Genomic DNA, 70,741 nt, shown 5'->3' on the forward strand with positions numbered 1-70,741 from the left:
CATAGCAAGTAATCTAAACATCCAGACCAGTTGTTTTTATTACTTACATCTCATTGTAACGCAGCATCAAGATGCACCGGAGCGATCAAAATGTGCATGTATGGTTTCCCTAATGTACTTTTATCCTATCTACTACTATGTAATGTTTGTATTAAAGGTGTAAATAATGTAAAGACTGGTTCGAGTCATCAGTGTGCGGCGAGTTCCTGTGGACACCTGAATGTTCCTGCTCTACCCAGCACCTGAAATAACAGTAACGTAGCACACGGAGCACTCATTAGCTGCTGTGACTATCTACAGATAAATACAGTGCATCTTCATTCCGTTTGCTGAAGCAGACGTGGCCTCTGTTCCCGTCGGGTTGAGTGTCTCTGTGCGTGATCTTGGCACTTTGGTTGTGGAGAGCAGAGTGAAAACGGAGCCGGCCGGCCTGTCGATTTGGCCAGACGTCTGCCCGCACGTCTCGCCTTTACCAGGCCAGAGGGGACGACAGCCTGGGACTTCTGGGGTTTTCTGGAGTCTGGGTTTCAGTCAGGGCTCTCTGCAAGACACAACCCAGAGTCTCATGTGATCGATACTTATTTCAACACATCCTTTTCAGATTTGGAGCACATTCGGTCACACATGTTTAAAATAAAAACATTCATATATGAACCTGTGCATTATTTGAATAGCTTAGTATTGAATGCACAATAAAGAGGTATGTTTATACATGGCACTAGGCCCAGTTTAATACAAAATATATTATACACTATATATAGTCGGGGGTCCCTGCTCCAGCTCTCTATCCTGGGGGTCCTTGGCCTGAAAAACGTTGAAGACCCCTGAATTAGAACGTTGAGGTGTCGTCCTATGTATAAAGCCAAGGTGCTTGTGCAAATTACTCCACAAGAGGACAGCTGCAGCTCTGAGGTAGGCCATCATTTCTAGTAAAGTTGTATTATATTTGACTGTGGTCAGGCTTCCTGGGGGGGGGGGCTCCCTGTTGACGTGAAGGTCTATCATCTGGCTCATTGGCTGATGAACCTGCAAGCTTTTCGACCTATTACAGTCGGGTGTTGCCCTTTCATGTTAGCAGATTCACGCTCCCTGTGTTGAGCTGTTTGGGGAGTGTCCTGCAGCATATTTTAATAAGAACTGCATTCTGGGAAAGACAAGTAGCCCTGGCTTCTCGGGAGCCAATGCTGACGGTGAGCGTTTGAACTGTTCAAACACCTGCTGCACATATTAATCTATGAGCTGCTCACCTGCAGGAACAAGTCAAATATATCATTGCTGCTTCTGTGGACGCAGCTGGAGAGAACAGTACAGTATCATCTCACCTCAAACTTGCCAATGAACTCTGCGAAGATGGCGAAGAAGGTCTCCGTGTTGGCGGACTGGCTGTCCTCCCCGAAGAAGGAGGCCACCTTGGAGAACTCCTCCATCGCTTGGGTCTGCAGAGACTCCAGAGACTGGATTGCAGGGTGGCTGTTCTCCAAAAAGCTCTGTGGGTGCAAAGGGTCACACATTAAAGAGGCACGCCGCCAATCTGTACACAGCAAAGTCAGTTTACTTGTCACGAGGAGTTCTGCTAATGTCTTCTATGGCCCTGAAGGAGTTTTCTCAAGTGAGGAAATAACCTTGATGAAGTTGCTTTACACACTTTTATACAAACCGGAGGTGTTGGAAAGATGGAGATCTAACAAAAGATGAAACTGAATTGCTTATACTTTGGACTAAAAGTCAGGCTACATTGCCACGTTTCATTAATTCTTACGATGCAAGTGGATTTTCCCCCTGTTTCAGTCTTTTATGCTAAGCTAAGCGAAACAGTTTCTGGACCCGAGCCTCATATTTACTGCACAGACTTAAGAGGGACATTGATCTTCTCATCTACCTCTCAAGAAAGCTAAGCATAAGCATATTTCCCCAAAACGTTTCCTTCCATGACACAACATGTCAGCAACCAGTAGCTTCCATGACCTGGTATATGTGTATGTGTATTGTATATTTAAAGCAGTTAGCGTACGCTCATGACAGAGGCAAAGTGGTCCTCGGAGGTGGGCGGGATCTTCAGACAGGCCTTCCTGATGTCCAGGATGGTGGAGTTAAGGTCACTCAGCTCTGCTGTGACGGCCCTCTGGTTCACTGAACACCGTTAAGATGGAAATATTAGGTGATGAGTTAGCAAAACAGTAGCAGTTATTAACACCTGTGCATGGTTTAATTGCTTTTAGTTAAGTCGGCCTGCCCTGCAGTGACACACAGCGTACTGTATGGAAATGATCATTTCACAGGCTGGAATGACTGCATTTGGCTGCTGAAGCAGATTTAAAGCGCACTGCCGCTGTAACATCAGCGTACCCTTGGCTGCCAGAGGCACCGTTGTGAGGTCTCTGGAAAAGTTGAGCAGCTCAGGGAAGTGTTGGCACAGAGACTTGGCCAGAATGTGGAGGAAGGTGGATTTCCCGTCGACTGTTTTGGTTGTGCTTAGCTGCGGGACACAAAGGAAGGAATGAATGACCAAAAATAACATAGTCAGGATGAACACGACGTGGCTGAAACGCAGGGGTTATTGCTGTACCTCGGTTAGGAAGTTGATCTTAAAACTGGTTGTCCTGTGGCTCTTGGGCTGGCCGTTGTTGAGGTAATTTCCCATTGCAAGTACAAACTGTGGGCAAAAAAACCCAAACAACTTAATGACCACAATTCATATGAAGGTGGATGGCTTCACATTCTTTTTCCCTGCTGTGGATGTTTACCTCCAGGATTTTGGCCAGCTTCTTGCTGCTCTTCAGCTCCACTGAAGCCTTGTAGATGTACTCGTACGCAACCTTCATCTCCTCCATCCTCTCCTGCAGGGTGGTCTTGAAGTGGAGGCTTCGCAGACGGGTTTTATACTCGGGCACCATCAGCATCTGAAACACACAAAAACATTTAATTTACTCAAATCGCTCCATCTTGATTTTTTTTCTTTGGTTGAGTGTCCTTTGTTGTGCGTACCTGGAAGATGAACTGGTCGGGCTCACTCAGTTTGGCCGGGTCCTGTTCAAACTGCTCGTACTGTTTGACCTCTTCGTTGTCCGGCGCGTAGAGCAGCAGCTGCTTGATGTGGGCGGGCTCCAGCCGGTCGGTGGTCATGTCCATCAGGACCTGACGCAGCTCGCTGGCGGAGAGCTTCAGGTGGGCGATGAGGATGGCTGCAGAGAGGAGGAGGAGGAGGAGGAGGAGGAGGAGAAGGAGGAGGAGAAGGAGGAGGAGGAGGAGGAGGAGGAGGAGAAGGAGGGGGAGGAAGACGTGGAGGAATTACTTGCGTTTTTTCGACATTATGAAGAGGATCAACATGTTCCCGACAAAACCGTTCCTCCGCCTCTGACGACGTGTTACTTTCCACCGTGTATTATTCATAGAGAGACTTTGTAAATATGTTCTTTCGCCAAAATGAGATTTAAATTTCTATTTTACTTTTTCATTTGTTATATACAGTATGTTATTTACACATGCATCCAAGGCAGTTAAGATATTATCACTAAGAAATAAATCCTAAATATCCCAAGATGTACCACTTTTATACAGCTCACACTGTAAACAACAGAAACCTAAATAAATTAAAGAAAATGAGCTTTTCACTTGTATTTAACAGTATTTAACAGTTGCTTTGGCTTCCAATTATAGACCTCTTAACACTAAATGTTTTTTATCGCCGCATGGTGTTTATCACTTCATTTTAATAATAGTTGCAATTTAAATAGAGTAGTCTGTCACATAATGCTGTAAATACATTTTCCTCAATACAGTGTCTGCAGTATTTGCTCAAAGATTATACAAATAGTACAGCAGATGTAATGATTGCACTTTGCATTACTCGCCATTATCCCTGTTAAATTCATGTATTGCTCACATCTATATTTTCACATTATGTTACTTATTTAACTAACAGGCTGTAATTAGGCTAAAAATAATCTCATCCAGCTAATTTAGTACTTTGAGCTCAGTTTAAGGATTGCTATATTAATCAGATTTTATCTCGGATAAGTGCTTTTATTTTGAAATAAAGGTTTAAATGAGCAGAGCCTTTAAACTGTCTTCAGTGTTTATATGATTTGCTGAGTGCTGATCATGTGACAACAGAACACTCTTATTTGGAAATGAAGGCAAAATGAGTAGAGTTGAAAGCATGAGCAGCATTTATAAGTGCTGATCATGTGATAAAATAAGGCAGGTGTGTTGGGAAGCCACCCAGCATGCATTGGGGCAATAGATTCGACGTAACAACACAGGTGTCATTTCATGTGTTCCTGCATTGTTACCGGCGTTCTACACTGTGCGTCACAACGTCACCACACTTTCACCACACGTAGAAGTTACCTGTGAATGCGATCAGACTACGAGTGATGTTGGTGCATGATGGACGTGTTAACAGAGAGCCTGGTACAACATTTTAATAACCATGAAGAAAATGAATACCGTAATCATTTTTAATCATAAAGAGGAACATGTTTTTTTTTTTTTTGGATCACCAAGTGAAGACACATTTTCATCACGAGAACGTGAACATTTATTCTCTTAATCACAGGAAGAGGATGGCGGCAGTCAGTAGGGGCAGTAGAGAATCACCGCTCTTAATTTGGAATGAAGGACACACGGCAGCAAGAAAGACATTTTACAGAAACTAATACAGCAGGTCAACCAGTAACACAAACAAAGTACAGGATTATTGACAGTTCGCCGGATCATGATCAATAACTCCACACATGAACTCATTTACGGATACAAATGGCTCTCTTTCTTAGATTTATGACGAAAGAGTGTCAATAACAATGATGATTTAAGATGAGAACATGCAGGGTATTGATCTGATGATCTGTTATTTTTCACAATAAAGAGTTACTTATACATGATAAAATATACAGAAATATAATAAACAATACACAAGAAAATATAGTTTTGAGATAGTGTGAGCAAAAAGACATGAACTCAACTGAAAGACTGAGTGCTACAAACGGAGATGGGAATAATTCAAATGTATTAAATGAATAACTGCAAAAAGAATTGTGCAATTAAAGATGTTTTCCCAGTTTAATAGCATGCGCCTCATTGTCACCCTAAAGTCTCTTTCATGTTCAGCTGGAACCTTCACCTATCATGCACCAACACCACTCGTAGGTTAACTGTATTCACTGGTAACATCCACTTAACAGTCATGAAAGTGTGGAAACATTGTGCGGCTCAATGTAGAAGATAATAACAGCAGTAACAGCGCAGGAACACATAAAAAAATGAATTTATTGCCCCAGTGCATGCTGGGAGTGTTCCCAACACACCTGCCGCACGTAACTGCAATCAAATGATCAACAAATGATATCAACACCGACCGGGTTTGTATTCTTTTCAAAATAAGAGCGCTTATTGAAGATAACTCCATCCATGATGAACAAATCCATCGTCAGAACGAGTTCAAAGAACCAAATTAGTCGGATGAGAATTAACAGGATCATTTAAGCCTGATAACAGCACGTTAGCCTGAACTAGTTAAGTCACATTTGAAGAACAACATACTGCAATAAAAAAAAAAAAAACTCTCCAGTCAAGACAGAAAAATGACAATTAACCTTATTTTTCCAACACAGTGCATCGAATAAAAAAATGATAAACATAATATAATGAACAAAATGTCTGTTTACTGCTCCGTATCTTTATGTCATTTATTAGGTCATTGATTTTCATCGACATCCCGCCTACTGTAATGTGTTTCCTGTACAGAAACTTTGAATAAATTAGCTTTGTGTGACAAAGCTAATCTGAATCTTATCGTCACCACAGGCCATCGTGACCCATGAGTGTAACCTGAACTGGAAATTGCATAGTGTGTGTACATTTTCCCAAACTGACGAAAAAAAGTCTCACTTTCATTGGGTAAGAGAGGCTGCTGTTGTTGTTGTTGTTGTTGTTGTTGGATGGGCTTTGAGTCTCTGCTGACATGCTGCGCTACACTCTGACGTGCCCTCACATTATCCAGTATGACAGCTGTTGTCCTTTTCATTGAGATTAAGAATTTGAGCAGACCTGACACTGAGTTCAGGGTCTGCACTTGTGCTTGAAACATGTTTCTATGTGACAGCTGTGTGGAAAAGTGTACGAAAAAAATGTGAATGCATTTTACTCGACATCACTTACAGTCTTAAAACACAGTTGGCAGAAGTACATCAAGTCAATGGAGAAAATCGATCTCAGTGTTTTGCATTCTGAGATTTCATTGAGTCAATTCGGCGATTTGAAGCTATCGTAAAATACTGTTGTGTGTGTGTGTGTGTGTGTGCAATTTTGCCGTCGTCTCACAGACTTGACACACGACCTTTCAGGTGTGACCGTCTGCCGTGTTTTGATGGTACTTACAGGCGTTGTAGGCTTTCTTATGAGACAGAATCTCCACCACGTCTTTCTTTTTAAAGTTCTCTGGCAAGAAGGCTGGCTCTGGAGGAGAGACTGATAATATTAACAACAGTGTGAGGATGTGTTCTCCAGGCACCGGGGGTCAACACACACACACACACACACACACACACACAGACACACACAGACACACACATACACAGTGGCTAGATGTGGCAGGTTGATAGGTTAATAACACAGCTCCGCCGTTTGAGTCACCAGAGGCCAAAACGTCTGAGATATCTACAATAAATAATAGCACGGTGTGTGCTTCCTTTGGCAGAGCCGTGTTATTACTGATCTCTGTCAACACAGGAGAGGAGGAGTTGGGGGGGGGGGGGGGTTATGGTGCCTTATGGAGAATGGATTTGATGAACAGGTGAATGGAGCAGCTCCAAAACAGGTTATGCAGAACATCATAACTGTGAAGGCACAAACAAAACAGGAGATGTCAATAGATAAACACATAGATTTACTTTCACTGCAAAACAGGTGAGCATGATGTAAATAAAGATATGACGATGACAATGCAGTATGGGAGGGGGGGGCACACGACTTACTGGATCGGCGTTGAGTCCCGAAGTGCAGATCGAGGTCCAAGAACTTCACCATGTCAGTGAGCTTGTCATAGTCCGAGTCCTCTCCGAGCTAAACAGAGACAAGGACACAGTCAAGGCTTTGTCGCGTACAAAGAGCTGTCAAACTGTTTTTTCCCCCCACGTCTGATCGGGTTGTAAAGCGAGCCCAAAGGTCCACCATGTATTCTATTTAAAAAAAATAAGATTAGTGCCTCCATGCTGCCATGAGTCATCAGAGACACAACAGACAACATGAGTAAGCCTTTCCAAATATGAGCAGAGAAATGTAGGAGGAGTGAGAACATTCACAGGCAATGTGCGAAGATTCACACGTAATCTTACTGTATTTACTGTATTTAAGCTTTTATTTTTTTAAATCCCACATTATCAAAGAAGAATGTAACGGACTCACCTGACCCCATATCGTCCCCTCAGAGTTCTCCACCTGCTCCCAGCGCAGCCTCTTCACACTCATGTGGTTGGTGTCCGAGGCGTGGTGGCCCGGCTTGGGCAACGGAGGCGGGTCACAGGGCGGAGGAAGGGGTGGAGGCGGGGGAGGCGGTGCCTTTGGAGATTTACATTCTTATTTTAATCTCCTTCTATAGGACATATGCAACCGCTCACAACTTTACGTTTTCACCCGAGAGATTTTGTAGCATTTTGTTCAAAACGGTGGCGGAATCGTCTCCCCGCTTTTACAAACTCTCCCATTAGACATAAAAGGTGACGTCACACTCAATACTGCGCACCGACGTTTCAGCAGATGCTGAAGTTTGCTCGAGGTTTACCATCTTTTTCTCACATTTTTCCTTTAGAAAATGGTTTTGTGATTTTATTTGGATTCTTTTGAAATGTGTGCCAGAAGCAAAGAGCTGCCAAAAGACGCAGTATGGTCTTTGTTCTGTCAATCTCAAGGTCTCCCATTTGCATACACATATTGTGTGATGCCAAATATAGCATCAAAACCTTTGAAGTTCAGTTGCTAGGGCGCTCACTGCTGTGATTCATCATCATGTTGTAAAAAAAAACTACTGTAAATGTATATGTTACCTTTTGTGACTGGTGTTCCTGTCGTGGGGTTTCATAGCTTTTGGTGTGACTGGGGAGGGTGGAGTGAGAGGCCGGATGCTTCGAGAGCAGCGAGGAGCATCCGGGGCCTTGGCTCGGGCACTGGGACGAGCTGTGCTCTTCGAGGGACGGCGGCAGCGGGCCCTGGTAGCTGTGTTGGTGGTGGAGCTGGTGGTGTCTCTGGAGGACGAGCTGGCTCGGTCTCAGCGGCTGCGGGGAGGGCTGCGGGGAGGGCTGGAAGATGGGCTGCAGGATAGGCTGGGGCTGGCTGAGCTGCCGGGGGAGGTAGCAGGGGCGCGACGGCTGGGAGGAGCGTAGGGTGGCGGCACCCAGGGTGGAGTGGCTGTGCGAGAGGCGGGTCGAGTTGGCGGTGGTCTGAAAGCGCTGGTGAGTTTTCTCCGCCTCGTCTCTGGCGGAGAGCACTTTGTTTGGAGGACAGCGGCTGGACAGGATGGTCCTCGGAGGGGGCGGGGGAGGAGGGATGATGGGGTGCTGCGGCTGGAAGGGCATGCGGCTGCGGGGGACATGCTCGGGGGAGAAGCGGACCGGCGGGAGGGGGTCAGTGAACTGAACAGGGGGCGGTATCAGAGCTTGGAAAGGCGGGGGAGGCGGGGGGCTCTGGGTGGGAGGCGGCGGGATGGGTTCAGACCCCGAGGAGTAGGAGGGAGAGGAGGCCTCGTCGCTGCTACTCTGGTCCTCACTGCTGCCACTGCTGAGCTGGCGAGGCATGAAGCCCGAGTCCTGGTCCTCCTGGAAACTCATCTGGAGGGAGGAGGAGAACACCATCAGACCCGATAATCACAACTCTCACTTCAACGTACTCTAATGCAAATAATTGTGTGGGCTTTATTTCTTTCTCTTGCTTATCAATCTGAACGTGCAATCTTTCACTTTTGACCTACTAATGGGACCGAAAAGTCATAAAAGATGACAAAATAAGAACTCATTTATAATGCATGCACTTAAATATTATCAGTGGCCCAACCCATCTATTTATGGAACACAAGAAATGCAATCTAATAATGTGAAGTTAACTGTAAAATGCCAAAAATAATACGAAAAAAAGATCAGTTCTACGAACTCAGGTAATTATGTAGCAAATGCTGCTCTCCACACTCCTGAAGCAGTAACACGGCTGTTTGTGAGATGATGTTTACGTCAGCCAGCCCCTCTAGATACAAACTTAACCGTAGATACAATTAGACTCTACTGTGTAACTGAGTATCATGTTTTACTTACAGGCACCCCTCTTCTTCTGAAACCATGACAACCACCTTGATATATCTGTTCATGTGACACAAGTGTTCATTGTAGCGCACATTAGAGCTGCTCTAATGTAAACATGCAACACTACAACGTCATTACTTCAGTCAAACGTGAGGTTGCACAACAGCAAGATTGTCTATGAAATGATGCTACATGTAATATTTTAGCATTAAGAACGTAACTGCGAGACATTAGTAGAGTTTCCCTGAACAAACTAGTACAATATCTGCTACAGTGCATCTTACATTGTGTGCAACCGGGTCAAGCTGTAGAGCATACCAAGGGTATTACTCTACAGCACATAACAGGAAAGTAATGGCATTGTTCTTTGGCCCAAACAATATTTAAAATATAAAAAAATGCAATAATTAAATTCACAATCTCAGTTGTTTACAGCAGTTATACTAAGGTATTAAAACTAGTTTAGAAATACCTTATTTATATTTAAAAATAGAAATAATCATTTCTGGCCTCATGATACGCTGCATGAACTATTCAACTAACCGGAAGTCGCACTCACAATTTCATGAAAGGTTTGGTGGAGGAATAATGAAACAAATTGAAAATACCGTGATTTAAAAAACACAAAGCATGTACTCTTAAGTGTGTGCATAAAAACAGATGATGATGATGCAGTAGATTAGAGGCGGGTCTTCCTCACCTCCTCGTAGTCGTTCTCCCCGGGTACGAAATCGTCCACCAGAGTGACCCGGTGGCCCAGCTGCTCGCTCAGCGCGTCCAGGAACTTGTCCGTGTCCCGGCTGCGAGGCGGGCGGGAAAAGGTGAACAGCTTCTTGCGGCGGGTCAGCGTGTTGGGACCGCCGTCCGAGTGCTGAGGGGAAGCGGGGGGGCTCTCCAGGCTGACGTAAGGGTTGGAGTCCACGCTGCTCTGGTGGTGGATCTCGTACACGGGAGTGGGGAGAGGCTCCTTCCAGGACAGGGACAGGCCGGATTTACGACAACCTGTAAAGAAGTGAACCAAAGACGGAATCACGATGTGTTCAGTGTGCGACATTTGGAGCTCACACTGCAGATGTTTTTTGTCCAGAGAACTTTTAAATGACTTATACACTACGCTACTTATTCCCTCGAGAAATTACATTGCGACATTCTTGGCCCGGTTGTCGCCTCGGGGATTCCTTTCGCCTGAGAGGTTGCCATGGCAACAAAACGATCAACTGCAGGCTCTTATGCACATATTGAGATTGTACGATTTGAACTTGTTCAGTGGTTCTCACGCCGATGTTCCCGTCGGATTGGTAAAACAAATTCGAGTTTAATGTTAAAATCAACCATAAACACGAGGCTGCAGATGAGAGGAGACGTGAACATTACTAATACATGTGACACTGTTAGTAGGTCAGTGGCTCTAATGCCGTGTTTGTTACCTGTAATGACCGATGTCCATCACATTCAGCAGCTTGTATTTACAGCAAATCTGGTGTTACTTGAACATGGCAGCAATCATGTGCCATTGAGGCTCAATGTTATATTATATTTGTATATATCAAAACCTAACGGGCACATGATTGTGAACCACTGATGAAAGCATGTGTCTGAAAGCATGCGCACATTGTGTGTGTGTGTGTGTGTGTGTTTGTGAGAGTGTGAGTCAGCCCCATGAGTACCTGTGAGAGGGGGGAGAGTGAGGGGGGAGAGAGAGCGCCCGTAGGCCTCAGTCTGTCCCGGGCCCTCTGGCTCTGCTAAGGAGCCGCCCCGCAGTGGCGACGCACTCTTCCCCGCGTACACGGTCTCCAGCTCCGTGTACACGCCTGTCATCTACGGGCGGAGGCACGATCAGCTGGTTAGCACACAAACGCTGCGACACATCGGCTTTGAAGGTTGTTGTTTTTTTAGGAACAATTTGCACACCACAGGTAAACTGCAACTGTAAATCAAGTTGTATTACCACGTGTTCAATTGCAGTAATTACCAGCAGACCTTCAAATGATGTGAGACCAGAGAGCACATTTAACATAACTAGCATTCATTATGCCAGTTGCCGAGAAGCTAGGCGCTGAAAAGCTGCAGTTATACCTACATGACTGAGATCAGGGGACTCGGGGAAGGAGGTTCCGTCTCCTGACTGCCTCTCCTCCGGGCTCCCAGATTCATCCACATGAATTCCTGAAGCACAATAAGGCACGAAGAGGGACAACATAAGCCTCCCTCCTTCCATCCACCCCGAGCCAAGACAGGAGAGAGGATGAAGCAAGAGAGGAACAGCGTGGAGGAACAAAAGACGAAAGCTTGGCTCCTGGTGCAGGAGTTAGCAGTGGCAATGGAAAACAGTGGGAACCATGAATGAAATGTGCTGGAAATAAACACCGTATGTGCTTCCAAACCCGATAGCTCGGGGACATTATCAAAAGCACAGCTGAGATATGAGAGTTAATGTATGAATGTATGATGGCCATCTTTGTCTCATGTGACCTTCAAATATCCACAGAGGATTTGCTGAGCACACCTCTTTTTTAGTAACAATTACACACAATCCCACCTGGGAGATGACCAGTGCGAACGCAGCCTTATTACGGAGCTCTGAGCAGTTCAACTGGAGCGACTTTTGGGTTAGATGCCTTGCCCAAGGGAATATAAATAGTACAGTAACCGCTGCAGGAAGCTCATTTACCATCTCTGCCCAGATTTCTCTTGTATGTCCGGGAATTGTAAATTAACTGGTGCAATAATACGAATTAAGCTTTTGAAACCTAGATTCAACCCTGTGGAGATCACACAGATGTTGAGCTACGGGGCAGTACATCCTTTTGCTCTCGCTGTTCGTCGTGTGCGGCGTACCCATTCCCAGGTGAGTCCCGATGATGCAGTCGTCGGAGCTCCTCTCCCGAACGCTGCCGCGGTACGACGTGCCCGCCACGCGCATGGAGCTGCTTCGCCGGTGGTGCTCCAGGCCTACGTCAGGCTCCAACGCTGCTGCAGAACACACACACACACACACACACACACACACACACACACGCACACACGCAGACACGCACAAACAAGCACATTTTTGTTGATCACAAGCTAATCACGCACAGCTGTTCCTTCGCGCCTGTGTACTAATTAGAAATAAACAGCCTCTCAGTACATCGAACACCAGGTGGTTGATAACAAAAGCTGGACTTTTCAATTTCATCAGGCAATTTTTTAATTATAGTGTTTTGTACCTCACACGATAGAAATAATGAATCGAACAAGCAACTTATTGACTTGTCTGCTGATACGGTACGTGTATTATTTCCACGTCCTGTTTTTCGGCTCACCGCTGCTCTTGCAACCCAGGAAGCGTGACAGCTTGCCCTGGCAGCGCTCTTGTTCGTCGTACGTCAGGAGCTGGTAGATGAACTGCCAGATCAGCTGTTTGGCCGGAGTGTCCAACACCGGAAACACGTCTACGATCAGAGTGTCCACATTCCTGCAAAACACACAAGGCATCCTTACACGTCTTTGTATCACCAAGCCCTTACTGCTGGGGTAATGTATCGCCATGTGATGTCAGGACCTGGCTTAGATTCATGTTCTTTGCATCTGTAATGAAACGTGTGTCTGAGAATGAGATGCAGGATGAAAACAGATTATGTAAATGTGGGAGGATAACAAGGATGTCGGTTAGGAGTAGGAGTTACGCCTCCGGGGGGGGTTTACTGTATGCACATTCTGTAGAATTAAATACGTATTTTGCTTATAATGCTGCAGAATCACATGTTTGCGTCATCTGCAGAGCTCCATCCATCTCTTGTGCTCAAGCCTTCCCTCCTGGAGGAAATGTTATCAGTGGGTAATAGGATGATTAAACTTCCTGCTCAGCTACGTGCATTCGTTCCTTCGCTGCTTTTCTCTCCCTGTCCCGTCACCATCGTTTTTTCCATCTCTCTCTTTCGCCTGCATGTAGAGCGTCCTCAGCAGCCTGATATATAGAGCGCGGTAAAAAAAAACAAAAAAAAACACAGTTTCCCAGGCAACAGCTACATTTCTGTCAGTGTAAGCTAGCTATTTAAGAGAGTCTTGCCACCAAGATAGTTTAAAAAAAAAATGCTGAAAACTTAACTTGAAGCTACTTCATTTTCAGCTGTCTCTTGCTACCATTAGGAACTGCCAACCTAATGTACTGATGTTCCCGGGGGGGGGGGGAAGCTGCGTGTATTTTTAAGAATTCTTTTACTTTCCAAAATCCCCGCAACAACTCCAGCAGCTGCTTCTCTCCTCACTTCCTCCCTCAGCTCTCTTCCATCTGTTTAATATTGCATTGTTGCAGACCGCAGACCTACTACGTGTTTCTTATCTCCTCGTGCATCCCTCCATGCTCCCTGATCTACTACTTCCATTCACAGACCCTCTCCGTCTTACTGACCTGTGCTGGAAGAAGGTCTCCAGGGACTTGCAGACCGTGTACCTCTCCTGGATGGTCAGCAGGTGCTCCAGCTGCTGGCTGAAGGTCCGCCCGTGGACTTTGATGCTCGGCGGAAGAATCTCTGCCACCCACTGCAGAGAACTGAGGGCTGGAGACCTGCAGAGCAGACGCAGAAGAAGATTCCCCTTGTTCTTTAATTCTTGCATGTTAACTCACTAAAGCATCGTTTCTCCTTTGTTCTGCATCCGTATTGAAAAAGATACAGCATGACTTGACCGAGGGTTCTGATGTGAGTGCGTTTGTCCCCGCGGACCAGGAGCTGCAAATTCAAAAAGGTCAGGGTTTGTGTTTACTGACCTGGAGCGCGGTAGCGTCGCGGGGGCCAGGCTCGGAGACTCCTCTGGGTCGGTTTGGTCTGAGGAGTACTCGGACGAACCCTTCTCCACCACCAGGGTGGGCATCGCCCCGCTGCCCTGCAGCATGGACACCACCTTCTCATGGGAACAGTTCCTACAAAGAGAGAGAGAGAGAGAGAGAGAGAGAGAGAGAGAGAGAGAGAGAGGGACAGAAGTTAATGATGGAGAGCTGATGGACTTGGAGCTATAAAGCAGATGGATTGAAGTAATGAAATCTGTTGCATGACTTCTAACAAACTAACGATATCATGTAATTCATATAAGAAGGTTCTTAAAATGGCCTGTGTGCCCTGAAAACAAAGACATGCCACTAGCTGCAAAGGTCTACCCGTTGTAACAAGTAAAACAAGAGTTTTTTCCTAGTTTTTTTTCTTTAGTATGAAAAAACAAACATGACGTTGAGTAGCAGAGAGGTTTTTTTCTACGTTGTAAATCATCTTGAGACCCCTCACATCTACCCAGGTTGTAAAAAGTAATATTCTCCTCCTCAAAGCACTCATGACCCATTATGATAATATATGTAAAACTGTATAATTGTGCTCAAGTTCCGCACTTCACATGATAACACCTGAGCCAGTTGCATTCGCCGATGAAGAGGGTGAAAAAAGCCAGTAAGAGGTCTGTCTGTTAAAGTTGTGCTGCAATTATAAATTATGATTTTTATTCATTAAATAAATAAAAAGAAAAGAAGGTAAGATTCCCCAAATAAAACCAGTAAAGTAGAGAAAATAACCATTTTTCAGAGCATCTTGTAAAATAGTGCGTAAGAGACATAATCACTTGTCATCATTAGTCGCTAATAAACTAAATATAAATTTAAATATAAATTTTCCAGAGAAATTCTTATCAAGCCACTAACAAAAACATACTCAGCACTGTGAAATGCGTGATTTTATCCAGTAACATGCCGACTCCTCGACGAGGAATTCTCACATGTTTCAACAAACCTGAGATGAGGACCGTATAGACACATGTTTACATGAATATTACAGACTCTGGTAGATTACCATACATCATATGCTCACTCTGTAAACACGACACCGAAAGCTCGACATATCGTGTACTTTATTTTCTTTGCTCTCTCTGGTGAACAACTCCCACTGTTTCTCCTGATCACCTCCTACTGCTGCAGCACCGTGTTGATGGGGGGGGAAATTATATTGCGCCAATCAAATCTGTACATCAGGCAGCCATGGGAACAGCTCTGCGATCCTTCTCTCACGTGGCTATCAGGGTGGCAGAATGAGTAATGCTGGGGCGGGGGGGGGGTTTCTTTTTTCCACACAGCACCGCTGTGTCTGATACATTGCTTGATATACGGTATTTGCTGCGCTCGTATAGGTACAGTTCACTTTCATCCACTCTGGATTTATGCTCCGCACTCCCACACGCTCACTCTCCGAGCATCAGGAGGCAGAAAGTCAAGAAGTTGTACAGTTCCACACAAGAACGACGGCTGCTCCCACAAGAGAAGTTTACAGGCTGCGTTCACGTGCATCGGTTCAAACACACAGAAAGTGAATAAGTATGAATTATACAGCAAATGTCCATCTGTCTCAATTAGGCTTATTATGTATTTACGCTTGTTTGTTGGTTCCGATCAAAACTTCAGAGAGTCAGATGCATTTTGTAAAGCTGCGTATTTTAAGAGGGTTTAATGTGTCTCCTGAGGATGACTGACCTGAACCTGCCGCAGTACAGCTCAGCTCAGAAAGAGTGAAATAATGATTAAAGGGAAACTATCACCAAAATAAAAGCTTCATGTGGTCTGTGATGGATTACCTGGCACAGGGAAAGATGGCTTTACATAGCAGCAGATGGATTCTCCGGGAGAGAAACAGGTATCTAAATATAATGCCTCAGTTCAAGCACTTGGACAGCAGGCAAAGACCAAATACTACTACAACTACTACTGCTGCTAATAATAATAATAATAATAATAATGCTTTCCATTAAAGACAAACCTCATGTCCAGTCCATTGAGGAAGAGGATACGGTCGCCTGTTTTCAGTCCGCATTCCTCAGCAGGACTATCTGAGAGGGAGACACAGATGGCAGAAAATCAAATCAGGATTCTGGCACCAACTCGCCGGCTAACAAGGTGCGCTGAACAGACGGGCAGAGCAGGGAGAGATGTGGTGACTAACCGCTGTCACTCTGACATCCAACAAAGCCCCGTCAACGAGCGAGATGATCTCCATGCTAAATTCTCATTACGTAAGGAAACAGCGCTGTCAAAACAATCCCCGGTGGAATCTGTTCTGCCCGCGCTGTACCCATCCACCATCCGCCGTCCACCTCCTCATCTGTCAACTCAACTGCTGAGTATTGCCTCACGTTACATGTCGTTGTTTGGGGTTTTTGACACAACAAAGTCTTCCATGTGATAATGTCGTTGTGTGCACATTCGAGGGCCACGAGACTGGCAATCCTGGAGTTTTGAGTTGTTTACCCTTCAGTAACCGATCGGTGTTCAGATCACGACGAGAGACACGCGATCCACCCCCACTATCTCCATACCAACCTCCATAAGGCCCACTGAGTCAGTTCTCTCTGGCCGCCGCAGCACATGATGGTGGGAGATGGTGGTGGGCGGGAACAGTGCAGTCATCATCAAACACACGCACACATAACACACACACACACACACACACACACACACACCTCCCTCATCACCAAGGAACCTGGCAAATTCCCTCAACAGTAACTTCACAGCCTCTCTTGTCTGCTACTTTTGTTTGGGAAAAGCAATAACAGTTAATTAAATAACCCTTTACTGCTGGAAATAAAAATAAAAAATGGAAGTAATTAAAATGCTCACCAAAAGCTTTTACGCCGACAAATGTTTAACAGTGAGTTTAATTTTCTACCAATATCCAAAAACTAATTAAGCAGTGGAAATAGCTGCAGGCCCCACTGATTAAAAAAAATAAACCTGAGTTCATGTTCTGATGTAAATCTATATCGAAAAGATGTTTGAATCAACACCAGATGCTATAAAAATGATCTATGGTTCGATAATACAGCAATTGAATAACCTCGAATGAATAGTTTGACACTTTGGGAAACGTACTTGCATCCTTAACGAGAGTTAGATGAGAAGATTGATTCTTAAATAAGGAAAGCGAACAAGCGCGTTTCCCAAAATATCTTAAAAGAAATGATTTATTCATATCTCTATATGATGCCATCTGCTGTCATATATTGGTTGTTTGTTGTGCATTTAACTTTGTAGGTTTACAGAGCCCGTTAGATAAACTCAAGAAATAAAAGATAGTGTGTCTGAAGTGCATAAGTTTATAATTTATACAAATAATAGTTTACAGCATTGTGATGAAGCGTGCGTGAAGTGCAGGATAACGACAGGTGATAAGTATGGTAAAATGATGACGGTGATGTTTATATAACATCTGATTTATTTCATATGTCATTTGTAAGAAGTTTGAATTCTGCTAAATAACAATGCATTGTGACAATTAGCACAGTTTGTATTGAAGATAAAAAAATAAACATGAATGTAACCGCGCAGCGCTGACAGATCGCTTTAAGCGTCTGTCCCTGTACAGAACAGCCTGTTTCAAGTGCTTTACTCTTAACGTTTCGTTGGTGAGTCAGACTCCCGGTACAGTCATAATCACACACACACACACACACACACACACACACACACACACACACACACACACACACACACCTCCTGAACCACCTTCAACCCTCAGCGGCTGGCACCACAACAGGCTCACCCACATAAAACACTTCCGCCCTTCCCTCCCCTCCTTCGAGCCAGCCAACACAGAACAATGTTTGTTGCCAAACCACCACACACACACACACACACACACACACACGGAGAGAGGACTGTACTGCACGGGTGTTGAGAGAGAAGAAGTACCTGAGATAACGGCGTCGATGCAGACGGGGGCGTGACCTCGGAGCGTGAAGCCGAAGTTCTTCTTCCCCCGGTAGACACGGATGATCCTGAGGAGCGGCACGACGTCAGAACGATTAACAGAAGATTTGCAGACAGCGTCATGAAAATAACTCCTGACTTGTTATATCGACGACATAACACAAGCTCATTATAAAAAAAAATGACGTTTTCATTTTTCATTTGAATCATTTTGTCAATAAAATGTCAGAAAGAGTGAAAAATGCCAATAAAAGAAATGTCTTCAAATTACTTGATTTGTCCAAAAACCCCAAAAATATTCAGTTTAGAATAATAGAAAACAGAGAGAGGTGACGAAGCCTCACATGTGAGACACTGGAGCCAGAGACTGTTCTGCATTTGATGGATTAAAACGATTTATCAGTAATTCCAACTGTTGTCGTTTCAGGTTTCAGCATTAATCACTGAACTACGCTGATGCTTAACAGCCTCTCTGTGAATGGACGGGGAGCCCAGATGTCTCTGGGTGATGGAGGACTCACTCACTGCTGTTTACAAGGCTGTTTGTGCTTCTTGTTTGTTTTCATTTGTCCCATCCTGTAGGTGGGAGTCTGACGCGGGGGGCATGACGCTCGTATTTAAATCGCACTTCAGGCTTTTGTTAGCACATAACAATCCCAGCTCGTGCAGCCTCGACTCCCATCGCTCTTTGTGATCCGTTTTATTCTGCAGCTTCCGGCTGAACTAAAATAATTCAGGACATTCTCGACATAGGAAAAAAAAGCTCTGACATTTTGCTGATGGTGGTGCTTTTGCGCTCATTCACCCCGGTGGAGGAACACACGGCGGAACCTCCCGTTACATCAAAGATGAGACACTTATGGTGTCTATCCACCAGTGCGTTGCCATGGAAACGACTCAAGGCAACAGTGCCTTAATACGTAAACAGGGGGAAGACAAAAAAAAAAAAAAAAAGAGGACGACGGGCAGATCTGTCCTTTGATAGCCGCGGTTACTGGCTGTTATGTAAGACGAGCTAAATGCAGATGTACGCGCTGTGTGTGTGTGTGTGTGTGTGTGTGTGTGTGTGTGTGTGTGTGTGTGTGTGTGTGTGTGAGAGAGAGAGAGGAGGGTGTTTGGGCAGTGAAGCCACAAAACGAGGCACACTTGACAGACTCAGAGACTTCTAAAGGCCTCTCCTGATTGCCAGCAGTCGACACCAGCTGTACTTTATACTCATACGACTCAATGAAACCATCAACTAATCGTTGCGCAGCAGCTCCAATAAATGGCCTAAATAGACAACTGCCAATGTGTAGTGATTGATTTTCAGTATCAATAACAATGTTAAGACACGATAGTAAATGTAGTAGAGTAAACAATATACTAAAACTACTCTTTAAACACATCTTGAGGTGGATTCATAAAATAATCCATTTATGAAAATTAGTAGGCCTAAATGTTATGATCCATGTATTATCTATCCATCCATCCATCCATCCATCTATCCATCTATCTATCTATCTATCTATCCATCTATCATCTATCATCTATCTAGTTGTTTTACTGGGGAGAGACAACAGTGTTGCGCAACACTCTGGAGTGGTATTATTCTGTTCAGTGAAGGCACCAGCATGCAGCACAACTTCTAATTGTGACTGTGCCACTTACGCCACATGATGTAACCTCTCCCATTGAACACAATCAGTGTGCCTCCTACTGTTGTGTGACCTGCCAACATGAGAACACTTCAGAGATATTCAGCTGCACAGCTTCCCTCCCATGTGGACGGAGACGGATCTTGGGATTTAGTTTGTGTGGGAGTGCCCCCCCCCCCTCTGTAATCCTGCACTAAGTCCACTGTGGTGTTATTAATTGGACAATCGTGTGATCAGCATGTTGGTGGGCGGAGGTTGAACAGTCGGGGGCTCTGAAACAGTGCGCCGTTAACATGTTGAATTGATGGGACACACAAACAAGCAAATGCCAGTTTCAGTTTGGCTGGATTGAAACAGGAACTTCTTTTGGGGTTTTTACTGGTGTAAACATCTATTTATAACAGAGAGTTGAGTTTCAAGTTCAGCGTCGTGACGGGACTCAGAGGAAAACACAAGCTTTGGGATGGAAGAATCTGGAAAAAGAGACACACTGTCCTCTATGTCATATACATTTTTTAAAACATCCTGCCAGTAAACATCTGTATATTAAAGTAGTAAGTATTTGGCTGCTGCATTATGCGTGGAGATGAAACTGTTGGTGGCCTGGGGTTTCGAGACTTAACTACAAACAACAACATTCTCCAACATGTGTGCTCACCTCTGATTGGGTCCGATGGGGGGATGTGCGGGTATCCCGGAGACAGACTTTCTAAAGCCCCTGTCTCTCTCCGCCTCCCCCCTCCCCCCGGGTTCTCCATCTCTGGGCACCGAGCTGGCCCGCTTGGACCCGTGGCGGCGGTCGGAGTGATCCTCGCTCCGACTGCGCCGGATCCTGCCCTGCGGCTCACTGATGCTCTTGCTGCGGCAGAGTCGGTTGATCACGTTCTGGGACACGGCGTCGTCGAAGCGCTGCCGGTGCTTCTTGGGAATGAAGATTCTGGCGAACATGGTGGCATGTGAGGGGGAAACAAGAGGGGGTGGTGTTAGTTTTTTTTGTCCACGGGAGAAAAAAAAGAGAGTAGGAAAGAGGACGGATCTACATCACGGATCCACCTCGATCCATTTAAAAAAAAACATAGAGTCCGGAACCCCAAACCCTGGATTTCCAGAGAAATAACAGCAGCAAGTCAAACATCCAGCGCGAGCAGAGATTAAAAAGTGATGATCAACTGGAGCGTTCGCTGAAATAACCTTCGCAATCCAAGTCCAGACTAATATCAAATCAACAGGCTCCCGCCTTCAAGACTCAAGAGGAAAAAAAAAGGCTTTTGTTGCGACAGCTGAGGGGTCTGCCGTCCCTGGAGACAAGACAAGGAGAGAAGTTGAACTCCCGTTCAGCGGGAGAGAAAAGAGGAGAGAGACCGAGAGGAAAATCTTGGCGTCACTTGCTGCTCGCTGGAGTCTCACTGCAGCAGCGTGAGGCACCAGAGCCAGAACACGGCGAGAGGAAAAGGTGTGGGAGTGAGCGAGCACGGGATTTCTACTCTGGTATCTCTCTCTCCATCTACGTATGTCATCCTCGCTCTCTCACTTCCGTCCACGCTTCACCTCTGTTTCACTCGGTCAGTGTGAGCACGGAGCAGGAAGCTGTCATCATCTCAATGAACCTAAACCTCTCCATTTTGACAAAGACACAAAGACACAGGGTTTTTTTGGGGGGCTTTATGAGGTTTAATTAACCTCATCAAAAGCAGCACGAAGTCGGTAGATAGGTTTTAACTCAATTAATCATTGTCATTTAAATTGAGAGTCCAGTATTTTACAAACAGCTTCATCTCATGATAAAAAGAAAAGCTCAGCTAATGTCATTTTCGCTAAACACAAACAACAAACAAGGGGAACGAACATCACAAACGCCACACTAGAAGCTCTTTTGTCTTATATGTTCTTAAAGGGGTAGCCCGGAGATCTTAGCATTACACTTCCATAACGTTGGGGGACTTCCGAGACGGACACACATTTAAAAAACGAATGGTCAAAATCGGCACAGCAGAGACGGAGATGTGTTGACTTTTTAGTCCATAGTATGGGTCAATCTCCAACAATGCTGGATCCTACAGTTCCCATAATGCAACTTTTCATTACACCCCAAATATCTATCTGTTTCTGCCTTTTTCTATAATTCATGCTAAGCTAATCGGCTGCTAGCTGCAGACTCTGGGCAGAGGAAGGAATATGCACATTTCTCAAAATGTCAAACTTTGACATAAAAGTGAACGATAGGACGGAAGATGAGGTTAAAAGGGAAATAGCAGCTTGCCTTCTCATTCACGGTCTATCATCTGTAGACCTATCTATCATCGCCTGTGATCGTGAATGAATCACAGATGTCAGCTAGTGATTTTCTTTTCTCCCAGAATACCTTTAATCCTTTACTCGAGAATCATATCACATCTACATCTACGTCGCAATATTGTCTATTAAGGCCGCTGACTGCTAAACTAATTACCCAGAGGAAAGGCAGTTAGTTGCAACACTATGCGCGCCCACCTCAAAGACGGCTGAACCTTTCCTTTAAGGTCAGACATGCCGAAGAACAAATTAAGAGGCCTGTCGGAGGGGAAGAGTGGGAACATCCTCACAGGTCTAGTTATTAAAAACGGTGTGCATGCATGCGTGGGCGGTTGCCTTGTCTCTTAGTAGCAGTCCTGATCACTTGAATGAAATGTTGTCGTTGTGCGCGTGGGACGACTCATTTTGTTTTGTTCTCATAGTCGACGCTGTTGTTTGGTAGACAGCCAGCCCTCAACATGAAACAGCTCGTGCAGTTCACACTTAGCCCCCTCTTTGACATTTTGTGAGCTTACGGCGACACAAAATGCACGTTTTATTTCGTTTACTGGCCTTGGTGCAGAACCTCAATACTTGTGTTGTACCGACCAGAATGTAACCGGATCACAGCGTTTCAAACTGTCTGCAGACTGTTTTATTCCAGTAAAGGTCACACATGGCTGCCTGTGTTTAGACAGGATTTAAACAACGGAACTGTGTCTTCTATTGTCAAACAAAAAAGTGGTAACTTTTGAGAAGCTTAGCTCTCTTCAGAGGAAGGTATTGGAAACCAAAAACTTTGTTTTTTTTGTGTATTGATCTCTCAAATAATTATCTGAAAAATATAAAATCGGAATACCAGAACGAGAACGTCTTGAAACACATATTTAAACATATTCGTCCAATTGTTGGCTAAACAATGTCACTGACAGATGTTTGCTAAAGGAATATTTTGGCATTTTTGGATATAATCTTATTTGCTTTCTTGCTGAGAGTTAGATGAGAAGATTGATACCACTCTCCTGTAAAAGAGCGGTATCAATCTACTCATCTAACTCGTGTCAAGAAAGGAAATAAAGGTATTTCCCAAAATGTCAAACTCACCCCTTAAAGAAGTGAAAACTGGCCAAAATCACCTCATTTTGGAGGATTTCTTAAAGCAAAAATATCTTCTCATAAAAGAGGACAACATACAGCACGTCCACGATATTAACGTCTTTTTTTAAACCACACTGGATAAATGTAAATTAAAGAGAGCCAGAATCCCAGCTGGCACACGGAGCGAGTCAGAAGTTAATTGTTTGATTCCGTGTTCGTTGAATCACGGTGACATTCAGACCGAATAGAGAGCGGAGCTCCAACGCAGATTTTCACAAACTGTTTTGATTCCCACCTACACCAGTCTGTTGTGTTCTAGCCTGATTCACCGCTGATCAGATGAATCAGCCATAAGCAGAGCCGGGCGCAGCGCCGCCTGTGAAGAGCAGCACCAGTGGAGCAATTAGCAACAAACGCGCTGATAGAGACAACTGCTACCGCTGTACATGTCCTCGAGACGCTAATTAAGCTGCAGAAAAACAATTTCGACAGCTAAATAAAGCAATTAGGACACACTTATAGCACAGAGCGGTGGAGACGGAGGGAGGAAAACTTCACAGCAAACACGAGGCCCGGCCACTGTTCACTTCGTTATCCAGAATATTTATGCACTATTGCAATATTGCAATATGCAATATTTATGTCTCGCTTACATGTGGAACTTGTGGTTTCCTGTATGAAAATCACTACGTTTTTCCTTCTTGTTTTTTATCAAACTAATCTCTTTATGAGATGTGAGTAGATGTAGCCAAAAGGTACAACATATTCATACCATAGATGATGGACTGTGGTCCATACAAACTGAAGCCAACTCTTGCTGCTGCTCCGGGATAAACTTCCACTTCCTTGTATTATATGCTGAAGGTACACAGACACAGGAGACACAGTAACTGGCACAAATGCTACTTTACAACTATATTGGGCAAGAAAATACTCAAAAGAATAGAGAATAGAGACATTTCTGACTTTGGGCCCTCCAGTGGTGGTATCCCAAAATGCACTGTGGTAACAACGCATGCTGCTCCCCTCTCGACCGGAGCTCTCCATTCAGCACCACAACAACACAAACCAGCAATGCAGCAGAAGTTAACCTCACCTGCTGCTTGAAAACAGTGGCGTGCAATACGGGGTTAACATTTTCACGGCAACAATCTAGCCAAAAGGAGTTCAAACACCCACACTCATACATAATTAGTCTGACAGGCCTTTTTAAAATCAATCATTGATGTTATCATGAGTTGACAACCTCAGGCTACTTTTCTCCCGCTTGTTGGAAATATGCACACTTGCAGTTCCAAAAGTGTCTTCCCTTCAAATAACATTCCGTGTTTCGCCATGAAGACTCAATTGAAAGGTTCGGTTTACAAACCGCAAACCGGTAAATCTATACTCATCGTGCCTTTAAAAAAGCAAAACACCGTGTATTTTGATTTTGACACTTACAAGAAATGGAGGTTATCTAAATCGTTTGAACAAATCCTTTCCGTTAAAGACATGGGCCACATATTCTTAGCCTGCTGTCGCTGTTTCATCCTCATTCTGATCAGGTTTGAGGCGTTCATGTGTCTGACTGCAGCCTGAGGCAGTGTTGCCTGAGCGCAGACTACAGGCTACAAAGAGCAGACTCCTGAGGTATAAATAAATGTTCCGTAGTGATGTAGGTGTAGCAACCCACACAGTCCCTCTCTCTGTTTGCTACCTTCGCTTCCCGGCTATTTGTCGTCTATTCATGTCCCGGTAATAATATGTCTCTGTCGCTCACACAGATGCAGTGGGTTACCTGTGTGTGTGTGTGTGTGTAGCTGCTGCTATCAGCCTTATGCTTTTATAAGACGTGCAAACCGTCCGTTGAAACAGCCACCTCATCACAAAAAGTTTTCCGCGTCAACTCTTGGCAACAAAATGAGCGCTCTGATTTTGACCTCATTTATGAAGAACAGAGATCTATAATTATCTGGAGGAAGGGTCGTGGAGGAGGAAGCAAGCAGGGAGGAAGGGGACGGATTTCTCAAATGGGGAAGAATGACGAGCAGACAAAAAACGACAAAGAGGAGACCTCATTTCATTCCAAGTGTCCGGATGTGGCTGATGTGCGAGCGAGGCTAAAAAAAAAAAGGTGAGACCGGTGCCGTGTCTTACCACACATGAGGAGGAGTGACAGCGCGTGTGCGCAGAATATAATGGAGAACGTTTTGAAAAGAATCGACCTAACGTGACCTGTTTGTCCTGCTCCTCTTGGGCGCTGACAAACAGGCACGGCGGCGGGTCGTGTGTTTAAGGATTAAGCCGGTGGAATTAAAAGATAATTATATGATTATCGTTGTGAACATCACTCGGTGCCTGGTCTGTTTCCAGGAAATTGTCAAAAGTAAATGATTAAAAATTGTGCTGGTAAAAAAAACACACCGGGACTGTTAACCAAGACTGGACCAAAGTCAGTCGGTACAATGACACCATGGCCATGAAGCCACGGCTGTACAACATGTAATGACAATCCATTCAGTAGTCAAGATAGATCAGTCTACAACACAACATCAGTCATGAACAATTCCTAAAATAATGATACTATAATAGGTTCAAAAAAAATTATTGTTCGATAAACCCCTTAAATGATCGATGAAATCATTAACTGCTGTCAACTGTCAACTGTCGCAACAAACACATTTCTTTTTTTACCGACTGTGTTTTGGGTGAAGTGAAAGAAATTTAAGAACCACTGGTCTGAACCGCCGCGATGTACCAATGTGACCGGCCTCGGCATCCCTTGAGCCGTTATCCCGCTAAAAAGCAATCTGTTTGTTTCGTTCTTCCCTCAGACTGAACAAGCTGGTCCCATTAAGCGGCGCCCAAAATCTGCCAACAGCTATAAAAAGACAACTTGTTCCACTCCAACGTACGAGTGCACTGAGTTTAGTACCGTTTGTGCTCATCGCCACTTTGATCAAAAACACTTTGCTATAGGCACTTGTGAGCCCCTACTGCTTCTCACGTTGTGCAGTGTAGCAGCTCAGCAGTAGTAGTTGCAAACAAGCTCCACTGACTCCTGCAGTTCAGATTAAACACCATCATTATCGGCACCACTGAAGGAGAAAAGCTTTGTGCGCAGCGCGCGCTGTCGGGTCAAGAGGAGCAGATAAATGCAGATGTGTTGACCATCATCATCCTTTAATCACTGCTATTATGTTACAGTGCTCAACAATCAAGACGTCGGTTGATTTCTCCACAGCTAAAAAAGGTAGACCTGCACCAGACATCATGCGGTACACAAAAGCTTCAGGGAAGACACACACACACACTCAGTATAATACAAGCTGATATCGTTTTTTTTAAGAGGAATATTAATGTAATCTGTTAAATCAACGTTCAGCTTGAAAGCATGCACAAACACACTCCCTCAGACACGTGGGGAGAGATTACATCCCAAAAGCAGAGCATCACTCAACCTAATGACTTCACTCACATAAGAGGCAAACACAATGAAAAATGCCCCTTTGTAGTGCCGACTGTGTTACAACTCGCTGTGCCCGTCCAGATGTGGTCCCGTCACATCGAACTACGAGAACACCCTGTTGACGGCTCGCTCGACTTCATCAATTCTAGATTTAAAGCTGGAAATCGCCTTGAAGAAAGCGTAGAAAGCCACAATGGGGGAATAGAGGACTTCGCAGCCGAAAACATCAGATATCGAAACACCAACAGCAGCCACTGACATGTTCTGTATCCGACTGCATTAAATATTCACATGCGCAATTACACTGATTGGCAAAAACAATTCCATTGGAAAGAGATCGGAAAAGGTGTACTCACCCCAGGCAATTCATCGCTTTAGCTGTCACCCATAGCTCAACTACAAACTAAGTTGCACCATCTAATGAGCAAAATGGCAGACACACCTAGGGCTTCAGTGCTGCCTCTCTGAGGAGGGGATAAGGTGGGACTTTGGTGCAAGCGGGAGGCTGTCTTCACCAAGTGTTAGGGGGAAAACGGTCACCACACAGAGAGAGAGAGAGAGAGAGAGAGAGAGAGAGAGAGAGAGAGAGAGAGAGAGAGAGAGAGAGAGAGGGGAACAGCCCGAGCTCTGAGCAGAATAATGAAAAGAAAATCCATCAGATAAAAACACATAACCCCCCCCCCCCCCTAGAGAAAGGGAGGGAGAGAGAGAGGGGAGGTAAGAGAGTTGTGAGATGGGTGGGGGATGGAAAAACCACAAAGACACGACAGAAATATTATTATTGGTGCTCGTGCAAATAGGAGTGTCCTTTATTGAACAAATACCAATGAGGAGTTCTCAATGTTGTGTAATTATTCATGAACCAATTTAAGGGAGAAAAATCCAGCCGCCTAACTCAGCCATCTCAGGTAACGGAAGTACCTCAGCACTGACCTCGTACTGCTGGAAACCCTTGTTACGGATGTATAAATACCGGTAAAAAAAAAAAAGAGCTGAGAGTGGTGTAGTAGTGGAGGGGAGCCAGCGTAGTAGGAGAATAAAAGGTCTGATTGGCTCCGCTTGTGGAGGAAGTGCAATCTGTGGACAAACTGTCTGGGGATTCAGAGGAAGGCAGCAGTGCTGGTCATTTTGGCGCGTGGACAACCACATAACTCTGGCTACCCCGAGTGCTTTTGCTCGTTTAGTTATCTGGCGTTAGGCCGACTCGTGGAAACACACACCTTCAAAAGAAAAACCTGTTGGGTGTAGCTCCAGTTTTTTTTTTTTTCCTTCTGTGGCTACAGAGCGGCACGGCCACCGGTAATAAATGATGTCTTCACAAAAAGCGAGCGCTCAACTAAATCTGCCTGTGGCTCATCATCACAGTCACCGCCATGCTGTGAATACGGCTCACGTTGCCAATCCTCATTTACAGCTAAAAAAAACTCTTAGCTTGGACCGCTACATGTCAGTTTAGTCTCTCGGTTTCACTGACACCGATGACACTTTAAGCGACTTGGAGGGGTCACTGGGGATTTACCCCGGGCGGCAGATGGCACCCACCTAAACCTAAAGCGTAGCTCGGAAATGGCTGGCAGCGGGACGAGACCCCCTCTAATCCATCCCGCAGAATGAGCAACAGGAAACGTTTACGTGCTCGTTGTGACTCAAATCCCTGCAGAGTATTTCACTTTTTTTTTTAACTAGGACTTGAAAATGACAAGAGTGTGGGAAACGACACCAAAACATTGGGAGTAGTAATTGAACAACACTGGAAGCTTTGCAGAAGCACAAACTGTCCTTTTTGGCTTTAATGGGCAGTTTTGCAGAACAGAATGACAGGAAACGTGCAGAGAGACGGGGGATAACATGAGAGAAGTGTCCTCTAGCAATATTAAATGTGTCTCAGGCTGACAGGATGCTGATCACGGTCAACGGTTTGCCACTGTTCACATGGTTTCAAAGGTGGATTAAAGAGGAAAAACAAAAAACATGCTCTCCACTGAATTCGCAGCCATCTCACAAATCCTTCCTCCACTTCCTCCCATTAGTTTATTCTATCCTGTGTATTGCAATCCGTTGTAACCGGAGCCGAAGCGGCCGTTCTCTTACCTGATGCTGGAGATGAGCTGCCGATGCTCATCGGTGGCGAGTATGTCGGGCAGGACCGAGGCCAACCACTCGACTCTCTTCTCGGCCGCGTATTGCTTCAGCACGCTGAAGAGTTTCTCTTTCACTTCAGGTTCGTCACCTAAAATCTGGTCAACCTGACGGCGAAAAGGACGATGATGTTAGAGGCTGCGAGGACAAGTCGGTGAAAGGTAAAAACGGGGTAGATGCTGCCACCTGACAGTTTTACACTGTGCCAGATTGTTGCCGTAATGACACTTCATCTGCAGTTCAAAGAAGAGTATGGCCTTACTCCGGCTATATTACATGCGTTTGTAAATACATAAAACTGGACCAGTATTAACTGTCGCTGTGTATTCAGACGTACCCTCCTGTTGAACTCCAGAGCTTTATGTTTGCGGTCCAGTCTCGCTCCCTCTCCTCCCGTCTGACTGTCCTCGATGCTGATGCTGTGTTTCTGCCTCGGGCCGAGACACAGCACCCCCAGACGGAGCGTCCTCCCCTGGGAGGCCTTGATCAGCGCCGCGGCCGTCTCGTGCTGCCGGACGGGGATCCCGTTGACCTCCATGACGTAATCCCCGGCCCTCAGGCCTGCGCGGCCGGCTGGAGAGCAAGGCGAGCAGTCCTCCACCAGCAGGGGGCAGTCTCCCACGATGGTGAACCCAAAACGACCGTCCGGACCTGGTATGATGTCCATCTGTAATGCAGGATAGATATGACATTTCATTATTCAAATTGAGAACGTAACCCCCAAAAGGCTCCGGATCAGGCAGGAAGTACAGTTACTGTGGCATCAACCCGCATTATGCTTTATTGCTGTGATAGATTCAAACGCTGTAAGTAAGACCTGCTGTATGCGGGACACCACTCCGATACTGGGAGGGATGTTCTTCTGAGTCTGGGCGATGGCGACGAGAGCTTGGGGGCCCAGCGTCGACACATTGTGGCCCTCGATCTCCAGGACCTGGTCCCCCGCCTGCAGCCCCGCCAGGTGGGCACTGCTGCCCTCCTCCACAGACACGATGTAACTGGGTCCATTGCCGCCCAGCTGGAAGCCGAACTCCTCAGGCCAGCCCTGGTTGGACGACGGCATGCTGAGGACTTAAGGGACGAGAGGAGGGGACGCAATAGGTGAGGTGGGAGAAAGAAAAGATTTGAGGATGGGGGGGACAAGTAACCACTCATGATCCGAGGATCCAAGTCCTCCACTTCGGAGCTTCGCTGCAGCCAAACATCTGTGAGATTGTGAGAGGGCTGGTAAATGAATAAATACTCATTCAAACACAAGCACTTACCCACTGTGGCCAATATATTCAAATCTATCGACATTGCCAAAACACCTTTGGGTCAAATAATCCTCTGCAGGTTTGGAAAGAGCTCCAATTCGAAGCCTTCGTCTCCTCTCCCGCCTGCTATCTCCGGTGTCTCAAGTTGTACTATCGAGTGCGGCTGTGTAACCCTCTACCCTGAACCGTGACACACTCAGCGGTCCCTGACCTGGTTCACAAACGCAAAAGCAGCCAATCAAATTAAGGCGTCGCAGAGATTGTGACCTTAATTAGCTTGAGAGACAAAAGTTCCTCCAGCTAATTCTCTTCTTTTTTCTTTTTTTTTTACTCAGTGCACATGCAAGTCTATCCTGTTGAATGGTAATTATGCAATAGAGAGCAGACCACTGGCAACGGTGCTCATTTCTAAGCAGGTAAGAGACACAAAGTGGCATTAAATAACAACCATATGGCACTTGGAGGCCAGACTTTGGAGTGAAATACTAAAATGAGAATGAAATAATCCACAAGTGACCGTTTCTGCTATGACAAATACAGAATTACAACAATGGACTTGTTGGCTTCTGCTAAATATAATCAAGTATAAACCCTCCGGCTCAGCTGGGAGCCGATGATGTGCTCCGCGGCATTCACTCACTGGACGAAGCTGATCAGACTTACAGAAATCTTTAGATGGATACCGAGAGCCCCGACGGAAAGAGTATCTGCCTTTTTTGTTTTGCAAAAACTTCTTCATCGTGAATGTCAAACAGCAGGTTCGGCCTGCTAGCAGCCCGATATCCAATCTGTCTTCTCAAAGAACAAGGACCAACCCAAAAAAGTCAAACGGGAAGGGGGACAAACTCAAAACATTGCCCCATTCGTCCAACCCTGAAACCGCAGCAGTGTCCTCATGAGCGAAAAAGGGTGAGTGTGCATGAGAAGCGAGCGCAGTCTCTCTGCGAGTGTGTCAAGGAGTTAGTCCTGCGTCTCATCCCTGATTCATCCTTGGGCCAGCCTGCTTGCACAGTGTTAATCAGAAAACTGGGACGCGTGCGCCCGGGCACCTCTGTTCCTTCATAATTCTCTCTCCAAAAAGGGTATTGTGAGGCCTCATTTTTCTATAAATACACCAGTGTGTCTTTTTCCTCCTCCTCCTCTCTTGGCTAGGTGGCTCTCCGAGGGACCGCTGCTGGCCCAGAATCGCTCTGCGTCGATGCAACGAAGCCTGATGAGTACTAATTGGAGCGTCTGCATGCCTGGAATCCTGTGTGTCCATGTGTGATTTGAGAAGCAGTGGGGGGGCAATTAAAGACTTTAGCCTGTAGGATTAGTTGGATTATGAGCTGAATCTTCAGCGCTCCTCCAACCCCCCCCCTGTCATTAATACTGAAGGAACACATGCTCCCCTCCCGTAACGAATTCATACACCGAATATCAGTGGAACCATACAGGAATCGTGCATATGCCATGTGTTGTTATTATTATAGCGATGAGTCAGAATGTGAGAAAGAACACACACACACACACACACACAGTGTGAAGATACAGTCTGTATCAGAGGCTGAGTTTAGGTAAAAGCTGCAGTGAAAACACACGGTTTACATATTGATTTAAGCCCAGAGTTGGATTTGTGAGTTTTAAGCAGTGTGCATTGCTGTCTATTGAGTCCTTTTTAAAAAAAAATAAGGATTAAAAGAGTTAGAGCTGTGGAGTCCTCACTATGTCCACGTGGCTGTAAAATCATCATGTCAGAGAAAAAGGAATGAGTTCAAATTCAATTTGGGGCGGTGGTGGAACAATGTCATAATGTCCGACTCAAGCAGAAGGCTTTAAACCTTACTGATATTTTATTTGAAGCTGCACGTATATCAATATTTCGATCCATAATAGAAAAGAGTCAAATGACTATGTGTAACAACAGCACAGTGAATTTCACCTGTTTACTTCCACTTTATGGGGAATTTAGCGCCTTTCATTTTAGCACCTTTGAGCTCACTCCTTTGGTTTTACAACATTAACAACAAACAGCAAAATTAGTGACAAGCTGGTGACTATATAGAGGGGGAAGATATAAATAACAGGTTGTTTTATGAATTAAACTGAAGCTGAAGAGAAAGTACTGAGGATGCCTGCAGGTTATTGGAGCTTCAAACTGTCATAAATCAATAAGGAACAGGCAGTCCGGTACCAACTAAATAATTAACCACAAAGGGCTTTTTCTCCAGACAGACACGGCTCACACCAATCCAACTCTCTTCTTACGCTACAGCAAAGACAGTTACTCATGTGTGACAAGGTGAGAGACAGAAAGCACACATTTCACAGGCAACCGAGTCAGCCTTTTCACTCAGTTATGAAAAGTATTGAGAAACACTTCTCAACCTCTGTAACAGCAAATACACTCTATGCCTTGTGACCGACAACAGATCTAACATAAGAAACATGTCAAATGATCAACACACAGCACAGCACATCCACATATCATGTACCTGTTTAAACAGCATCCATAAATGCCCATGCAGAGCTCCAGAGTCACGCTCCCCTCTCCAGGACTGCGAGCTGTAATATGAGCGCTGGGCCGTGTCGGCAACCAGATCCAACAGGTGTCTTGTGATGCCTCGCTGCATTGTGTGGAGCACTGGATGGCAGCGACAGAGAGGAAACAATACGAAGTAGCAGGTGTGAAAATTTTGAAAACTGTGCAGTCTTGATAAGTGGTTTGATTTTAATTCTGACTTGGAGTAAATATGTGATCTTTGCAGTCAATAAACTGACCTCCTACATCCAAGTGCATCAAATCTCTTCATTCAGAAAACAATCATTTCTGATAAACACAGAAGACTGGACGCTTTTGGCTGTAACTGTGAATATGTGATGGTTATAGTTAAAAGTGTGGAAACATAAAGGGTCTTCATCAGGAGAAAGGCTTTCAAGACACTCCCAAATGAGTGAAAACATTACATTCTGATTATTCATTATGAAAACGTATTTATAAGTTTCAAAGATGAATGTATTAGCATTATGTAAAAGGGAAACAATTGGACAAACTTCACATTTCTATAGACATGCAGCTGAATACTAACAGATCCCCCCCCCCCGCGCAACAGTGTCAGCCCCAGCAAGTTACAACAACCTCTCAGCTGTTAGCTTGGAATGTAGCTACATCGATGCTAAGGAAGTAGTAGTAGTTTACAGAGCAGCACCGGTGCTGGTGGCCGCAGCGCTAGCAATAACAGCTATGTTGACGTGAGATAAAACACTGAAAGGCAGCTATGTGTGACCTCTACTAGGAGGTAAGGGGGGAAACGAACGAGTAGGTGTCTTTAGGACGTAAAGAAAGCGGGAATAGAGATGCAGGTTTGCTAGCGAACTGACATAAGTTGCGTTAGCATGCTAACGTGTTCATCTGAGATTTAGATTTAGAAGACACACCCAGCATTATTTCATTTAAAAGTCTTCATCGTCGTGTTTAAACAAACAGAGAAACTTAATAGTATCACAGCTGTAGCTTCTTGTTGAGGTTGCTACCTGTACGTGGTGACTTTGTACCAGAAAACACCTGTTGTTGTTGTTTTCAGAAGCCGCCAGGTGAGAGATGGATTTCCTCACTCTGTTCGCTGTCTACGTTGCAGTGGTGCTGACGTGTATCGTCCTAGTTTGCAAATACTCCGGTCAGCAGCAAACCCCGTTCAGTATCCTCTTCAACTCAGTAGGAAAGGTAAGAATTATTAGAAGTATTTCAACTGTACTTCCACAAGCCGACACTGTGTGGCGCTGTTTGACTACTTTATCACAATACAAAGAAAACATGTCCGCTGCAATTAAAGCTGCTGACAATTGTCATCACAGGTAGTGGCACCGTTTACGCCAAAATGTCTCCAAAGGTTTTCACGTATGACCTTGCACAGGCTGTTTCATCAAAGGTTTGCAGTTTAAGTTTTCACAGAAGTACACATTCCTGACATTGTCATAATATGTGTTTATATGGTCTAATATTGTATTTTTAAATCCAGTGCCGAACAATTATACGACTGTATTTTTTGCCTTCAGTCTCTTTCGTGTGCTTCCAATTGCAGGAACAACATGTTCATCTATCTGCATATCCTGCTGGAGGGTGCTGTGTATGCAGAGTTCACCTATGAGGTGTTTGGCTTCTGCAGGGAGATGGACACCACTCTGCCCAGCCTGTCCGTGCCTTACGTCCTGCTGGCCATCAAGACCTTCTTCTTCTACCTCTGCATCAGGAGAGATCCAGGTTTGTGTTTTAGCTGACGTATATTCACACATACTTATTGCTAGAACATATTATATGAGACAGGCAGGGCAGGTGAACCCTGACACGCTGAGGTGTGAGATATGTAACACTTGAACATCTTGTTTGAGATTTACTTCTTTGTCAGTTTGCAGGCGTATTGTGGAGTCTTATGAGTAATAACTGGGGATGATGGTAGTTACATCAGTTATTTCATGTTGTCACCTGGAGGGTAAAACTATTTTCTGGGGGAGTCTGGTATTCTAGAGGCTTCACAGCATCACCCCATGGTACAGTAAAACAGGCCTCATGTCCTGGGAATGCCAGATGAAGTGTGCTTATTTCCACTAAAATGTAAAATTACATTATTTTCCGGGCACCAAACTCAACTTAAATCATCAGTCTTTTCATATTAGAAATATTCTGTTGTTTGCATTGCATACTCCTGTTACACCTTACTGCTGGTTATAAGGCCCTTGTAGATTGTGGGCGTGCAGAAAAGCAGTCTTATTAAGTAACAAATCTTATAGACTTTATATAACTGCAGTTATTTCCGAGTAAAGTAGATCATTTCAGCTGGATTTTCACACAAATAAGCCAGAGAAAATGACTGATAACTTAGTTCTGGACTGGACAACGTTCACGTGGACAAAATAATACAAAACACCGGACCTCTCTTTGTGTACATAAGGTCTGAAGTACTACTATGGGTTTTGTTTTATTACACTCCTGTCATTTTTCCTCAACTCTCTCCTCTTGCAGGCACGGTGACGAAGAAGAAGATTGCTGGCCAGCTGAGCATCTATCCTTATGACAAGAGGCTGTTTCACCCGGGAGTCTCTTGTGAAACCTGCCAGCTCATCAAACCGGCTCGCTCCAAACACTGCAGTGAGTAGTACATAGATATTACATAGTATTAAATATGTACCATAGAAAATGTTGCGTATTAAACACAGACTCATACTCCGCGCTCACTGTCAACACCGTCTGTATTTCAGGGGTCTGCAACAGGTGCGTCCAGCGTTTTGACCACCACTGCGTCTGGGTGAACAACTGCATCGGGGCTCAGAACACGCGCTACTTCCTGCTTTACCTCTTCAGCGTGTGCGCCATGGCGGGCGACATTGCCGTCCTAACAGGAGACATGCTGTTTCATGCCGTACTGCGGTCAGGCCTTCTGAGGTCCAGTTATGTAGACGAGCACGGGCAGCAGCAGCCAGCGGGGCCTCTCTTTGTTGTACAGGTGAGACTCGGTACTGCCGACACGCTGCGTTTCATATGCCGCAGCCATGTTCATTCCCAATTCAATGTCTCATATTGACCTGAAACTATTTTTCTCTTTGTCCCTCCAGCATCTGTTCCTGACCTTCCCCCGAATCGTCTTCATGCTGGGATTTCTGGTCTTTGTCTTCTTCCTCCTGGCGGGTTATGCCCTTTTCCATTCCTACCTGGCTCTCGTCAACCAGACCTCCAACGAGTGGTACAAAAGTCGAGGTTACGTGTGTCAGCACTGCCACCCAACTGCAACAGCAGACCATCTCTGTAGCCCAGCGCCAGACCACTCTAAAAGATACTACTACAGCAGAGGGCTACTCCGAAACCTGAAAGAGATTTTCATCCCCCCACAGCCTGTTCAGAAGAAAGACAACTGAAAAAAAAAAGATACAGGGCTTTGCTGTCCCTAAGAACTACTGTGGCCTGATGAAGTAAAGTTCCTGATGGACTCTGGTGTTTATCTCCCATAAGGTGTCACATATTGGGAAAGCTGTGAACACATTGGCAGCAAACACATAAGTAATCCTTGTTGAATAAAGTTGTTATTATCTGTTATTTATACCTTTTTTTTGTCCTTTGCCGGCCATCAGTTAAAGCATGAACGCTTCCAAAGCTGGAACATTATGTCCTGCTACTGTAGGCTTTTTAATACATGATCATGGCATTGGCACTCAGCTTTTGAAAATGTTGTACTTTTTATATTTATATCAGGCATTGGTATATTTTAATGGTAGGCAAATAATTAAAATAAATAATATAATGATATAATGTAATCAGTTAAAATTCCGTGTCGGGAGGTCAATGAGGCCAGCAGTAGGAGCGGCGAACACTTGCCCTAAAGACTCATGGGAGTTGTAGTTTGATGCTCAGGAGAGGACTTAAAAGAACAGCGTGCTTGGCTTTTAGTAGTAGCTGTGATGTTTTGAACACCCATACAGTTCGTTATTTTTTAAATAGTTTTTTTGGAAAGACAACTACAGGTTGTGAGTAGGAGTTAGTGACATACGCCTCGCCTGGTGGGACTGGACGTGTACCTGTGTAGTTCCCATAGTTTAAATACAGAACTATAATAAATACGTACTGCCTCTTTAAGCCGGTGCGGAAGTAACCGCAGAATTGACGCAACACTCAGTGGAAGGTCAGGTTTTCCTCTCCGGTGAATTTCAACACTACTCTTGTTTAACCAACGGTCACAACGGCAACGCTTGTTTCTCTAAATACAGTAGTACTTAACTTTATGACAGCACTCACAGACTGATGTCTGGGTCTAAATGTACTCGGCTGAGCGGAGCGCTGGTGAAACAAGTGCTGGACTCGGTGGACAGCGTCCTGTTTGACTGCGATGGGGTCATCTGGCGGGGGGACCAGGCCGTCCCTGGAGCCCCTCAAGTCATAAACCTGCTCAAGGAAAAGGGGAAAAAGGTCTTCTTCGTGACCAACAACAGCACCAAGACGAGGAAGATGTACGTCGACAAAATGTCTACGTTGGGGTTCAAAGCGAGCGAAGAGGAGGTGTTCGGGACGGCGTACTGCTCCGCCATGTACCTGAAGACCGTCTGCGAGCTGGAGGGGAAAGTGTACCTGATAGGAAGCGACGCGATGAGAGAGGAGCTGGAGGTGGTGGGGATCCGGCAGACCGGCGTGGGACCGGACCACGTCTCCGGGAAGCCGAACGACTGGGCGAACGTGCCCCTGGACCCCGACGTGAAGGCGGTGGTGGTCGGTTTCGATCAACACTTCAGCTACATGAAAGTGAACAGAGCCATGCAGTACCTGACCCAGCCGGGCTGTCTGTTTGTGGGGACCAACAGGGACACCCGGCTGCCCCTGGAGGGGGGCAAGGCCGTCCCAGGTAGGGATGCGCACTGTAGACACACACTAAAGGGGCTGACGGGAGTTAGTGGAGATGTCTACACTACTTTGTGCTACACAACTCAAATTAGGTCAGTTTGGTGAAATATAAGGCCTCGTTATTGGATTTTTCAGGTCATGAAATTGTAAGCTGAGGCTTATTACTAAGGAAATCCTACACTCAAACCTGCACAGACTCAAGAAAACCATGCTGACAACTGTACTTGTCAGTTGTTAGTTGAAGTGAATAAAACAACTAATGTCTTTCACCATAAGCCAAACTAGTTTTAAAGCTTGCATCATGAAGTTGAACTTGTTGCCCTAATAGCTGCTAATATCAAATCACTCATGCTATATTAAGTTGTAATAAAGTTCAAGCCCCACATTCTTACTGGAGTGTAACGGTCTAAAAAGGCTCTTTTCACAGCAGCCATTTTGACAGGTCATCGGCACAGTAAGCGCAGGTGTAACTGATCAAGTTAATTACGGTCCCATTCAATTCAGTGTGTCAGTCTTTCCAATGGGCCAGCTCGCACATACTGCCATACTGATAACACAGGAAGTGAAATAGCTGGTTTCTGAAAGAGAATTGAGTTAAAGGTCTCCTCACCTTTTGCCCTCCACTCCCCCTCCCTCCCAGGTACCGGCTGCCTGCTGCAGGCCGTGGAGACGGCAGCCCAGCGGGAGGCCCAGACGGTGGGCAAGCCCAACCGCTTCATGTTCGACTGCGTGGCCTCCAAGTTCGGCGTGGACCCCGGCCGCTGCCTGATGGTGGGCGACCGCCTGGACACGGACATCATGCTGGGCTCCAACTGCGGCCTGAAGACCCTCCTCACCCTCACAGGGGTCAGCACGGTGGCGGACGCCGAGGCCCACCAGAAGAGCGGCTGCGCGGAGAGGCAGGGCATGGTGCCGGATTATTACGTGGAGAGCATCGCAGACCTTCTTCCGGCTCTGCAGGGATGAAACTGTGGCCGTCAGGAATGGAGAGAGTAGCTACGTGATAGCTTAGCAGCTCTGAACCGGAGGAATCTGGCTCGCCTGTCACATGCCAGACCCCATTGTCTTCTTAAAAAGGGAATATTTTTGCATTACATTAAAATGATTAGACATCTATTTAACTAAGTCACAACCGAGCAGCTAGCTGATGCCTGGCAGACGAGACAAAGACTCCATTATTTAACTAAACCACTATTAAAAACCTGCTAATTTAAACATGATATCAACGATTGATTTATTAATAATAACGTCAGAACAAGGATTTGCAGTATTGTCTCAATGTGTGTATGTTCCTTTTTGGGGAAAGGGAGTAAGTAGATATATTTTAAATACCCAGCTTGTGATGCAATCTCCCCTTAAGCAACTACGAGTCAAACTGAAGGAGGGAAATGAGCTCACAAAATGTGTCCACGGTTTGGTAATGTGTGTGTGTGTGTGTGTGTGTCCAGGTTTACAGCTGTTTTAGAGTCTATAAATAACAGATGGGGGGGCCAAAAGGCACTGAACTGGCCTGACTTGAGCGTTCTGTTTTTTTAATGTATTTTCACACCTCAGCAGAAAATGCAAACAGTTGCAGTATATTCACGGTATGGTGCGATGCTAGAACAGTGATTAATAGAATAGCACACATGTTTAAAAAGGTACCCCAATCTTCCTTTTACCTCCTGTTTTCTCTGACTTGTCCTTGACTCCCCGAATCACTGAACTTAATGCTCAATAATAAGAATAAAACTATACTTTACTAAATCGGCGTCTGCTCTCTGTGGCTGTGAGTTTTAAGAGAACAAGGCAAACATCCCCTCTCAGGCCCGTGCGTAAAGTCACCTTGGGACTGTCATCGGCTGGATGCTGCAAACAGTCAGAAGCGCGTATCACCTCCCGGCTGATGAGAGAGAGGCTTTCCTGTCTCCCCCTCTTTGTCCATTGTCTGGGCCGGGGAGGGCCGCCAATTCCTCTCGTCTAAGTGTGTGTTTGAGTGAGTGGGGGGGGGGGGGACATTGGAAAGATGGGTAACGTTAGAGATGCATAATAAGTCACATTAGACAAAAAAAAAGGAAGAAATTGCATGAAGACAAGACCTCGAAAATTTTAGTTTGGCATACTTCAGAGTCGTGGGTGACTGTTTTGGGAGGGAGACGGTGAGACCACAGGAGGAGGAGGAGGAGAAGGGGGGGGGGGGGGGGGGGGGGGGTCTACAGGGACAAAGAGAAGCTGGCCAGGTGTATTGCCTCTCAGTCATGATGACCACAGCTCCATGCCGGTAGCTACGAGAAGGGAGCAGACCGAGTGAGGAGCCGTCACGGGACACAGGATGGTGAGGTGTTGGAAGCATTCAGAAAACCGTTTGGAGGAAGCACAGTGCACGGTAAGCAGACGGCTTTCGGTCTAAAGAGCAGCTACTGACTGAGGACAGATATATGCGTTTCAGCAGGGACGAAGGCAGGACATGTTTGTTTGTTTGTTTGCTTATATGCAAATGAAGTTTTGCCACATAAGTGATAGTTGCATGACAGGTTGGGACTTGCACATACTGCTCTATGTTAAAAAAAAATATCAGCAGCCAGACAGTTTCCCACCCTGCTTGTTTGATGTTTAGTGAAATAGCTGCTCACTGGCTCTTGTGTGTGCAAACACCTCTGCAGGATGGGGGCTCTGCTGCGTCCACCCAGTCCCACTTCCCGCACAAGGCCTTCTGGGTCAGCCTCTCGGCCTCCCTGCTCCTGGTCGTCATTGTGCTCGGTTTGACGGGCCACCTGGGGCTTTCTCAGCCTCACCCTGAGGTATATGACTGCCACCATTATCTATACATTGAGCCACATAGTCTCTGACCCGAGGTCTGATTCATTGCTTGCATTAATCGGTCTGCTGTTTGTAGTCTCTACAGATGGTCCGAATCACGGTCCCGGATCAGACCGGAGTTCTGATCAACCAGTCGGCCGTTGTGGACCAGCAGAACGACCTGGTTACCTTTTCCGTGACCTCACCTGCAAACCAGACGTCCACCGTGCTGTTCGATATCAAACATGTACGTCCAGGTGATATGCATGAGATGTGTTACGTGTGTTTTATATATATTTCGGTAATGCTACAAGCCATTGTCTGCTGTTGTGTTGCAGGGTTTGATATGCTACAAGCCTGTCGATCAGAAGAGCTGCTTCCTGCGAAAGATGGAGAAGTCCGACTATGACAACGTGCACTCCCTCCTCCACGAGTCCACGCACAAGGTAACGGGGGGGGCGACGACATGTCAACACGTGAGAACCGAAGCAGCGAGCAGTAACATAATAGGTTCTCCCTCGTCGCGTTCGGGACATGCGAGACCACAAAAGCTCAAGATGAAAACGCACCGGGGCAAATTGAAGAAAAAGAAAAGTTTGCCCTTTTAACTCTGCCAGGTGCTAATGTGTGAACTGGCATTTCTGACCTTGACTCATAAATGTAATCCCAGAAGCCCCCCCCCCCCCCCCCCCTTCAGGGAGCCAGGACTCTCTGGCTTTCATAGGTTCTGCATGGCTTCCTCGCCGCTCCGCTACAAAAGAGAGGGGTGAGGCAGACGGGGCCGCATGAAGAGGCGCATAGTCTCCCCCTCTCTCGCTGAATTCCTCGGCACATCTGATCCCTCCAGGGCCCCCACAGCGTGCCCAGGATCTTCTTACAGGAGGCTAATACGGGAGCGAGCCTGAGCCCTGGAGCGGGCACAATGGCCACTCTGTGTGAGGGCTTTGTAGCCTTTTAAGACTCCTCTGTTGGATTCAAAATACAGCCCGGTGCATTGGTTGGTAAGGGAAGGGCCTGTGTGTGACACATACCTGGATCTCTCATATTGGCGTCCATTGGTGGCTCTGCCTTCAGATATGATTTGTGTGGGACTGTCTTGATTCCTAATTGTGATTTGAGGATATGAGAAGTTGAAGGTGATGATGTGGAGCCTTGCAGGTAAACTGAGATGAGACTTCTGTCTCTCCACCGTATCATCTTTTTTTTTTTGCACAATAGCACCATTTCTACCTCGAGTTGAGTCTCTTGAGTGTTTTTTGCGACCCAATCTCATGGTGTCACGTATCTCATGCAGCTCCTCAGCTCAGACTCTGGTCCTTTAATCTATGACGGGAGGGCAAAGGGCCCCTCTTATGGATGCAGAGTAAATGTGGCCCGCCCCTCTGTTCCGCAGCACAATGGTCCTCTTGGTCTTTTTGCAGCAAAAAGGGAAAAGCTGGTTGTTAACGCGACCCACTCGAGCACAACGGCACATTAAATGGTTCACTGCAGGTGAAAGCGGTGCAGCCTTTGTGGCGATTAAGAGCGCAAATGTGCAACCGTGTCGACCTCATCAATGAAGATATCAGGCTAAAAGCAGCTTGAGTTTCAATCCTGGTTCTCTTCTTCATATCTCCCTTGATTTGACCCCAATTTATTCATGTCACTGTAAGTTGAATATGACTTCTCATACTTATTATCGGCAATCGTCAAAAACTCTTCGCCTGTTTGTGGATGTTCTCCGTTGAGTTGTTTTGCGATGCTGTCCTCGGCAGAGTCACTTCCAGCTGTCCGGGAACGAGACCCAGAGGCAGATGGAGTTCCTGGGAGTGCTGGCGGACAGTCAGGTGGACGTGTCCACGCTGGAGGAGCCTCTCCAGGCTCTGTGTCAGGACAGCTCCGTCCACTGGACCAGGAGGGTCGAGGGTGAGAAGTCGTACTTTAGACTTCAAATCAAAAGTCATGTTAAAAAAAAAGCGTGGTTTGGGGGAGCGGTGATCACCACCCTGGCTATAAAAAAAAAAAAAAGGGTCTCTGTGCCACATCAGGGATTCCACAATGTCACCCTTTGCACTCGATGACATGTTCCTTCATTACTATCAACACGGGCACTGTAGTTTGTTTTGACCTGCTGCTGTACTGTAAATACTCACGAGCCGCTGACAATTGTCCCAAACAAATTGCCCCTTTAACTCCTGTTTAACTGATGTTTGCTACAAACTACAGTCCCCAAATGTAATAATAATATTTATATTTAAATATATATTATGACTTGTTTTTAAAGATTTTTGTATTTAGTAGAAACAAATGGGCTTCATGCTGAGAGAGTATTTAGAGACTCACTATCACAGTGTGCTGACAATAAGATAAATAAAGACTAACGCCAACCTTATCTTTTAAATGACTACAAACAGGAGAGGCACAACGATGGTATGTTTTTTAATTTAGGTGCATACTGACATTTGGATAAAAGTGTCAAATGTTATCTTATATATTAGTACAGTATGCATGATCATATCACCGTATGAAGGGAGCTTTTAAAATGAGCCAGCTGGCAACGCCATAAAGAAGCAACGTGTCAGCCTGAAACCTAAAACTAATCTATGACGTCCGGCTGTGACCTTTCTACTTTTGCAGTAAATGATAGGAGGAAAAAAAAAAGACATTATACTTCTGCTCACTCAACAGTCTACATGTGGCGGTTTCACACTTTAATCAAGCCGCTTTTAGACCATAAATTGCTGTAAAATTATTCGTAATAATAAAGTTGTGACACATTTGTCAAGGAAAGTGGGGTTCAGGTAATGTTTGCAGAATTAGAGGATGATATTCTTAATTTAGGGAGGCAGGCTATTCCATCCTTCATGGCTACCTTTGAACCATTCAACAGTAAATGCTGCACTGTCTCCACTATGATGATCTGTATCTTACGTTTGCTCTTATAGTCTTATGGTCTGTGTCTTGTTTTCAGGCCTGGGGAAACAGAGGCTGGTCTACTTCTGCATCGACATCTGCTTTCCCAACAACATCTGCGTGTCGGTGTGCTTCTACTACCTGCCAGAGTGACTGTGTGTTCTCTTCCTCTCAGGGAAACAAAGTTGTCTTTTTAGCTCCCTCTACAAGAAAAAAACAGAAAAAAACCCCACACAGAACAAAAGCCAGCTTTGACTGTTTCCTTTGTGCCATACAGCCGCTAACAAACCAGTGAAGCAGTCCGCTTCCGTCCTTTCCGAGAGAAGAAGAGATGGAGACGGGCTGTCGCGGTTATCGCCAAAGCCCCATCGTCACTCTCTTCATGCATAATATCCTCTCTGGTGGGACACTAAAGAGATTTTTTTTTACATGCCTCTAATTGTATTTCCTGTAATCCACTGCAGCAGCATAATTATGTGTAACCGTTCCAGTCGCAATAAGATTTTTTTTTTTGGATCTCTTGAATAAAAGACTGTTTATTTGTGGCCATTTCTTCTTCATTAAACTGGGAAAAAAAAGACAAAACTCACTTCTTTTAACGACGTCTTTTTACTGCAGAATAATTTCCTGTACATCGTTTCTCTCGACACTTCCTAATCCACGTGGTCATTAAGAGTAGCACAACTTAACTTTGAAATCAAGAGTATCAAATGAATTATACATATCGGATGTGGGAAATAACTCCAAGGTGACGTGAAACGCGTGGTCCTTTTGACACAATAAATACGGTGCACGATTAAAAGCAAAGAGTTGAAAAGGATTTCCTTTTGTGCACAGAGGGACGAAGTTAAAAACATAAAGTTCAGGGTTTAAGGCTAACATGTTTTAATCAGACTTACCCATTTCTACACGGTTGGTTCAGAAGTTTTCCCGTACAACCGATTACATTTGGTTCAGAATGGTGTGCCTGGCCCTTTAAGGTGGACTTTATGTATTTACATGTTTTCCTTTGCAGCTATGCTGAATACTTACATGCATGTGGCAAGGAAGAGCACTGTAGATATCCAGGAACACACAGCTGAGAGTCATCGTAATGTTCAAACACAAGCCTCAACTTTCTCAAGGTGATCATTTCTGGGAACGGTTGTTATAATTCCCAATTGAGGCACAATGTTTGTATGTCCTTGTTCCACTTCTGCACAGACTGTCTGCACATCTCTTCATCTCCTCCTTCCTCAGCCCAGCACACTGTCATTGAAGGCCAGACACACCACGGCCTTCTGATGGCCGCTGTATTCCCTCTTGATCTCCCCCGTCTCCACGCACCACAGGCGAGCCAGGTTATCCGAGGAGGCTGCAGGAAGGAAGAAGAGAAGAGTCAGACCCCGAAATTCACCCCGCGGTGTACTTACACTGAAGTCATCAAGCCTTTACCTGCTTCTCTCTAAACGGCTCTAAAAGTCTCCTAATGTTTGCCTAAATATACGGCAGTATTGAAGAAGAACAACAAACTCAATTGATGACAAATAGATAAGGCATTTTCACGTAGCTTGTCTGGTCTTTCTCATGGACATCTTTAAGGGCAGTTAATGCATAAAACACCAAAAGCTCGGCTTGCATTACTGCAGTTTAAGGGAACGCTTTTGTTGTAAATGTCATGTCTAAGAAAATCACTTTTTGACTCAAGATTATACATCAATTATAACATAGATTTTCCCATAACTGTCCTGTTCAAAAAAAAATCTTAACTCCAAAATAGCAGCACTTTATGAATGTGGAATCCTTGTTTTCAGGTCTAGCTGCAAGTAACACTTCCTTTATTCTTAAGTTTTGGATCTCATTGTAGATTGGTTATGATGCAAGTATATTGACGTTGCAATGATGATAAGCCAATGTGCCAGGGCTCATGTACTGACCAGTGACGATATACTGGGAGTCTCCAGAGAAAGCACAGTCCCACATCCAGCCTCTGGAAGTCTCTCCGGGATTGTTACTCTTGATGCTGAGCTCCGTCATCAGGGAGAAATTGGACGTCCTCCAGATCTTACAGGTCTGGTCAGCGGAGCAGGTGGCCAACAGGCTGGAGGCGACGGCAAAAAAACACAAAAAAACTCCGTATCATCGGCAACGATCATCGGAGAGAAAGCTTTACAGTGTGTAGAGGAGAAGGGCACTCACGTGGAATCGGGGCTGAACTTGCAGCGGAGGGAGTAGCGTTTGTGTGCGGGGATCTTAGTCTTTGGGATGAGCTGAGTCACCTCTTCTCCGATGCCTCCAGCAAGGTTCCACACGTAACAGTTTCCCTGGTTCAGAAAAACAATACAAAGGATGCTTTAATACGCAAGTATGATTGAACGCGCAGCACCCTTCTCAAAGACGTTTTGAGGAACTGACCGAGCTGTTGACCGCTGCCATGTAACTGGCATCTGCATCAATGTGAACCGAGTTGACCGAGACCTCTGGCTCAGGGATCAGCTGTTCGTTGTGGTCAGTCTTCAAATCCCAGATGTGAATCACTCCACTCTGGTCTCCAACAATCAGCTCCGCCTGAAAAAAAACACACAACACTGAGTGTTGACCGACATTTTTGGGGCAGGAAGCACGTACTTTAATTGACTTATAATCAAACAAACACATTTAAACAGCTAAAATAAAAAGTAAACAGTAGTATTAGCGCCAGTCAATGTCTCACCTGGTTGGGATGCAGGCATACACAGTTGATCGGAGCATTGACCTGGAATATCCTCTGACACTGCAGATTTCTCGACCTGGGGAGGAGCGGCAGGAGGATCAGAGTTAGGTTCGTTGCACGCAGAGTGAACGCGTTTCTGCACAGCGAGCGCTTCCTTACCTGAGGTCCCATATGCGCGCCATGCAGTCCTCTCCTCCCGTGTACATCCAGCGTCCATCTTCATGGAAGCCCACAGACGTGATGTTCTTGCTGACGCCGTCGTAGTTGATCACCGGGTTGGGATTGTTGGAGTTCAGGTCGTACATGCGGATGTGCTGATAACCTGAGAAGCAAGAGTGGAAAATGACTGGAAGATAATGAGGCAGCTATGAAATTCAAGTATGCAATCCAGGATGAGGAGAACATCTGGGAGACGTTCTGAACCGACCTGCAGCTGCAATCATACTCCTGTCAGGTGTGACCTCAAGTGAGTTCACTTGCTGGGAGCAAATGTTAAGGAAGTGGACTGTTGTGCATATTTTCTTTAATAATATTTTACAGCTTGGCTTTAATTAGTCAACTTGAAACAAGTCTCTCCTACTGTGAAAGCAGCAGGACACACTCGAGTGATGTCATCGTCAGTACTGAGCACACTGTTCGTTAGTCAGAGTAAGGATACGGAGTCCTGGTGCTGGACGGTCCTGGTGCAGATCCCGCTGTGGGCCTGCCAGAACCGGACAGTGTGGTCGTATCCGGCCGTGGCCAGAATGACCGGGTCGCTGCCCACCGTGCCCTGGTTCACGTTCATGCTAATGACTGCTGGCTGTCACCGCTCAGCGCGAGGCATGTAACGAGTCACTGCGTGGAGATAGAGGAGACAGTCAGCTGCTGCAGTCTGTAAACCGTTAAATGTCGTCTTTCAACAGGTTTAATGTGTTCTGACACACGAGAGTCAACCTGTACGTTAACGTGCGGGCTAACGTTAGCAGTTAGCTATCCAAGGGCCATGCAGACAGTTAGCTCACGTTTCAACTTCAAAAGCTACAAAATGTGACTGTAAAGATGTTTCACTGTAGGATATTATGTATGACAATTACGACTACTTTAAAGAATGAAGCTGACAAGTTTAGATTACCTTGAGTTGTTGTTGACGACAAAACCTGTACGTCCCCGTAAAGTGTCCCGTAGCAACATACAACAATTTGTCAAATGTTCCGCTTTGATTAGCAGCACTTTGCCGCCACCTACTGACTTATTCTATCATAGCAGGACAACTGAACCTAAAGGTTTAAAATGACCAATTATTAATTTCTTACTCATCGAACTATTCAGAATATATTGTAGTTAGTTGTGCAGTTTCAAATGATACTGTAATATTCTGCTTTAATGGTGTTTTAATTTAGATTTGGTGAAATTACTGGTGTAAAATTGAGTTTAGCAAACAGTACAAGACTGTACTCTAATAAAGTAGGGATTTAGTCAAAATGTACATGGGTAAATGTCACAACAAAAACATTTAATCAAAAAATGTAAACAGTAAATTGAATTGTGATTGAAATGTTGATTGATACATTTGACACTTGACATAATAAACGTATAAGTTAGTTTATTTAACAGTTTTAAAAAGAAGTCCAGACAACAGTACAATCTTTAACATAAATATATTTAAATAAGTTCAATAAATAAATACATAATACAGAGAAAACACAAATCCTGCACATGTAAAAATGACTATATCTCTTGTTAACATGTCAGTCAGAACAGTAGCACACAGCAGGTAAAGCAGCTGATTACAACATACGAGCTTTCCTGCTCTGTCAACGTGTGCTGTGATCACAGCCGCTGCAGCAGGGCGGACATGTGCTGCTTCACCTCTCCTGGGTCAGCCACTGAGCAGCCCAGGACCACCCCCCTGGTCCCAGTCTTAAGTTTGGTGGAGGGGATTATCTACAACATATTATAAGAACCTTTCAATTTATGATTTGCTTTTATAGCTAACACACACACGACATTCATTTAAAAGCCACTATACCTTCACGTATATTTTGCATCTCTCCAAAAGGAATTTCCACTTCATCGCGGTCCGCTCGTCATCAGTCAAACGGGTAAACTCTTCGGTCTACAACAGATGGAACACAAACATCTCTTCTTCTTTAATCCCTACACACAGGAGCTACCACGTGTAGGATTGAGGCTGAATAATCCTCCTCCTGTGAACTGGTACTGACCGTACAGCCCAGTGTGTGTTCTGCCACTGGGCTCCTGAGGCTGCAGGCGGGCAGGGTGCCGGTGTGGTCCGTGAGGTCCACCAGCAGGTCGAAGCCTGTGGCAGCTAGAAGAGCCTGATCCCTCCCTGGACACAACAGGTTGGTGCAGCTCTGTGTGTCCTCAGTCACCTGAAACTTACACCTGGAGCTGAGACAATGAGGAAAACACACTGATCAAGGAACTGTCTATCAGCTATCATCATGAGTACAATGAAAGCAGCAACTATTTATGAACTCTATGCGCTTGTGTGGACTCACCACCGCGTCCTGATGACTTTTGAAACAGAAGAGTCGAGGTCCAGCCTGGAGATGAAGCTGTACGTGATGCCGAAGAAAGCTTCAGGGTTCTCCTGGACCTTCTGCTTCAGCTGGCTCACTGTGTACACGTCGGTGATGGAGTCCACTGCAGAGACAAAAGCAGCACCACATTTGCATCGCCGCAGTCTTTTCACACAGGCCTCGTCACATCGTCATCTGATAATTCTTATAAAAGGAAGAATTAAGTGGCAATTTAAAAGAGAGAAAGAAAAGTCAAACATAAGAGAAAATAGGAGCCGAGTTTAACATTCAAGATGCAGCGAGACTTCCACCCAGTGAGTAGAATTCCTCACTATGACCCACCAGGCACGTCCTCTGGCTTCTCATCTTGATCCAGAGCACCAGACTCAGACACTTCTTTAGCATAGCTGAACAGCAGACTGGCCTCTCTGGTGTCTGAGGGAAGATGATGAACGGCTTGAACAGCAGTGAGATGATACTCCCCCCCCCCCAACACTCTACACCATGGCTGAAAACCTTGTTTTTGATGAATTGCGCATACAGAGATGTATCAGATCTCATGCTTTTGCATGCGTTGCTGTGATATCTTACCAGGATTGACGGTGATGATGGTTTTGGAGTTAACGGTTGCTGTCATGCCGTTGCGGAAGCTGTCAAAGCCAATCTTTGCATCGGCTATGAAGAGCACTTTGAAGGAAGAACAGAAGTTAAAACAACAGTAAGCTATCTCAAACGCAAACACACAGTCACGTCTCAGGTGTACACCGCCGTGTTTCTCTGCGGTGCGGTACGTTAACGGGACGTGACAGGCAGGAACAACAAGTTAACTAAAGATTTGTTTTTGTGGCTGAGAATGTGCAGCAGCTGTTACCAACCAGTCTCCTTGGGTATCAACGTTTGCACGAGCTGAATGGCTTCTCTGTCCCAGCTGTGAGTGAAACAGAGGTCAGGGAGTTACTCAGTGAAAATCAAACGCACGTGGAGTTCAGCAGGTTAATCTAAAGTTTCATGACACCAAAGGGACATTTGTGGCAACCCAAAGATACACAGCAGTGATCCAAAGGGCCAGTAGGATGGAATATCGCACATAAGTTATTCATCTTTATTCATTTTCCAAATGATTTAAAGCAGCATGACGCACCAGACGAGAGGGAAGGCAGAGACAGAGTCATCAAAGAGCTTCACTTCCAGCCTCTGCCCTTTGCGCCTGTCTGAAGTGGTGAACTGCTTCAGCTCTCCGATCTGAAAGTGTAAACAGAATCATCTGACGCTCCTATAACAATATGCTCCTTGTAAAAACTGCAGTAACATTACGTGCAGCGTCTGGCCTGTCTGAACACTGAGGCACGTCTTTAGGGCCGTTATGGTACGTTGGTCCTAATTATCTGTGCAATTGTAATATTTAACGCTAGATTGTAGGCTCTAAATATCTTAAGTGACTGACAATAATAGCAATACCTGTTATTTATACAGCACATAACTGATACCCGAATGTACTCAAAGGCGAACTTCTCAAATTACCATTAAGCACTGACAGACTATGGCCTGAAGGCGCCCTACCGATTTCACTGCAGCCAGTATATTTATCATTGTGCCATCCAGCTTCTGCCCGTTGGCAACGATGTCTGCCAGAGAGTAGAAATCTCGGGAGTCCTTCGCTGGCAGGTGGATCAGTGGCAGCAGCCTGTCGAGGGCGCCGGTGTCGGCACACAGTAACACCTGGGAATGAGCCTCCGACACCAGCAGCCTGTAGAGGCTGAAGACAGCAGGCCCAGGCCTTTGAACCAGGAAGTGCTTTGACACGGTCATCAGACATTACATTGTGTTCTATCACATTTTACACAGTATTGCATTGTGTTAACCTCACTACCCTTCAGCTATTTAAAGCACAACTAATTCTTCTACAGTATATGTATTAAAGAGTGTTAATTACCTCGGTGTTGTGGGACAGTATCTGTCCCCTTTCTCTGGGTCTTTGTTGGTAACTAAAGGATTCTCAACGATGACTGGAAAAATAATAACATTGAGTCGTTAAACATTTAAAAAATATATGTTTCTATTGCGACTTAGAGTAAAGCTTGATTTTGTACTACTGATATTGATATTGATGAGTAATGTATATATATATATATGCCACATCCACACATTTTCAAGGATTTTGAAGGCTTTGAGGGGGACTTCCTCACCACAGTCTCCGGTGCTGAAGCTGTTGGAGAGCCCGTTGACGTATCCATCGTTCCCCCAGGCCGTCACATTAATGAAGAAGTCAGGTGAGTCCTTAATGGTGAAGCCAAAAGTGAATCTGTCGACACCAATATCTGAAATTCAGATGTATAGGTTTAATTAACGTTGCATTACAATGAAAAAGAGGAGGGGGGCTCAGAGGATGTCTATGAACTCTTTTGTATTCATCTATTCTCCAGAAGAGGGGGCTGGTGTACAAGACACTGAGGCTGTAAAAAGGATGTGTTATTGACACCATCATCCTAATATACAAATATACTTACTTTTTCTGTCCGGAAAGCTTTTGACATCAGTTTTCCCAATGATGATGCCTGCCACCGTCTACAGAAGGGCAATATGTGCAGATATCTTTACAGCTCAACGCAGTTAAAATACATCCTGTTGCAGAATATTGTTCCTGGCTATTAGATATTGATTTTGTTTTAAGGGCTGCAGCAGGAACACTCACATACATCACAATAAATCACCTCAACTCACCGGGTGGGAGAAGTTGGGGTGGAGCTCAGAGATGGCGATGTAGGTCTGAGCAGCCATGTTGTTTATTCATAACTTAAAGCAGTAATTAGTGCGTTCACAGACTCTGTCCGAAGAGGCAGAACAAATAAAACAGAGTTAACAGTTGTGGTTTAATTCCACCAGGATAAAATGTTTTGAAGCATTTTCCAGTTTCTAACATTACCTAACACCTTATATTAAAAAAGAATACACGGCTCTGTCATTGGTAATTAAGTTATTAGCATTAATGTTAACGTTAGCTAACAGCTAATAGTGAAACAAGGCTCACGTTAATTTTGTCTTTCTCACTGTTATCACAGCTCTAACTGACAACACGGTGGGAGTATTGAAAAGTTACGGGTCTACCTAATACGTTTTCTTTTTTATTCAGTTTAGTTTTTTTACCTGCGTCTGTTTTCCTCAGTTTGTTACGTTAATCGCGGCAAAACTGTTGCACCGCACGCGACCATAGACTGTATATGCAAGAGACACATAGATGCTGCCTTCAAATGCAAAAAGAAAATAGACAATTCCAAGTAGTGCTGATAAGTATTTAATTATTTTATTCCCACTTAATCTATTTCAAACAAATCTATATGAATGTAGTTTTATTTGGTTACATTTCTGTTGGGGACCATTTATGAAATACCAAATTATTTAACCATATTTTATGTCTTCCATAAAACATCACACTGATGTAAACCTGTTTAAAAATGTATAATTGGCCCTTGGCAATTTAGACATTAGAATGTGACCCTGCTGTAATTAAACATCATTGATTACTGATTTGTTTAGAATATTTCCACTAGTTAATGAAAAGAGACCTGCATTCACCCAATGCTTTGGTAGACTTTATTGCGTGATAAAGCCAAGGATGAAATCTACAATTTCAACACACATTCAGTACAGTGAACATCTGTACAGCTGCGCAAACATGCATGAAAGGGGACTGTACAACTGCTATCACTGATGGACCCATTGACTGAAAGCTGTAATTATGCACAAACATTCCCCTCACAGACACACATATTATATTTGTACACTATGGGACTCATCTTTTTAAAAGTCTCTACTGTGAAAGGCATCCTTTGATAATCCATAGCCATCATCCACAGCATGGGATTTGTTCTCGGACGGCTTTGTTGAGATGAATTTGACAGTTTCCTGGTTTGTTTTGATAGCACACAGCTGCATTTGATGCGTGAAACTGTCTCATACACCTAAGCAGGAATCAAAAGGTGTAACAGTAAACCCTTATTCAGCTTCACACAGCCTTGTTCCTTTTCGACAGTGACTAATCCTCATGGTGGGAATATCTCATCCCTGTGACTAATGCTGATTTTTTTTGGGGGCAGTAATATGTCTGTTGATGTGATTCCACGGTCAATGTGTTGCTAATCGCTGAGAGAAAACAAAGCGGTGGCAGCCACAAAAGCATTTTTCCACTCACTAACACAACATTGTGAGATTATTCCCCTGCAGACGGCCTGGTGTGTACTGCCCCGTCAATGTATTGATGGACTTTGTATAATGTTGTATAATGTGAACTGATTAAATACATCGAACATGGAGCTACGCGGAGGAATCCATTTGCTATTTGCACCAGTGCCTGATGGCTATTCAAATGGAACCAAATTTCAAATTCTAATTTCATTAGGTTTTCCTGACTACAGTTTGTGAGTCCATTAATCACAGCAGCACTGTAAAGCATCATCAGATAAATCAAGTTAAACTTACTTTTGCTTTAATGATTCATCCATAATGAATTCATGGCCTCAGGTCATCAATCATACTTTCTCCCGATATTCCGCTGCTTCTTCTGAAGTGGTTTGAACGAACTGTTTTGAATTTCCTTATGATAAGCAGCAACATAAGGTCCTGCTTGTCACGTCTGATGGCATGACTTATTTCAGAGACACGCAGGGACGTACCTGCAGGGCTGCAAACACAGTCACGGCAGGAATGTGTTGAGATTGGAAGGCCTCCCATGCCGCAGGGTCGGCTCCCTGGAGGGCCTGCAGCCGTCTGACCACCCCTCGGCTATTAATCCATCATCTGTGTGTTCTTTTCCGTTTGCATGTCAGTACACTCGCACAGTATAACTGCAATCAACAACGACACTTGTGGTTTGTGGTTGTAACGTTAAAATAGTAGTAGGCCTTCGTGTGTACAGTGACACACTTTCAGGCTTGTGGGGCAGCCATATTGGAGGTCCTCGAGACTTCACTTACGCCGATTGTGTGAAGAAATATGCGACTTATCCATCAGAACTAAGCAGCAGATTCCTCTGCTGTTCTTATGTGGAAATTCAATATCGTGCCACTGATGCATCAATCAACGTCTGAACATTTGCTGCTTCTCAAGAAAACTGCATTTCTGCACAACAAACTTAGAATAAAGAGGCTTCTTCTGGGAACAGAGGCGCTGTACCAGACATTCAAACACCACATTCAAAACAAGTTTAATGAAGAATGTGACTGTTTTAAATAGTTAAGCTCTCTTCTTTACACATAATTACATTATGCTCTATATGTGAATGTGAAAAACTCTGCCCAATAATTCAATAATATAAATCATATTACACAACACCGACAGAAGTCATCCTGTATCGGCCACTTGTGCTTTCTGAGGCTTTATTTTGCTCATCAAATTCTTGTTCTTTTCAATATCAACATTCATTCATCATCTTATATTTTGACATTGTGGTATTGCTAGTAAAAAAAAAAATCGGAATACTTCCTCCACCACTGTTCATATTTAGCAACATGCCCACTGGACCTCCACGATGACACCAGACAGGAGATTTGTGGTCCAGCCGCACACCCCGTGTAAAACATGAGAAGAGAGGAGGAAGCAAAGACACAGAGGCATCGCAACACAAAGACAACACGGAGAAAAGTCCTTCAAGAGCTGCAGGGATTGTAGGGATGTGACCGCTACATGCAGCATTCTCTTTTTAGGCTCCTGTGTGTTCATTCTCCGTCCAACGGCAGAGCTGCACATACTTATGGTTTGATCTAAGTCTAAGAACTGGTGTTTACATTATATCCACATGCGATGTACCAAAAAACCCTAAACAGGAAGTGGGCAGTCAAGTTGTAGTATTCGGGTTGGTGAACCGAAGTGTTTTAGTTCACATGCAAGCACGCACGCACACACATAGACAATAGAGCTATTGTTAGTAATCAAATGTGGAGTTTTTTCAGTGCACAAGCTCCTGCAAGAGCTATCCTGTTAGTATCTAATGGCGCAATTCATTATTTCATTGAATGGGATCATTAAAACATATTGTTCTCAACGGTGAGCAATATCTTGGCATGGCCCAGGCGTCTACATCCAAGTATAGCTTTTGCATTCGTTGGCAGCAGCCTTTGCCGTCTTTATTGGCTTCCAGAAGTGGAAGACGTCCAAAACTACAAGTATGTGTACACTGTAATTTCCCTGCCACCTGTGTGACTAACTATACTGTAGCTGCTGCTCCGCTGGGTCTGCTCACAGCCATTGAATCCAGCTGGGCTCTGGTAGAACAATGCAGTCTGTCTCCTCATCCCCGTGTCCAGTGAAGGGGGTGGGGGAGGTACGGCCGTGGAGGGAACCTTAAATGTTAATAACGTGCTGTTGAAAAGCAGCACAAAGACAGAAATCGGGGGCATGCATGATGTCAGCGCCCATTATTACTGTGTGCCACCGTATTGAGGTAATGGTAGGAACTCTGTGGCATCGGCCATGTTATTGCCATGAGTCCTAACCTATGAGACTTAAAATGAGACAGGAAACATGACATAAAAATGAAATATCAATGAGGAGAAAGTGACATTTCCGTTGCAAAACATGACGGAAATGAAAAAAAAAGCAGCTCTTTACAGCTGCAGCGTGTTTTCAGTTAACATTCCCACGCTGTTACCGAATGTAGAAATGGCCGTTGTTTTCGTGCAGCTTGTCGTTTGGGCACAAAACAGGTACCACCACCTACACACCCAGCTCAGGTATGTCTTTTCTTTTATCTCCCTGTTGCCTGGCTTGCACAGTTATGGCCGTTATCCAAATTTGCGGTGTCCTTGTACACACGTTACAATGCGTGGGGGATGGGTGGAGAAATTCAGTCTTTGGCATCGGTTCACAAACCTCTCAGCAACCGCGGCTGTGCATAGATGATGGCAAAAAAATGACTGTTGAACTCAATATGTTTAAATTTGAGACTTTAAGACTAACGGCACATTCCACATCCATACAATTTTACTAATTCTAAGCCAGTTTCTAGTATGTAATAGATTCATACTGTGATAAAAACCAAACAGAATGCTTAAATACGATTGTTTTCACACATTGATGGATGATATTCTCCCACGATGCAATGCCCAAAGGGAGTGGAGGCTGGGAAGAATTCTTTTTCGGGGTTGGCTCCTGAAAAACAAAAACAAAACAAAATGTTGCTTTCTGTTTGTGAAATTCAACTGGCATTTCATTTTGATGTTTCAAATTTGCACTGTTAGTATAAAGCTGCTAAGTATGTTTATTTTTGTTGTAAACTAACTATAAAAACAGTATACTATGACAATAAGTATGGAGCACATATATGTAGCGCATAGTATTCGTAGTATGTATGGAGTTGGGACATAGGGTAAGAGTCTCTACTAAGTGCTGAGCTAAACGCTAATGCTAAAATGCTGACATTTGCTAATTTGCAACCCTAAACAAAAAGTACAGCTAAGGTTTAGTTTTGCAGCTCTGTGGTCATAAAACAAAGCAGTTTGATCTGATGATGGTGCAAAAGAAAATGTTAACTCACCAGAGTTGTTACAATTCAGCCCATGAGTAACATAAACGGTGGCGCTGGAGGAGAAGTGTGGCTATCGCTAAAGTCATCAGGATTCTTTTACTGTGCACCATGAATGTCAATTCATCCAATAGCTGCTAAGATATTTCAGTCTGGGCCACAGTGGTGGATGACGTTAGCATGGCTTTAGCTTGGCTTAGCTTGAAGAAAATACTTTTTTGTTCAAATTCATGTGTTTTTTCAGTTTCCAATATATTATATCAGTACTATCCAATCTGAATTTGGAATATAAAAGATATTTGGAATGAGATATTTCATGGACAACAGTGGGCTATTGTTTTTACTCACCCTGAATCAGATTTCCGGTAAGTGCAAGTGAGTGATTGCGTTTTGACATCCACGCTGTATGTTTAAACGTGCCTGTGTGCATACGTAGTTTTCAGCATCGAGTCCTATATGAGCATCACATAATTCAAGCTTTTTATCCTGTTGGACAAAAATCCTACCTGATATACTGCGACTGTCAACTTAATGTTACCCAGAGAAGTTCTCACCCATTCATCATTTTAACTGTTAGGACCCAGAGCTGTATTTCAGCGACATCAAAGCCCGCCCCGCTGTCCCAGTCTATCACAAACGTCTTCATAACATATACTGTTGCGGTAGTTCCCCTCTGACAAGCCCTGACAGAAATATCTCGCTCCACATTTGACCCCAAGTCTTTTTTTTTTTCGAAATAAAATAAATCTTTGAAGTGTTTTTTTTCTTCTTCTTCAAATGAGGGGAGAAACACATTTCTTCAATTATTACCGAGTGATATATGAAACAGAAGCTTTCATTTCTTTGCCGCATGTGTTCCACCGAACAATGAAATCATTATATTCTGGAGCGTCGCCCCTAAAAGTGGTACAAAGCAGGACACAGTTTCACGCCATAATGGCATTTATGAGCGGATTGTTAAATGATTTCAGCGTTGCTTTGTTTAGGTGCTGATTTTATGGCATGTGGGACTGGTGTTCTGCGTAAAGCATCATGTGTATGGCTTCAACATATGCAGACAAACAGCTTTTCTGTTATTCATAATGGAATATTGTCTCTGAAAAGTTTCATTAGACAGTGAAATATGCAATGTTTGAATAACAGTGACATCGAGTCCAGTAAAGCGCTTACCTGTTAGGAATTTAAAACTCATTATGCTGGATTATTGGATTTATTGTAAGATTTTGACTTCCCAAAGAGTAGATCTGGGCAATTTGTATCTTTATTTTTTTGGTGCCATGGTTAGAAATGTTCAGTTAGAGGTACAAGAATCTCATAACAATATGAAACAAAATACGATTTATTAGATCTGTATTTCCATGCATATCCATTGTTTATGTTTATGGTCATTGTCTGGTAAGAAGTGTCTCTTCCTCTATCTATTCCTTTAATCATAGTTATGATCTGCATACTGAAGAAGTTAAGCACAACATGTTACATTATGTATAACAGAGACAACCAGATCGATATTGATATTGTTATTTCTCAAGAAGTAAAGGTTATTCTGCTCTTTAACAAGAGATCTCTGCTGTCTGTGCTGTACAACTTGTGCTGCGATACCTCTCTGTCCGTTAAATATGAAGCGATAGCCAGCAGCCTAGCTAACAGTTTGTAGAAACTACATATAATATGTCAATAAGTGTTCTTTAGAGGTGCTGGTAGGCAGATGTTTGGGGACACAAATCGTCACATCATCGCCACATCATCGTCCAAACCCACCACGTCTATCTCCTCCTCCTCGTCATCAGGGGGGGATCGGAAGATGGGGGAGCTCAATGCTGCGGTTCAGAGCCCTGAGGAATCCACCAGCTGGGGAAAAAAAACATATAAAAAGGTCACATTCCGCACTTTCTGGCCTGATTCATTATTTTTTAAGGTGTAAGCTGCATGTAGAAATCCTCCCACTCTCCGTCTCCATCCCCTCTGTGAGACCCTGTTCTCTTCAGGAATTGCAGGATTGTTCAAAGGCAAGAACAATCCACCTGAGAGGGGGGGGGGGTATGAAAAGGTCACATCCTGCACTTCATAGGCAGAACTCAGGATTAAAACCCGAATGACTCCCATATATCTAGACTAACTGTGAATACTGCACTGCAGCAGGTGCATCACAAGCTCTTTGTAGAAAAGACACCAACACAAAATGATTTAAAAGTCAAATACTGTGCAGTTCTCCTGCTGTTATATTGAACATCTGACAGGATGAGAGTCATGTGATGCTGCATTCACGACTAGACTAAGGAAAACTCTTCACACCACTTTTTTCTATTGAAGCAACGTTTTGATCTACAAGTTCTTTGTTAGACAAAGCGACAATATGTATGAACAAAAAAGTGACTATAAGCCTGTCGAGGTTTAATCTCTGCAGATCATTTCAAAGTCTAATTATAATAGATAGATTCCATACAAGAGGACATCTATCTATACTAATTACATCCTGTTTACATACAGCAGCAGAGAGTGTAAACACGAGTCAGTCAGAGAGTCTTGCACAAAAGCAATGCGGCCCCATAATCCACCGTGTCAGTCGAGTGTGAACTGTGTATAGATGTCACAGTCTTCAACACTTACAATAAACTGTGTTAAATTATGAGACAATAGCCTGATAATCAGACTTCATAACAGCGGTGACAGAATTATTCATATCTGTTTGTAATCAACCATTTTAATCAACCTTTAAAAAATAAATATAGGCCTCGAGTCAAAAGTAGAACGGCATTTTAGCCCTAACTCTGAACAAACGTTGTGTACTTGTGAATCTATTTACACTGAAGTCAAGCGTATTAGTAATATTCCAAACATTAATACACTACGTTGTATCAATGTAGAATTTGTTATTTTGGTTTCTGATTTATATTTCTCTCTTTTGAAACTTTACATATCACTGATGATCAGCTAATGCGTGATATATGGAGTGGAAAAATACTCCATTTGAAATATTTACATCCCAATAAAAAGTATACAGGCAAATCAGACTTTAGTCCAGACTCTGGACTAAAGCCTATATTATAGTATGAACTCTTGCTTGTGCATTCTTCCCCCACACAAGATACGGGGAATTGTCCTTTTCTTTATTTCTAGACCGGATGTTATCTGAAGGACTTTGCAGCTCTCAGCTAATATAGAAGCACAAATTCTATTAAAGACGGGTACGGGAGATATTCTACACTGCCACTGCAGAAATGTCCATAATGAGTCTTGCATTGCAGTGCTTCACTGATCCATTAGACGACTGTATGAGCCAGCCATAGCCACTCTGAACCCATATCCTGTTGGATGTCAGGCCTCCTTCAAACCTAACTCTGCCATTAGAGGGAAAAGGCTTCGTCTCCTCCGCGTCTCCCAGTCCTCTCTCCTTGGGACGGTACTAACATCCCATATGGAAGACATCATGCTGTTACAGAGCAGCTCTCCTCACCAAGCGCTAATAACAGTGCGGGCTATGGGTTTAATAAAAAGGAATGGAACGAATTATGGCCCCATCCCAGCCGGGGCCATCATATACTGCAGTGCATTAGCGTGGCCTCAGCAGCCAGTCCAGACCAGCAGAGACTGGGAGGGATGACAAAGAAAGAGAGAGAGAGAGAATGTGACTGGGAAGGGCCAAGCTCTCTAGCAATAACCAGTCAGGCTCTGAGGGTTGGAAGCTGCGGTGGAGAGGGGGGAACACACAGGGAGATATATGGAGAGAGAAGCCTGTGGGCAGCATGGAGACAGGCTCTGCCAGGGGTAATGGAACGTCAACTGCAGTTTCACAAAGGACGTTAAGCCGAGTCTTGATTAAAATGGAAGCCAGAGTATGTCATGCTCAGCTAAATAAGTGAATAAATAGGAACGCATGCAGTCTCTGGGGCTTTAACAGGGAAGAACCCACCGAGGATGGGAGGACGATGCAGAGCAGCAGGAATGTAAAACTGGAGACGAGAGAAATTGAACTCAAGGCGAGTTCGGTTGACTTGCCGCATGAGTCGTTGATCAAGTTAGTGACTTCGAATAAAAATCAAAAAAGGAAGAAAAGAATGGACTCTACTTGTTGCTTTTATTTTAGAAATCTCTCCAAGTCCTTAGGACAGTGGTTCCCAATTTGAGGGCTAAGACTCCCAAAGAGGGGGAAGGAAAAACGAAAGGGGATACAACGTGAGGATGGGAAAGGAACAAAAACAGTGTTCCTAATAATCAATCTTTGCCTTTGGTTTGAAATGGATAGTTTTTTTCCTTTTCATGCCTCTAAAATTATTCAAATTTAACTGAAGTGAAAACGCTCGGTTCCAGGTGCCCCGGGGTGTTCTTTAGTACAACAGCTTCCATTCAGTGGTACTCACCAGGTCGTGTGTGTCTTGACTGGCAAACGTGTAGAGTGCATTTCCTCATCCACATTGTGCTACTAGAGGTAAAAAAGAAACCTCCACAGCGCACCTTTATTATATACAACTACACTTTGTTTGAAGGGGAGGCAAGCAGTACTAGTCGTGGGCTAAGAACCACTAAGTTTATGTATAAGTAGGTCGAGCACATCAGCAGCCCACTTAGACGCGCAAATGGAACAGGAGCACACTTATTCACATGTTTTAACGTATTATTTTAAGTTACAAGTAAGTCGTACATGCACTCAAAAGACTTCTTCCAGAGTTGTTCTTTTTTTTATTAAATCATGAGCAACAGTCCAGAGATGTTTCACGCTGTGTCTTCCTCAGTGTGTGTTTCTGTCTCGTCTGTGTGTGTAAGACCGTTGCTATTGTTTTGATAAAAAAAAAGATAAATGCACAAAGGAAACTTTGTGAGTCCATTTGTGAATTCAAATAATATTCAAAGTTACATCTGAATGTCATTTCTGCAGATGTCTGTTTGGCAGATCAAAATAACGGAAACACCTCATGACGACACAATAACCATGCAGTGAATACCAGTTAAGTGAATGTAGTTTGTGGTGTTAAAGATTATGTATTTCATTTGGTGTACGCAAAATCATGCCTTTATGTTACGGTGTCTGACATCGTTGTCTTTGCCACTCGCGGTGGAGCCTCACCGTGACATTTCACCTCTCACTGGGGTCTCACCCCCCCCACCGCCGGGACCACCTTGGAGTGTCGCCCCAGAAAATCACCACTTTAATGACCCTATTGCCTCTCGTCTGTTCACGTAAATGTGAAAAGTCAATCAAGCTCGATTAAGAGAATGACACGGACCGGAAGGTGGATGTAGACACGAGTGGAGCAGTTGGCAGGGAAAGTGGGTGCTGCTGCTGCTTCCTGGGTGGGCAGACCGGGCCGTGACCCTCGGCTCAGTACGCGGTGACATGTCGGTCCTTACATCAGCTGCCGGCGCTGGAGATGACAGGTTAGTTCAGACCTACAGCAATGCAGGGAATCCTCATGGAAGAGCATCAGGACAAGTGCACTATATCTCCTCTGAATTTGACCTGTAAGTCAGCGTTTCAAACCTCTGTCTGGGATTAAGTCTGTGAAGGCAGCAGGCTTATATTTGGCCGCTGACTGTCTGGACTATATTGGAGGTTCAATTCAACAATTTTGCTACTGCCTCCATCACCCTTTCACTGTGTTTGGTCACTTGATCTGGACCTCCATGCCAGGCCACCGTCTCTGTCTCTCTTTAAAACTGGCCCGTTTCATTGAACCTACACAGACGTCTGTTATATTTGGATTAGCAAACAACCCGCTCGCCTGATTTGCTCTCCCACTCTCTTCTTGGGACATTTATTTTGACCTCTAAGTCGTTTTCCCCTTCACTGTCAGTGACGTTATGCTCTGGACCACCAGAGTTGGATTTCTGGTATTTCACTCTGGCCTAGGGATTACATACCTACAGTATATGTAGGAACAATCGCATCTAGAAGGATTTTCACTGAAAGCGCTCATTGCTGCTCAGTCCTGCTGCTGCACACATGTCGTAATGATAAAATGATACAAGAAATGTACAATAATAGCCGCAAATTGTCAAATAAAATTGAATATTAGAGATTTGAAAGCTAATCCATCGCTAAAAGATCAATTTTCTGCTTGTTTATTTTTCAATAACAGCTGATATATGTGTAAATAGGGACTGATTCATGAGTAAGTGCCAATGCCGTCCAGATAATAACAGCATAGTCGGCGTGTAATTGATTTCCCTTCGTGACTCCAGTGTGTCAGACCGGAGAGTGGCTTCTCTGAATGCAATCGCACGTCAAGTTGGCCAAAAGATACATTTGTGTTGTAAAAAGACAGATTAACTCAGACACACATGCACGCACGGGCGGTTGCAGAGATGCCACATATACGCACGGGCGTAAAATCTCACACGTCTGTTCACCAGCCTTGTAATTGTGGCTCCATCAATATCATATTACCTGTTCCTTTAGCTGCCTATTGATCCCGCCTGCAGCGGCTTTTCGTGCGCTGGTTACGATGTGCTCTATTACCCGTGTGTTAGTGTCAGCCTCTCAGATCGGGGTGGAGGGATTGTGTGTGGGATCATGTGAGGGCAGGGTGGGGGGGGGGATTATGGTTTGTCCAGGCGACACGTTCGTCTCTGGGAATGTGAAGTGTCTGCGGTATAGATGGACGCCTTATGGCACATGGAGTCTGTTATGGTGGCCTGCATAGGATGTATGGATTAGGTTTGGACCAGAATGGATTTCTGAAAGGCTCGTACTAAAAGTGACGGTTTGGTATTAAAGGTAACATTCAATTCTAACAATTATTATGTTTTAAACCGGCCATTAGAATATTGAAATCAATACAGATTACAGCTGGTGTGTGTGAAACGACTCCCTTGCTCACTAATTCACTATTCACTGACAGGTGCAGTTTCTGCAGGATGTAACATGACTTCATATGTAAGTAAGAAATAAATGGAAGAATTGCACAGTGGGGTTTTTAATAAAACAAGACAAAGAATATGCAGCCATGGTTTTGGGCCATACATATAAACACAGTATATATACTGTATATATATATATATACTCAGTATTCAAAAACGTTAAAATGGTAGAAAGTACACACAGTGCACTAGATAGCAAGGAGGACGTGACTTCGGTCAGAGCCTGAAACCACCTCTGAACAATTATGTCCAATGAAACAAAACACTATTCAATTCTGTATTTTAGATAAATGACTTCATGACATCATGACTTCTCCCATGAGGCAGAACGAATAAATCTTAACCTCTATCGTATTAGTGAGGAATTCACAGTGACTTGCCAATATCAGATACTTATTCAAATGTCAAATATAGGGTCTGGTATTTCAGTTTATCCTCGTAAAGCCTATTTGTGTCGGTTTCCAGACCGAACTTCAAGCTCAATGAAATATATTTTAGATTGAAATTACAACCTTCATTGCAGAACATCCACAGCTCTATCACTGCTTTACCCCTATTTTAAAAAACGGTCTGAGCGGAGCATAAGTAACATCAGAGCAGTCGTCCCATATGAATACAAATGATATCAGTGCGTTTGTCTTTCCAACCTCTTCTCATCTGTTGAGTGCTACTTAACGTCATTGGGATTAATGGCAGAATTAGTGGCTCTGTGGTTGTTCTCTTTGTGAATTTCTTGTTTGTCTTATTCCTCAAACCAAAGAAAGTCAGTCTGACGTCGAGGCATCTGCCTCAGAGCGACACAAATGACAAACGGCCATTATGGCTGGAAAACAATGGGATATTCTGGAGGAGATGGAGAGTAATTATGACTGCAGTATTTCCAGTGCATTCATATTATATGTATTTTCGTTGATTTGAATTGTGAATGATAACCACATCTGTTTATAGTTATAGCTGGTGATCTTCTATCTCAGCTTGTGTGTGTTTCTAACTGGGAAGGGAATGGAAAAGAAAGACGGTGTGTGGCCAATGATTCCTATTTTTCTTGGGTCCTTTCGTCTCATTTCTCTCCCCGGTGTTGAAGGCCTGACCTGGACACTGGACTCATTCCCTCTGTCTTCATCCTTGTCTAATCGCCCTCATCCCATCTTATTGCGCTCCCTCTCGTTCTCGGTCACCCTGTTTGTGCTGTCTGAATCTGCATCAATCTGTCTCTCTATCTCTATGTCTCTTTGCCATCTCTGCAGGAAAACTGGTGTCTGTAAATCGTGGGTCGGTGTGTTTCTCGTGTGTGTGTGTGTGTGTGTGTGTGTGTGTGGGACATGCTTCTCATTGAACACTGACCATAAATCTCTGACCTCCTTGTAGCCTCTGAGTAAAGCGCTCTGATATTAAATAATGAGATGGGGAGGTGATCTGGTCCCCTGTCAGGCCCCCGAGGGATGAGATGTGATATTGTTCCCATCTCTGGCTCCAGAGTGGGAATTAACTGTGCGCTCTCGGCAGCGAACAGGAAGAGGACGCTGTCTCCAGTGTGCTTGGGTGATCACTGGAGATAATAAAGCTTGATGATCTTCTCGCATACCGACGGATAATGTTTGCCCTGAATGAACTGACATTCAGTGACTAGCCCACAGCGAGTGTAAGTAAACTTTGAACAATGTGGTTTGTGAAATAAATAAATAATACTAATATGTATAACAAAAAGCACTGATAGACAGTTTTAGACATATTCCCATTGTGGTCTCGGAAACTATATTTACTATTTAATATTAAAGTCAAACAATAAATGCAAGAATAAATGAAAAGACACAATTAAAAATGAAAACTAAAATAAATACAGTCTTTACTATTTTACTACAGTCTGATGTGAGCGTCTATTTGTATTTGCTTATAGGTCATAACTCAACCTTATATGTTTGATATTACATACATTTAGAAAAAACAAACACAGTAGGCTATCAGCTAACACTAACATAGGACACATTGAATGGATTGCCTCACTCTCTGCTTCGTAACTTGCAGACAAAGTTACAGATCACAGATCACTGATCTACTGAGCTGAAAGGAACATCACAACAATAATAGCGACAGCACATTTTCTATTTGAGCAGGAGTTTTCACTTTTCTCTCCCCCGAGCTGCTGAAAGACGATCGGGTCCTTGAGGACGCGCTCTATATCCTCAGCGAGAGCGAGAGGAAACTCCATCTGACCTGAGAGAGCCTCCCGAGACAGACTCCAGCGTACATGAGGAGACCTGACTCCCCAGACATCTGTTATGTGGAATGGCATCTAATTTACCTTTGGAGCCGAGGGAAAAAACAAAGGATGGGAGGGACGGAGGGAGGGAGGGGGAAGGAAAGTGTAGGTTTGGGAATGGGAAATAGAAGTCTGTGTGTGTGTGTGTGTGTGTGTGTGTGTGTGTGTGTTACAGTCAATCTTTGGAGCACCTAATACGTGCAATCACATCGGCCTGTGACTTGTAAATTCATGCCCCATGAATAGCAAATTAACCAACACAGGAAGTGATGAATTTAACTTGAATGTGTAACAGAGAAAATACTGTGCATCGAAAGAAAAGAAATGTTTCTGCAATAGATAATCCAATGAACAGCACATCACAGCCCCCCCCACACACAACTGCAGCAAGCACCTGGCACCGAGGATGAACGCTTTTTTACAGTGTGAATTCTGACTGTTTGTGAGGTAAGCTGGAGTGAGCGGCCTGTTGGATTGTCAGAGTGCAGGCAACAGAAACAGCTGTCTAATGGCAGGTCCCCTCACATGGAGTTGCGCAGCGACACAGCATGCTAATGAGCACTGAGTAAACTGAAGGGAAGAAGAAGAGCGAGCAGGCGAGGTGAGCAATCTCACATTTTGCCAAAGCTCCTCCGCAAAGAAAATCGTAATGACATTAGATTCATTTTAGATTAAATTAAAGAAAAGAAAATATTGAATCAAATAAATATTTCTTAATAAATTCTAACAATTACATCAATAAATTATCAATTATTTCTTTAACTTTAGTGAAAGCTTAGTATATCTAGCATAGCTTTGTTTTTTGCTGTTTTGTTTTCGAGGTTTTACTTTTCCTCTCTGGACTCATATTATACTGACTTAATATTTAGTACATATTAAAGAGAATATCTTTTATATATTTTCCTTTGCTCCACAGCATTTTTGAGATCACTGAGAATATATTTGAATCATTTTCACCATACAAAACATTGTGTTGTTTCAAATATTTTGTAATTTACACCACTATTCTAGAATTTCAGCAGTAATTACCTGTATGTCGTTAATAATTATGCAGTAGTTCATTATAAAAAATAACAGCAAATCCTCTATAGGACAACTAGCCTTTCTCTAAAAATCTGCCTGTTTAGGATTTTGACATGCATTTTAAGGGTCAAAGGTCATCCATAGATACCCTGTGGGGTCAGCTTCATTAGGTGTTAATGACCCTCCCTGAGGGCGAGTTGTCAGCTGTGCTTTTATACTTTTTTTGTTATTAACCCACGCAGCTTCTTTTGCTTGTGTGAAAAGACGACGTTCATCTGGTCGTTTCTCCGGTTTTCCCCGTCTCCTTCGTTTCCCGAAACGTTAAATGACTGAACCACCAAACATCTTGGATCCGAAACGACACGAAACCTCATTGAACTGGCTCTGCTGAACACATGGTGGAATCAATGAGAGGGCCCATTCATTAAACAGACTGTCATCAGGAGGCCGTTCAAATGGAAAACAGCATATACGAGCATGTAACACAGGAACCTGGACGTATTCCCAGTGATTTGTATTTAATGTATGGTACATGTCTTTGTTCCTCCCTTGATCTGCTAATTAGAGAGGAAACACGGGTGCAAATCCTCTCCACTTCGCTGGAGGAATGCGGCTCTTGCAGCCAAAACCAAGTGTTTTCTCCTAATTTGAAGCTTGCTTGTCAAAGTATGGAAGGCCTCATATTAAACCAATCACAGGCTGTATGATTTGGCGTCGATTCAGGCAGTTCTGATAAACAGACAACAGCAGGACTGAGAGTCCGAAGGGACATCATTTTGATGTTCAAGGCTTTGATTTCAGCTCCCCTTTGAGCTAAACAAGTTCTTGTTTGCAGGGTTCGAGCAAGATTCACCAGAAGAACTGTCTAAAGTTCAATCACTGTACTACCGGTGCAGTCCCTCTAGGGGCCACACGGTACAGTTTGAAGAAGGGGGGCTAAAAAGACTAAATGTTGACTAAATTGTTCAGTAAAATAAATGAATGTCAAATTAAACAACTTAAAATATTCCAATATGAAACTATATAAACAAATAGCTGCTGTTTGTAACTCCAAACAGCCCAGAGACATGAACAGATAATGAGACAATTGGCCCCGTAAAGACACGAAATTACTACAATTGACAGCTTTTGTAGTTGCTTTGCGTGTCGTTGTAGCATCTCTCTGTGATCATTTGTGGCCTCTTTTTAGTCATTTTGTGTCTCTTTTGAATTGATTTGCATCCCTGTGTGATTGTTTTGCATCTGTTCATAGTCATTTTGTGTTTCTTTACAGATGATTTGCGTTTCTTTGTAATCATTTTGCATCTCTTTGTGGTTGTTTTAATTGACTTTTCAAATGGAAATCTTAACATTCACTTCATACAGATGTTCTGGTCCAGGGCCATTTAAGTAATCCATCCATAATACTAACAAACCAATTGACCATCACCTCCATGTGGTTTCTACAACAGAGAAGCATGTTTTGATGTCAGCTTCTTAGCCAAGAGTTCTTCATTTTGAGACGTAATAATTATCTGAGAATTGTTTCAGCCTGTGGCCAGTCCTGAACATTCAGTGTCCGGTCGTATGAAAAGATCCTTTAGTTTCTGGCAACAACATTGAAAAGAGGAACCGGATATTTAGCGTTTAAAACTGAAGATTATGCCAAATTCAGAAAAGTGTTAGACAAAACGAGTTACATGTTAATAAAAGATCTTTGAGCTCAAAGGGCCACAAATGCCTCCTCTATCAAGTGAGCACCAGGACACACTCCAGCCACGAAGAAATCCCTCTGGTAGGCAGTTGTTTCATTACATCTTTGCTTCCTTTCAGTTTATGCTCCATTAAGATGCACACTTTGGATTGACATATTATTTTGTAGCTGATTGAAATCCCACCACAGTCAAATTTAGCTGCAATCTGGCAAAACATAAGGGATCATACATAATAATGTCAATGAAAGGGTTTCTCCCTCAGCAATTTCCTAAATAATGACCAATTTAGCTCTATCATTCACAGTAAATGAGTCCACTAGACTGGGGCGGTAGCAGATTGTAATCGCTTTCTCAGCCTGAGAATAACCCCGTGCATATGAGGGTCAAATGACCATAGGTGACCCTGGTGGTGGAATGCTCTTTGAACTCTGACCTCTGGCCACACGGGAGGGCTGATCCTGACCTCCACAGAGAAGAGCAAGTAGTGGAGCGCAGCAGTGACCAGTGACCAGTTGCTCGAGTCACTTCAGGAGTGAGAGGAGATGTTGTTTGGGTAATTAAAGGGGAATGTGGACAGTAGACTGTGTGGAGGCTCAACACAACAGGCCTGTTTTCAAGTTTGGGCATTTTAGTGCTTATTCAGTGGGATTTTGGAGTACAACGGCGGCAGGATTTGGTCAACCTATTGAGGAGCATGTGCAATAGTGTGTATCCAAACACTCATTCTGATTAAATTGTATTTTTTAGCTTTTGTAGTTTTTTGCGGTTTACTTATTTATTATACCTTGCAGGTTTTTTTTTCTACTGATACAACTGATTCTAATAAAGGATCACCTTATTTTATCTTTTCTGATCTTAATTTGATGTTTAAATAAACTCACATTCACTATCACCCTAATTCAACTTTTATGTTTCAAGCCTTGTCCACCACTTTGGTCCCAACTGAAATACCTAAACAACTTATAAATTCTTAATACCATGAAATTTGCAACAGATATCAATGGTTCCCACACGATGTATCCTTCTGGCTTTGATGATTTGGTATTTCAGAAGGAAATGTCACCACATAAAATAAGGCTTGATTTGCACCATGCAGCAGACACTGTGGCAAGCTGTGTGTGATGCGCTGTGGCTTCTAAAAACTTGTCCTCCAGCTGCCTCACTGAACCCATGCAGTGCCCTGCAAGCAGGCTGGCAAAACTGGCTGGGCCGTCCTCAAGCAGCCATTCCTCTCCCGCCCCAGTGAGGACACTTGACCCCCCTCAACGAGGGTCACTGATCACTTTCATTTGGAGTGTGAAGATCTGAAGGGGTGACATTCGCCCATCCATCCCAAATATCCGGGTTGGGTCTAATCCATGCGTGTTTGGATCCTGTGCACTCTCAGTGGAGCCAGACGCTCACACGGACCATGGACAGGGAGGTCATTGTGTGAGGGACAGAGAAATGCATCAGGAACGGAGCCAGGGCTTTCTGGATAAAGGTCTGTTCTGCAGACCTGCAGCTGAACCGTCCTGTTTGCATATCAATACCTTCAGGCCTGAATAACTTCAGTCAGCTGATGAATGAGAGATGTGCTGCTATCTCAAGTCGCAGGGCTCTTTGGTGCAGAGAGAGACATAAAGGAAACTTTTCACCCGCGGGTAACTCAACGACATAGCGGCTGGTTCCCTTTATGCGTTGCTCACCCATGAATGGGGTTGTGTGACTTGAAGATATTCTATAACTGGAGAGGATGCAGGGCGGAAAATGAACACCATCCACCTGTCAAGTTTTACTGAAAAGGTAACTGATCATCACCAAAAGTCAATTCTGGAAAATGTAGTTGGCGGTGAAAAGGGCTGCTGAGTTTTCTTGACCTGAAGCTATGTTGATATAGAAGGTTTTCTAATCCTGTTTTCAGTTATGTTGCTCTTTGGGGGCAGCAGGAACAAAAACTAAAAAATACAAGGTAATATTCGTCATTTGGAGTCGAGTTTCTGGACATTTGGAAAATGTAAGTCAATTATTTACCCTCCTGTAAGCTCTGTTTTAGGTGTCCACTGAAATAGATATCCGGAAATATCTGTCTCTTTAGCTTCTATTGTTCCATTACCAGCTCACATTAGTTGCTGGCCTGCTGTTTGGTGCTGGACAGGTAGTGTGCAGTGGATTCATCAGAGTTTTTTTGCCATATGTGCCTGCTGCAGCCAAAAACAGTGAGCGCAATAAATCAGTTCATCGTTGCTGCCAACAAGCTGAAACTTGCTATAAAGGTTCTGTGGTGCTGAGGGGAACTGCAGAGTTGAATGTTAATTATAAAGCAAAAAACAAAACTACAACTGATACCACCACGGATTTTTTTATGAAATAAAATATCAACTTAAACAGCCGCTGACAGTGAAAGATTAAAGTCATACCCTGGTCCGGAATCCATGTGTGCTCCCTTGTGTATGTGATGTGTTTAGGTCCAGCATTGATTACAGATGTATGGAAGATATATCAGATGTTAAATAATATTTTACAAATATATGATAGCGACCCATGTTCGACCCTGACTTAAATCAAAGTGACACTAGGACATGGTACGTATAAGCACATATCCCCGCCGCCTATAAACTAAACAGGCAGTTATTGATCTGCACCATCTCCCTTCAGTGGAGGTCCCAGAGGTTGAGAATGCAATATTAATGGATCGGGGTGGGGGGGGGGAGTTGTTGTAGGCCTGCGTGTGTGTTTATTTGTGTGCGAGTGTGTGTGCATGTGTGTGAGAGCATGCATCCACGCTCATAGCTCATGCAGGGCGACTCCATTAACCAGCGCGGTGGTGGCGGGTCAGCAGTTTATGGCGGCCAGGCTCACAGGTCAAGGGGGACTGAAGGGGTCAAAGATTGTCCATTCCCCGAAGGTCTCCAATCACCCCAGCGAATTGATTGCTTACACATCGGAAAAGCCACTGTCCTGCGTTAACTTAAAATTTAGACCCTGCAGCCACACGACCCCTCCTAAACTCACCCACCACCAACTTCTGCAGCTGGGGAAGAAGCTGTCAAAGGATGATCACTCGCTTATGCTTACAGGAATAGCTCCACCCATTGGGAAATAAGCTTATTTGCTTACTTGTCAATACAATCAGATGAGAAGATCCACTCTCATAATTTTCGGTTCAATATAAGGCTCCAACCTGTAAACAGCCTGTAAACTGGGTTTAGTAACAAAATGTAGACTAAACAAACAAGATTGAACATGTTAATTAATGAGCTTTAGAGGTTTGTTGTTGCATTTAGACAAAGCAAAGCAAGCTGG

General features: G+C 44.2%; 6 protein-coding genes across 7 annotated transcripts; 3 read left to right on the top strand and 3 right to left on the bottom strand.

The window, feature by feature from the left end:
* Positions 1-317: 317 nt before the first annotated feature.
* Positions 318-30,597, bottom strand: grid2ipb (glutamate receptor, ionotropic, delta 2 (Grid2) interacting protein, b; the record flags this gene model as incomplete). Its single annotated transcript, XM_079183087.1, has 26 exons — positions 318-541; positions 1,323-1,487; positions 2,012-2,130; positions 2,347-2,476; positions 2,567-2,653; positions 2,745-2,900; positions 2,986-3,182; positions 6,379-6,456; positions 6,975-7,062; positions 7,405-7,557; positions 8,043-8,822; positions 9,300-9,344; positions 9,988-10,289; positions 10,955-11,105; positions 11,368-11,453; positions 12,126-12,260; positions 12,593-12,744; positions 13,681-13,836; positions 14,038-14,190; positions 16,061-16,130; positions 17,989-18,074; positions 20,302-20,580; positions 28,555-28,709; positions 28,940-29,269; positions 29,420-29,673; positions 30,522-30,597. 26 exons carry the CDS (start codon positions 30,595-30,597, stop codon positions 470-472), a joined length of 4,455 nt encoding a protein of 1,484 aa, XP_079039213.1. The 3' UTR covers positions 318-469.
* A 2,411-nt stretch (positions 30,598-33,008) lies between these two features.
* On the top strand, positions 33,009-36,061 carry zdhhc4 (zDHHC palmitoyltransferase 4). 2 transcript variants are annotated; one of them, XM_079183089.1, is made up of 7 exons: positions 33,009-33,136; positions 33,422-33,561; positions 33,693-33,766; positions 34,004-34,098; positions 34,858-34,983; positions 35,094-35,338; positions 35,448-36,061. In XM_079183089.1, exons 2-7 carry the CDS (start codon positions 33,439-33,441, stop codon positions 35,745-35,747), a joined length of 963 nt encoding a protein of 320 aa, XP_079039215.1. In that variant the 5' UTR covers positions 33,009-33,136; positions 33,422-33,438; the 3' UTR covers positions 35,748-36,061. The 2 variants fall into 2 exon arrangements, with proteins under 2 accessions (XP_079039215.1, XP_079039214.1); XM_079183088.1 differs by having other exon boundaries at positions 33,920-34,098; positions 35,448-36,059.
* Positions 36,062-36,499: 438 nt separating this feature from the next.
* pgp (phosphoglycolate phosphatase) lies at positions 36,500-38,938 on the top strand. The gene is made up of 2 exons (XM_079182252.1): positions 36,500-37,222; positions 37,862-38,938. Exons 1-2 carry the CDS (start codon positions 36,628-36,630, stop codon positions 38,185-38,187), a joined length of 921 nt encoding a protein of 306 aa, XP_079038378.1. The 5' UTR covers positions 36,500-36,627; the 3' UTR covers positions 38,188-38,938.
* Positions 38,939-39,532: 594 nt separating this feature from the next.
* On the top strand, positions 39,533-43,044 carry bricd5 (BRICHOS domain containing 5; the record flags this gene model as incomplete). The annotated part of the gene is made up of 6 exons (XM_079183351.1): positions 39,533-39,586; positions 39,864-40,001; positions 40,097-40,246; positions 40,338-40,445; positions 41,754-41,904; positions 42,950-43,044. 6 exons carry the CDS (start codon positions 39,533-39,535, stop codon positions 43,042-43,044), a joined length of 696 nt encoding a protein of 231 aa, XP_079039477.1.
* Positions 43,045-43,301: 257 nt separating this feature from the next.
* On the bottom strand, positions 43,302-46,740 carry mlst8 (MTOR associated protein, LST8 homolog). The gene is made up of 9 exons (XM_079182151.1): positions 46,698-46,740; positions 46,242-46,420; positions 46,011-46,062; positions 45,743-45,905; positions 45,584-45,659; positions 45,286-45,438; positions 45,070-45,194; positions 44,808-44,971; positions 43,302-44,245 (listed from the first exon to the last, which is right to left on the bottom strand). Exons 2-9 carry the CDS (start codon positions 46,368-46,370, stop codon positions 44,127-44,129), a joined length of 981 nt encoding a protein of 326 aa, XP_079038277.1. The 5' UTR covers positions 46,371-46,420; positions 46,698-46,740; the 3' UTR covers positions 43,302-44,126.
* A 655-nt stretch (positions 46,741-47,395) lies between these two features.
* On the bottom strand, positions 47,396-50,886 carry meiob (meiosis specific with OB-fold; the record flags this gene model as incomplete). Its single annotated transcript, XM_079183129.1, has 13 exons — positions 47,396-47,509; positions 47,595-47,681; positions 47,791-47,977; positions 48,088-48,232; positions 48,451-48,543; positions 48,700-48,795; positions 48,984-49,036; positions 49,250-49,350; positions 49,669-49,864; positions 50,042-50,114; positions 50,295-50,426; positions 50,616-50,673; positions 50,830-50,886. The coding sequence occupies 13 exons, from the start codon at positions 50,884-50,886 to the stop codon at positions 47,396-47,398; spliced, it is 1,392 nt and encodes a 463-aa protein (XP_079039255.1).
* Between the last annotated feature and the right edge of the window lie 19,855 nt (positions 50,887-70,741).

This window comes from Pholis gunnellus, assembly GCF_910591455.1.
Source record: "Pholis gunnellus genome assembly, chromosome: 21".
In the NCBI taxonomy this organism is placed as follows: domain Eukaryota; kingdom Metazoa; phylum Chordata; class Actinopteri; order Perciformes; family Pholidae; genus Pholis; species Pholis gunnellus.

What these genes read in the sequence shown, in the direction of transcription:
- zdhhc4 (XM_079183088.1), top strand. Translation starts at nt 33,439, where the DNA reads ATGGATTTCCTCACTCTGTTCGCTGTCTACGTTGCAGTGGTGCTGACG. An exon ending in CTGCATCAGGAGAGATCCAG is followed by an intron (nt 34,099 to 34,857) that starts GTTTGTGTTTTA and finishes CTCCTCTTGCAG; the next exon opens with GCACGGTGACGAAGAAGAAG. An exon ending in GGCTCGCTCCAAACACTGCA is followed by an intron (nt 34,984 to 35,093) that starts GTGAGTAGTACA and finishes TCTGTATTTCAG; the next exon opens with GGGTCTGCAACAGGTGCGTC.
- mlst8 (XM_079182151.1), bottom strand. Translation starts at nt 46,370, where the DNA reads ATGAACGTGAACCAGGGCACGGTGGGCAGCGACCCGGTCATTCTGGCC. An exon ending in GAGTATGATTGCAGCTGCAG is followed by an intron (nt 45,906 to 46,010) that starts GTCGGTTCAGAA and finishes CTTGCTTCTCAG; the next exon opens with GTTATCAGCACATCCGCATG. An exon ending in TATGCCTGCATCCCAACCAG is followed by an intron (nt 45,439 to 45,583) that starts GTGAGACATTGA and finishes GTTTTTTTTCAG; the next exon opens with GCGGAGCTGATTGTTGGAGA.
- pgp (XM_079182252.1), top strand. Translation starts at nt 36,628, where the DNA reads ATGTCTGGGTCTAAATGTACTCGGCTGAGCGGAGCGCTGGTGAAACAA. An exon ending in GGGGGGCAAGGCCGTCCCAG is followed by an intron (nt 37,223 to 37,861) that starts GTAGGGATGCGC and finishes CCTCCCTCCCAG; the next exon opens with GTACCGGCTGCCTGCTGCAG.